The sequence below is a fragment of the Mustela putorius genome, unplaced genomic scaffold (assembly GCF_011764305.1).
Source record: "Mustela putorius furo isolate JIRA1106 unplaced genomic scaffold, ASM1176430v1.1 tig00003976_pilon_pilon_pilon, whole genome shotgun sequence".
Lineage (NCBI taxonomy): Eukaryota > Metazoa > Chordata > Mammalia > Carnivora > Mustelidae > Mustela > Mustela putorius.
Window position 1 is genome coordinate 1,724,939 of NW_025422118.1, and position 53,021 is coordinate 1,777,959.

The following is a 53,021-nucleotide window of genomic DNA, read 5'->3' on the forward strand; positions in this document are numbered from 1 at the left end:
AAAAGGAACGGCGGGATCTCCAGACCCAGAACAGTTCTGCAGGACAGCAGGGCTCCCAGCTGCTGTTGGCGGGCTGCTGCCCCCAAGGGCTGGGCACGCAGGGCTCCGTGGGGCACTCGGTGCCCCCTCACAGCTAGCCTCTTCTCACCTGGGCAGGGCAGCAGCAGGGAGCCAGGGCTGATGCAGTCCAGAACCAGGCTCAAGAGCTAGTTCTACTGTTGGAAGGCCATCATCTCTAACTGCTCCATCAAGCCAAGCCTGCTGAGCTCTGGCCTGGCCCACAGCCGTCTACCGAGCTTCCTCTGACAGGGGAATCTCACTAGCCTTTCAAGAAAATTCCTTCTCTAACTAGCTGGACCAAAGATACCTCATGGTTGAGTGGAAACAGCTTTCTGAGATCCACATTCAAATCCACCCGGCCCCCCTTCACCTGAAACCTGGAAGCCCCCCCTTCATACAGGGACACCGTCTGGCGGAGTGTTCACTAGCTCTATGTTCTGGAGGAACAAAATGCATCCAAATCAGATCTGAACCAGATGACCTGGGAAATGAGAGCTAAAGTTAAAACCATGGTTTTAAAACTTACAGACATGGAAAGAGGTTTGGAGGCCATCTAGCCCAAGTCCTTAATTGTGGGTCAGGGAATGGAGAGAGAAAGTCAAAACAGCAAGTGAGTAGCCGGTTTAGAAGTGGGATTAGAGGTTGGCCAGGGCTCATCCCACCAACTGATGCCATTGGTTTTATTCCAGAACCATCCTCACTGCTGCTAGATCCTGAGTCTTCTGTACTTGGCTTTGCTTTACATGATTGTGTGGTTGGTCCTGCGTGTTGTAAGGCTTTACCACCCAAAACCTGTCCAGCTATCCCAAACCAAGCATCTGACTTAGGGGTAATGGGGGGCCCACAGGTCCCCAATTTAAAAAGGTGGTGTAGTTTGATGAGTCTCCATACTTTAAACATGAACCAAATAAAAATTTTAGAAATTACTTTTCTGGTGGGGGGGCATAATTCACATCTCTTCTCTTTGTAAAACAGTACAATAACCCTTGCTTAGTTTCCACAAGTATTTCTTTACACAGTAGTTGATTCTAACCCAGGCTCTTGCAATACTCTGCTAGGTAACCGACAGGCATATTTTTAATATTTTTAGTTTTTTCACATTCTTTTCAGCATATTTATGAAAATCATGATGTAAACGTACTAAACAACAGAGAGCTTTTTAAAAAAGAACTTTTTAAAAAAGGGAACTTGAGCCTCGAAAACTGATTTTTAAAGATCATTCCGGATGGTTTTTAAACACTATATTGTCTCCTCTAAAAGCTGAAAACCACTGTTCACTCTTTGTAAAACCAGTTCTTAAGAGGCTGTTCCTTAACAGTCAAAACAGGGTTTTTATTGGAAAGAAAAATCGTTTCTCACTGGTTAGCAACAGGCCAGGTGAGAGCAAACGGGAGGCCAGTAAGGGAGGTCAAGGAACAGGAAGCAGTCAGGGCGGGGAAGACAAAGTGCTATCAAGTCAGGTCTCAGGAGCAGGGCTGCCCTCCTGCCTCAGCCCCCTGCACAGGCCCAGGGCAGCCTGGGAGAGGCGACGCTTACGGCAGCTGGTGCACATCCTGACAGGTGTCACAGATGTGCCTTGCTGGATCCAGCGGCAGGAGTGGGAAGGGTTGGACGGATGGGCAGAGGGGGAGCGAGGTGGGGGCGTGAGACTGGTACACCCTGAGAGCCAGAACTGGTGCGGGTTGCTTGGCTTGGGATCCGCCTTCACAGTGACTGCAGCTGGGCACAGGAGACCCAGGAAGCTCCCAGCTTTCCTCCGGCTGTGTGGAAGCCCACGGTGCACCACCTGCCCATCCTGTCCCCTCACTAACCCTTCCAGAGCCTCTGTTCCTACCTTGCTGCTTCCCACAGTCCTTACATCTAGACTGCCCTATCCTTGTCCTCAACAAATGGCACCTCTTCACACGCCTCTTATCCCAGGCACCCATCAGTGGAGAACTCCACACCTGTCTGTGCTGGAAATTCTAAGCGCGTCAGAGAGACAGGCAAACATCTGATAGGGGGAGTAGCTTCTTCTGAACGGTACTATTCCTCATTCCAGAAGCCAAATGGATTCCCGACAGTCTCGGGGTTATGGTCAAGTCAGAGGACTGTAACTCTATGAAGCATGTTGCTTAGGGCTACTTATACGGGAAAAGAGTGAAGGGAAAACCCCTCAATTAATTGACCATCAGAGACAATTTTATTTACTCACAAAAACAAACTCAAAGCCCTTTGCAGCAGCTCTGAGTTCAGACCTTTCCTGCCACGTTTCATGGACCTATACTTTTAACACTGAGCAACTTGTCCTTCCAAGTAGCACTTCGATCCCCACAACAACCCTGTGAGGTAGGTATGACCACCTTCCCCTCCTGATCCAGGTAACAGATGGGGAAACTGAGGCACAAGTTAACAGAGAGCAAGTCACATGGGAGTTCAGGATTAGCACTGGAGTCTGAACACAAAATGACTCTTGGTTCCCACCACGCCCTAGTCACTGGTCCACCTTGCTTCCTGCCATCCCCTTTGGTGATCCTGTGCTTCTGCTTGTGGGGAGGAGCACAGGATTTAAAACCCCATTTTGCCAAAAGCCCCCGCAGACAACAGTTTTCCTTTCACCCAGTCTGCAGAGCTCCGAGGCTCGGGGCGGCGGTTTGGGCTGAAGCAAGTCACACTGCCTTCTCTCCTCAGAAGCGGAGGGGGGGGGGGGCTTTCCTCAGCAAAGTCCCTGGCATATGGCATCTGTAACAGACTGACACCCTAACGTCCTGAACACGGGCCCGTGGCCAAGGCTTCCCAACCACTCAGCCCCACACGTGCACAGGTGGAGAGCTGACTTTAATGGCATTCCTCCAATGGACTTAGTGTAAAAGAAACAAGAAGGCATCTCGTCCTGGGCAGCAACCCCCGGCAGTGCCCACTGCAGACGGTGCACCCAGGGACAGTTCTAAAGCAGCTGGAGTCCTGGGATCCAGAGCGGCCTGAAGAGCCCCGGAGTTGGAAAGGATGCAGCAGTGGGGGCAGCAGGGGCAGCGGCGGCAGCAACTCCAGCCGGCTCGCGGGTCAGGGTCTGCCAGCAGTGGCTCCCGCCAGCGCAAGGCGCGGGCTCAGGACCGGCTCCTGTCCTCGTGGTTCCCAACGATCATCTTGCTGTACAGTTTCTGCTGCTCCTCTTTGAACGTGTCTTTTACCTTCTCCCTCTTCAGACCACCATCCCTGATGAGAGAGAAGTCTGGTGTCACAGCAAAGAAGGCCTCCTCTCCACCCTTAGATCACAGCCCCTCGCTGCTCAAAACCCCAGAAGAACCCTTCAGAAACAAAAGCGCTCCATGGCTCTCTCCCTCCTGGGGTGACCTCATATACTGACCTGGCCCTCCCCAATTTTACCACTTCTGACTTAAATCTTTCACTCCTGCCCTGGGGTCAGAAGTCGGTACTCACGTTCAGGGTACTTTGTCATTGCTTAAACCTACCTACCTAGGGGTTTACAATGCTTTCTACTCAAACGTTCACTCTCACCTTACTGAAGATAAAGGAGGCATTCTGGCATCATGGAAGGTGAGCCAGCTTTAAGAACGACTAAAACTGTAATGAATCTGTAAATCTGATCTGTGAAATGAAGTCTGTAAAATTCAGACCCAGAGATTCATGCCAACAATGAACATAAGGAGAACTGTGAGTCCTTACTTCTTCTGTGCTTGAGGGATGGTGCTGGAGAGGAATCCAAGTCACGCCCATACTCCTGTACTCACGGCCCCGGCGAGACTTCCCTCTGCTATCCCCACACTGGGATTTGTTTCCTCAAAGTCCCATTCCTACCTGACACCCCGACTGCTCGCCTTCATGTTAGAATTAGCATCACCTACCTTCAGTGACTAACAGAAACTCCAGTCCCTTTTCAGGATTTCTGCTACACCTGGACTTCCCCTTTGAGGTACGATGAAGCCCGCCCCCATCGCTGGACAGACCTGACACCCAATGCTCTTACATGTGCGATACCCTTTATGATCCACAGCAAAAGGCTCTCTTTTAAAGGGAGCCCCACTTGTCTTCCTGGGGCCCTGCGGCCAGGAAGTGTGGACTGACACTCCAGTTCGAGCAGCCTGTCAGACCTGAGTTCAGAATCTGGCTCCACTGATTACTCGGCGACTCTGGAAAACAGTCACCTGACCTCTTTGAGCTCTGGTGTCTCACATGTGAAATGGGAGGGACAATCCCCATCCCGCATGGGTCTACGGCGAGGGCGGAGGAGGCCGTCCTCTCCGGCGCCAGCGGCACGGAGCCTGGCTCACAACGAGAGCTGGAGGAACGTGAGCTTTTTTAAAAGGCCATACCTGAGAATCCCCATGTCAGTTTAAAATTTGAATCTCTACATTCTTTTCCCTAAATGCCCACTTTAGTCAAGTGCCTAACAGAGCTGACCTTTGCGCTTCAAACAAAGGGTCCCGGAGGGTGGATGATCCCCCGAGCCAGCACTGCTCCCAACTCAGCCCATTATTCGGAGTGTCACTATCTCATACTCCAGTGTGCAGGGCCCCACCTATGACCCACGGGCCAAACCTAGCCTCACACCTGCCCTGAGAACATTTTACTGGGACCCAGCCACGCTCATGTGTTTCTGTATGCTGTCCGGCTGCTGTCACTCTGCAGGGGCAGATTAAAGCAGCTGCAACAGCGGCCACACGATACACAAAGCCTAAAATATTTACCGACTCTTCACAGGGAGAGTCTGCCAACACCTGCTCTAGTAGGTTAACAAACTAAATGTAATAAATGAAACTTCCGCTTTTCTAAGGATGGCCCAGTTTTACCAAATATTCAAGATCAGAGGGACCAGTTAATGCAGCTTCCAGATCAGCATCCAGTCACCCCCACCTAAAGAGATAAGGACTGTCTGGGTGCCCTGGCAGATGGATACAAACCCCAGAAGGCACGAAGAATCAACTGCTTCAGGCCCAGCATTCTGGGCTCTGTGTCTCTAAGTGCATGGGGCACTTCTGAGCTGGAACTAGGAGAAAGCAGTCACACTGCTCATTCTCCAAGGCTGATGAGCTTAATTTTCCACACCAGGGAGAGGAGGATTCTTTGTAAAAGGAGTCAACAATTCAGCATCTACTTCAGAAATTCACATCCTGCTCGACTCTGCCAATAAAACCTGGCTCTGACTCACCACAGCAGGTCCACAAGCCCCCCCTGCCTGGCAATGGCGGATTTCACCCTATTGGCAAACTGGACGGCATCTTCATCTGTCTGTAAGAAAGCATAAATGAGACTACTCAACACAGGCTGGCGTCACACAGAAGGAAGCGAAGACCTGTGCATGGTGTCAGGGTGAGGACCTACCTCTCTGGTCATGGGAGGCAGGTACCAAACGCTGCAGACAATGGCCCAGCTGGTCATCATTCTCAGCAGGTATGTTACCATCCCGTATTTGCTGCTGTTCCAGAAGGCGTCACCAAATTGAGGGTCATACTGAAAAGCAGTGGAAAACTGGATGGTAAGAAGTCCGCAATTCTAACAAAACATGGGTGTCGACAGCAACTTGCGTGACTGCTCACCTGGGGCAGCATCAGTTCCAAAAAGCAGCTCCCAGACCCCCTCCATGAACACCTCTGAAGCCATTCTATGCTCGCGCAGTTCTGAACTCTAGCAACATGAGCCCCCCAAATGAACTCAAGATTTTGCTCCAGGTCACGAGGGAGGACTCCCCTACCTGCTTTTCTCAAAGAAGTGAGCCCCCTCTTTGACCCATTTCATGTCTTCCTCACTCACAGATTTAATTCTTTTTTTTTTTTAAAGATTTTATTTATTTGACAGAGATCAAAAGTAGGCAGAGAGGCAGACAGAGAGAGACGGGGAAGCAGGCTCCCCGCTGAGCAGAGAGCCTGATACGGGGCTCAATCCAAGGACCCTGAGATCATGACCTGAGCAGAAGGCAGAGGCTTTAACCCACTGAGCGACCCAGGTGCCCACAGATGTAATTCTTAAAACATGTTCAAGCATATCCCAAACCAAAGAGAACAGGGTAAGATACTCTCATACCTCCATTCCCCAGATTTAACCTTTAGAACATTCCACCACAAGGCTTTGCCTATCGCCAACACTGCGTCGCTCACTCATCCCTGCTGCTACATGTACCTCACTCAAAGGCACCAACTTGTTAGTATTTCTGGTGCCCCTGACCAAGGAGAAAACGACAAAACTTCTGAGAGGCTTCTGTGACGACACCACTAACAAAGCTGACCGTGCGAGCAGGAGGCTCTGCTCTGACCGTGTCGCTGGCATTCCTCCTTGGCAAACGCGTGCACAACAGCTCCCGAGGTCTCCGCCACGCAGGTGCCGCGCTTCCCGCCAAGCAGCAGACCCACCACACTGTCCTTTGCCAGTGACTCTAATGGAAGCAGAGGCTGTACGTCAGTGGCATTCTGTGGGAAATGTGGCTGAAGCTGTGACCTGCAGTGTCACCCAACAGAAGAGAAGCTGAAGCAGCCGGTAAGCAAGGCGGGGGGAAAGGTGCTGGAGGAAGTTATGCAAGAAGCAACAAAAAGAACAGAGTCCTGGAGGAGAACACCTGGACGGAGTGTCCTGCAACCGCCAGCAAACGTCCGAAGTGCCACCACAGACATGACCTCAGGCTGTGACTGTAACGCAAAGAGAAGGACCAGAGTGTGGAAATGGGAAGAGACGATGAGTGAGTGACGCAGTGTTGGCGATAGGCAGAGTGATGGCGCAGGAGCAGGCTGCCGCTGGCGTCAGAAACGCTCACAGGCTTGGTGAGCCTCTCAGGCTGCTCCTCTCCCCGTGGAGCAGCCTGAGAGGAACCCCGGCGGGGATGCTGCAGGAGCCCCACGTGAGGGGTCGGGGCTGGGCGCGAACCGCAGGCCTTGCAGGCTCCTCAAGCCTAGATTTTATGATTCTCGAATAGAGACGTGGACCTGACTACGCAGGAACGAAGACATTTAGACTGAATTTCGGACTAAATGAAGAAATTTAGATTCAACTATTACATTATAATAGCAAAGGGAAACTGGGGAGAAGAATGAGTTTTAAATAGAAACTAATGCCCATGTTTTGAAGAGGTGTTATCTCTGATAAAGCACTGTATGAATAAACTAGCTGACATCGTACATGAGAGCCCTTCATTTAGAGCGGAATCTCTGTTCCACGCTGAGAGAAAAATGAGGCAACTCAAAATCATGATAAGTTTCTCAAAATCAAATAATGGCTTAATTTCGGTGGAAATATAACAGCCTTGAAACTGCTAAGGTTATCTAATTTTGGTTACCAATGAAGGCTTCATAAAAACTAGCAAAGTTGTTGTAGAGAAGTTCTTAATCCTGAATGGGTTTTAATAAATCTGGACAGAATGAAATTACATGTAAAACTGACGGGACTTTTTGTCTGGAGAGGAGCCATAACTGTCCTAAGAGTCCATGTCTCAAAACTGTTTAAGACCCACTGCTCCACAGCAGGGCTCCCCAAGTGTTGTTCCCACCAGCCCATCCGTAGCACCCAGGAACGGGTCAGACACGCAAGTTGGGAAAGAGCCAGTAGTCTGTGTTTTCCTAGTTCCGCCAGGTGACACTGATACAGCTACAAAGAACTGATGTTCTGGAGTGAACACTGAGAAAGGGCTCTTCTCGTAATGTTTTTAATGCACATGGACAGGGAGCACTGGACACTGAATGCAAGATGGGATGCAGGTGACACGGACAGCAGTCCCCAGGCTCCCCTCCTCCGGCAGACACTGCTACCAGACTGCTTGCTTTCTTGCTGTTCTGGTAGACAGCACCCTCGACAGGTGGCTTGGGGAGTGCGATCCCATGGATCAGTCAGTTCTCCAGCCACTATGCATCTGGCACTCCTGTCCCAGCACTCTGCCTCCCTGGTAGAGGGGAGCGCGGGTGGGAAGCACTGGCTTTCCCAAGAGAAACACCCTGCCTCCCTTGCACTGTGCTAAGTGACGCTGATTCTTTCAACAGAAAGCTCTGCACATGGCACGCAGACCCCGTGAGAGGATGGACACTAAATGCTAAGTATAACGAGCACACACGTCCTTGCTGTTCTACCTAGCTGCGATCTCAGCTTAAGCACTAAACACACCCACAACAGCCTGTGCTGTGTAGACATAACAACGTGAGTAATAACATTCTTTTAGAAACAGCATGATGGGGGCGCCTGGGTGGCTCAGTGAGTTAAGCCTCTGCCTTCGGCTCAGGTCATGATCCCGGGGTCCGGATCGGGCTCTCTGCTCAGCAGGGAGCCTGCTTCCTCCTCTCTCTCTGCCTGCCTCTCTGCCTGCTTGTGATCTCTGTCAAATAAATAAATAAAATCTTAAAAAAGAAAAAAAAAGAAACAGCATGATGTCTGCCTTTGTAAAACCAGATGGATGTAAAGGCGGAGAGAGGAAGAAAAGAGGAAAATGACCGAATCCCATCTTCCTAGTAAGTTTGAAGTACAAGCTCCGAAAAGTGGGGGACAGCCTAGACAAGCTCTTAATGTATTTCATCTTTATCAGTGGCTCCTGGTATTTACAGTGATACCAAAGCCCAAAGCTGTGCGGCTGCTTCTTCTTTCAGTATTAGGACATATCCACAGCCACACGTGCTCACCTCTCCACCAAACGTACACATCCAGCAGGGCCACACCCCTGCTCCCCGCAGCACGCCCCTCTGTAGCGGAGTACCTTACAGAGAGGTCGTAAGTGGGGGACAACATGCGAGCTTGTGATCTGGTTGACGGTCCTCATTTGGACACTCCTATCCCTTCTACCCCAGCGGATTCTGAACCATGAACATGTCCCTTCTCTTCCTCTGGAACACTCTGCCCACACTATCCTGGCCCAAGCCGCCCCACGGGAGGATCAACCTGCTGACTGCTGACGCCACCTTCTTCCTCCCCTTTCTCTTGCCGCGCCCCATCCACAGCAGATGCGACAATGACCCCATGCGCCCTCAGAGGTCTCGTACCTTGATAGCAACAGGGTAAACTGTGGCTCCAATTTCAAAACTTCCCTTTTTGAACATCATCACTGATGTATTATTGATGCAGGTTCCTAAAACACAGAAGAGAGTAAAATGCGATTTCTTTTGGTCCTTCACCTCAGAGTTTAGGAGTAAGAACTAAATATAGTAAGAAAAAGTCTTCAAATAGGATAATCTCCCTAGCTTAGGAATGAACACTTAACAGGGATAAGCAAAACACTATACTGTTTCTCATTCTGCTATTACAAGATCACTTTCCCCAATTAACACACCCAGCCTCAATAAAAGGCCAGAGCCACTGAGCAGACTTGGGAGGTCTCAGGAAGAATCTAGAAGAAGTTGAGACCCCACTGACATATTACAGAAGGGATTCCTGTACTGGGAAGGTCGCACTTTGGCACTCCCAGTCCAAATGCTGCACTTCCCAGAGTTTTTAAGCCCCACCTGAACATCCGTCAGTGAAAACAGATAACCCCAGCCAGGGTTGAGGGACTTCGTTCTGAGGCAACAGCAGAGTCACCATCCTGCATGGCCTCCCCACCCTCCCACAAAGAAACCCTCTGCAGGGCCCCACCCCTTCTTACCCTCTGGGAAGATGAGGATGGGTAGCTTGCTTTTATCCTGCACATGCTCAGTCAGTCTTTGGAAGTGAAAAAGAACACAGAGGCTCAGACAGCTTTACATCCATCATCACCAAAATGTACTTATAAATATGCTACATGGATGTCACACAAACCACAAGTGTGATGATCTTTGACAAACCCCAGTCTGAATCTCATAAAGACAAAACATATAAAGACAGGGAAAACCAGATGACTGCAGTTTAACTCATACAGCTGTTCAGTGAAGTATTAAGGTCTATGTAGAGGACACTGCTCAGACCTGGGACAACCTAAAGGACGTGCCTGCGACAGGGCCTTGATAACAGCACCCTCAAGAAGCACTTGTCACTGGACTTCTGGACAGCCACGTTGGATTGAATGTGCAGTCCACCTGGCTTAATACTGTTCCTGAGCGAAGCGGTAAAGGGAATCTGGGGCAGGCTCGTCTGTCCCTGAAGAAGATGGTCCCAACTGAGCCTTCATTCCTCTCAGTTTCCGCAAAGCTCTTACCATTATGTACATCAACTCTATCTTTTCCCGCTGCCTTAAATTTGTTTTTATTTGTGATAATGAATTCATCCCGAGATTTCAAATAGCATTAAAAGTTCACATGTGGTTCATTACAATGAGTAATAAATAAAAAAGGTTAAGAGAGATTACAAACTTGACAAATAATACCAAGACTTCGATACTTCTTCTATTCCATATTTTAGGGAAAAAACGTTTTATTATGAAAGCAGTGAGGACTCAGTGTAGAAGACACTACGATTCTACCGTGGAGGGATAACAACCCCTAAAGCGCATACATCCTAACTGATCACAGAGAGCAACAGGCATTTTGTGGATTTACCTCTTAGCCACCAGGTGGCGATCTTTCACTTCAGAGCGTTCAAACCAGACGTGCGGGCAGGCCTTCACCATGGCTCTCTGGATCACACCCATGAGTCCCCCGTGCACTTGACCCACCTAATCTCACACAGAGGAATAACCGGGAGTGAAGCCACTCTCACACGCAATCCCCACTATGTGGAGACAGCCCCAGATCCCAAAAGGAAAGTATCCCAACCTCTCACCCTCTAACATTTTACTGAAAACATTAATTTTCTCACTATTAAGAAAGCATTATTAGACTCTGAATCTTTAATTTTGCCTTTTATTTAGTGATATCAAAGATACATCATTAAAAACATAGCTGAAAACCCGAAAAAAAAAATAATGAAGCTGAGTAATACCTCGTGTAAAAAAGTGCTTTTCCTGGGCAGATTCTCTAATGCCCTTGAACCCAGTCCTTTCAAATCCCCCTTCCCTGTCCGTCACCCCCTTCCATGGTCTGCCTCAACACCCAAAGGCTAACCTCCAACCGCGCTCTTCGTTATCAACCTACTCAGAAGACCTCCTATCAAAGTCCCATGGAGTTCTCAAAGCAACAGAAAGAGGCAACAGTCTTACATGTTCCCATGTTTATTTTCTTCAGGAAGAGCTCTCTGAAGGGTCCAGAAACATCCCAGCCCTGAGCATGCTTAAGGTCTTACTTGCCCAGGAAAGCAACAGAGAAAGGTCTTACCATGGCGTAATAGCCATCGCTGGCCAAAATGATGACATCAATTGGAGAGGTGTGATTGGCCACGCAGATGCCACCATTTCTGGGCCTGTTTTCTCTGTGTTTAGAAAGAATGCAAAAGCAATAAAACCCATGTGAAACAACTGATCTGGAACTCAGCCCTTACTTCACCCACCTCATGGGCTCCGGGAACTCAGAAGAGCCCTCACTGGTGAGGTGCAGGTGAGCCGTGGTTGGCCAGTGCCAGTTCCCCATGTCACACAAAGTGCCCTCACCTGTCGTGGTAGGTAATGATGGCTGTCAGGGCTCGCACGCAGATCCGGTAACACATTAAGTGAACGTGTTTACTCAGGAACTCCTTAAACCTGGTACGACAGGACACAGATTTTTTTACTTTACACACAGGAAGTCGGGAGAAGTTACAGACTGGAACAATGCAACCATCCCTGCCTACAGCCCTTTAGGACTGCAGGCTATTTTTAAAAACATTAGTGCATATGGTAAAACTCTACAGTGCACGAGTGTCTTTATGCCTACATATGAGGAAACAGAGAAATGACAAGAATTGCTTCAATTTACCGAAGTGACTCGGTTTAGAATTTATACAGCCCTCAAATTTCCAGCAAAGATAAGCCTCCTTGATTATTTTACTTCCAGTCAATGCCTAAAGGCAGAGCAAAGGACAGAGTCTCTAACCTCACCAGCCTGGGGAAGAGAGCTGGCCCTAGAACTTCTAGAAGGAACAAATTTCTCTTAAAACAACAATAACAACAACACAAGGGGCATCTAGGTGGCTCAGTGGGTTAAGCCTCTGCCTTTGGCCCAGGTCATGATCTCGGGTCCTGGAATCAAGCCCTGCATGGGGTTCTCTGCTCGGCAGGGAGCCTGCTTCCCCCACTTCTCTGCCTGCCTCTCTGCCTAGTTGTGATCTCTGTCAAATAAATAAATAAAATCTTAAAAAACACACACACACAAAAAAAGCCCTACCTATATTTCTTTTCCTTTTACCAATTTATCAACACAGTAGAATGCTCAGAACTAAATGACATGCCGTTAAATCTGTTGACCCTCGACTCCACAGTTGGGAGGTTCCTCCCTTGTCTTAGAGGAATAAGAGTATGAGTGTTAGAGGGTAAAGAGCAAAGTCACAGATCAAGACTGGTGAAAAATAACAATGCTGACGCCACTGTTATCACTGGGTTATCTTATCTACCTAAGATGCTGCAGGTCTGCCTGTGCCCAGAGGAGTAGTGTGGGGGGAGCCACAACTGCGGAGCTAAGTGCCCTCCAGAAATGGACTCTCGCAAACAACTCACCTCCCATTTGGCAGGTATCCCACCACGGTGGTGCCTACCACCAGAAGGCTAATCCCAGTAAAAGCAAGAGCTATCCTGTAAGAAGAAGACATGTGAAAACACAGCAAACAAACCCTTGCACTACAGATAGACTGGAACGTGTGACAATGAAAGTCGACATCACGAAAACCACCCCCAAAACCATCAGATCACCTAGGATCCAGGTAAGAGTTTCATCTAGAAATGAGAGGCCCAGCATACCCAGATATCGTTTTAACTCCAAACTGACAGTAGGCTATGGATTTGGCTCTCAGCGGACGCTATCTCCCCCAACATCAGGCAGCCAGAAGGATGGAAAAGCCTGCTGTTGGCTGCTCTGCCCCCAGGCACCTGCTGTCCTGCTGTCTTACCCTTCCCTTTGGCTCCACACCCTGGCGAAAGCAGAGCTTCTCTGTGGAGCAACAGGAAGTAGAGCCTGAAGGTACCGGCAGCCAGCAAGGTGTACTCAGAATAGCACATGGTACAGAAATCCTGAGAGTTCAATATTGCCTCTGTATTAGAGAGGCAAGCTTGCAGGAAAGACCTGGTCATGTCCAGGGAGGAATGGCCAGAAAGTACTCCACATTCCCTGTCCCTGTGTTTAGGCCAACTAGACGAGCATTTTAGGAAACCCCACGATTTCTGTCTGATTTGCAGAGAATCCAAGGGCCTTTAAAAGATCACCCCCAGTGGACCCTTCCAAGAGTCGGATGGTCTACCTCCCAAGAGACTGCCAGCGACAGAATCAAACTCTGCTCCTTTCGGAAGGGGGAAAGCAAAGCAGAGTGACACAGGGAGGTCAGCCACACCTCGGGCTTAGGCAGCCGCCGCTCAAGCCTTTTGTCCCCGTCAGGCCTGCGCTCACCTGAGTGGCAGAAGGAAGCAATAGCGAATCAGCACTCCTAAGCCCCACAAGACAGTGAGCCGAAGGCTGATGTACTGGAAGTTATAGTTGGTCCTGCTCAGCAGGTTCCAGGACTCCAACTCCTCTGCTGAGAACCTCTTTGTCACCTCATCATCCATGATGGTCTCCATTCCCTTCCGGCAAAAGTAGAAAATGTCGGAGAGCTCAAACTCTGGAGTGTTATCCAGAGCCTTACTACTACCACTTCGACGGATTTCTTTGATCTCTTCTTCTAGCGAAGTGGGATCTTTTGCAATGATTCCTGTAACAGAGAACACCCGTGTCAAGCAACATGCTGGGAGGAAGCATGTTAAAAATATTCAGAGTCCAGTGGCACCTGGTGGCTCTGTGAGTCAAGCAGCCAACTCTTTAGTTTCAGCTCAGGTTACGATTTCAGGATCCCTCGTCAGTCTCTGTGCTCATCATGGAGTCTGCTTCTCCCTCTCCCTCTGGCCCTCCCCCTGCTCACACTCTGTCTCTCAAGTAAATAAATAAATAAATGAATAAAAGTCTCTAAAATATACAGAGTCCATATACTCCCTTTGATAGAGTGAAGAGTATGTGTGGAATTAAAAGCACTTAGGAACATAGGTCAAAGGGATTGTGAGATAAGGAGAAAGAGCCAGCCCTACCATTGGTATAGGGCTTGTAAAGCTGGTGGTTCTTCTCCTTGGCGCCTCTCTCCATCCTCAAGGTGGCCCACTGTAGGGAGAAAGGACAACACAGAGAATGAGATCCTTCTTCATACAGCAACGCACTCCATATCCATTCTGGGAAAGCCTCAATCCCAGTCACTTGAGATCAGACTCTAGCTGAGAAAGCACCCACTCTACAAGGAAAGTCAAAGCTTCAGCTTCTAGAGCCATCTCCCTCCTTGATGATAAGCAACAGAAGATGAGACACCTAGAGTAGAGGCCTGGAGACTCCAGAAGCTTGGGTAAATTTCTCAGGCCTAGGTTCTCTCCGCCTACATCTGTCTTCAGGGCACCTAAGGAGTCCACAAGCTGGCAGCACACAGACCTCGTGTTTCTCTCACTGCTACACAGCAGCTATTCTCAAACAGCAGAACCAAGCATCCTTTAAGCAACCGCCCACCACCTGACGCTGCCTACCTCCCCAATTATTCCAGAAGCAACAATTTAAATAATATATATGTCTAGACTGTCCATCCAGCTCTGAGCAGCCTTGTAATAGAACGACCCCCCCCCCAACCTGATACAGAAGGGCTTAGTGTTAAACAAAAATACACAAAAACACCATTTGGAGATTTAAAAAAAAAAAAATCTAATTGGACACTAATGCTAAGTCCCTTAAGCAACTCATCCCAACTCATCTTTTCTATCTATAAAATAGGACTGATAGTATGTCAACCTCCTGCTTCATGGGGTCGCTTAAGATCAAATGAGACCATATATGTGACAGAACTTGGGAAACTGCAAAACGCCCTAACTGTCCTCACTGTGACTGAAATAATGATGGCCTCTACAAGACATCTAGAAAAGAAGCCTCCCTTCCTTACCATATGTCTACCTGTAGGAAGCGAGCCAGGGTCTCACCCACTACCCCTAAGTTCAGGTGAAAACGCGCTCGTTTATCCCTAACTGAAGTATGTTATCACAGTATAGAGAGTGAAGTCCATGGCAAGTCGAAGAAACAGAACAGATATTTTAAAAGGCATCTTTTCAAACTTGTTTCCACAGTTATGCAAGGTGAGAGAGAACCCTGTCATCCCGTGACGCAGCAAAACCCACAGAGCCCGAAGCATTTGGTATATACTCTGCTGGCAGAGCCTCAAGTACCAGCAGACGGCTCTGGGTGGTCTGGCAGAGCCAAAAGCAGGATGTGAGTTTTTCATCAGTGATCTGACCTCATCTGGAAATTTCTTCAGACACCACTGTCTAGAAAAAACACAGCTTAGAGTCACTCAGAAGGGGTCTAAGGCAAGAAAACCCACAGCCCATTTTCTATACTTCGGATATTTAGCGCTGATGTTTTCTGGCTCTACGCATGGATGATCTCTTCTAGAAGAAAATGTAAACAAAACTCCTACAATGGAGGAAGGGAGACTCCACCTGGGAATTCCATCTAGGGAAGAGGTGAACTGGTGACCAGGGAGACAAGAGGATCTAGCAAGGCTGCATACAGACACAGGCCTCTCAGCTGGAGTTTGCGGGTTTCCATTCTGGCCAAGTCTGCAACCACAGTCAGAACCAGAAAAACCTGGTTCCATACTGACAATTTTGAAACTCAGAGGAGGGTGCCATATATGACGTCCAGCCTCTGAGCACTAGAATTGAAGTCTGTGAGGACTGCTTCACTCTGCAAAACTCAAGATGGCTGTGGTGTTTGAACTGGAAAGGTACAGGTTAAATGAGCCCCTCCATCTCCTAGCTCTATCACAGAGCTGTCATCAACATCGCCTTACCCTCTCTTTTCCACACTTCAGGGATGTTACAAAATGCTTCTGTGTTTAGGAGAGAAGTGCCCAGTCACAAGGCTGGAGGGACCTGGCTGTTAGCTGGGAAGAGCCTGTTCAGGAGGAGAGGCTGATGGGTGAACCGGCAAGCCACGGCCCGATGCAGAAGACCGAAGAAAAGGGGGCCGCCCATGAGCAGCGTCTGGTTAACTCCACAGCCGGCTTCCCTGAGTGGTCACTTGCAGAGCTAGAGCGTTCAGACATGCAGAACAATACGGAGAAGCCTAGGTTCAGAGCTCATTCCCATAAACCTCCTCTCCTCCCCCTGACGTGAGATGCCATTTACCGAGCTACTGAGCATCAGATTACTACATTACTCCAGTCGCAGCCTCTCCCAGACAAGAAGAGACCATTTAAGGACATTAACACTGCTGCACTCTTAGGTAACATCAAAGCCAAGGCAGACCTTGGCAGGTGAAAGGTAGGCCCAGCTCCCAGAAAGGCAGAGGGTGCAATGGTGTACTTTTGCTAGTTATCCATTCTATTGAACACTACAATTTAGGAATTAACCAGAAGTCACAGACTTCGCAACCTAATCTCAGCAGAATCCACCTCCTTTTCAGTCAGCCCCGCCACACTGTCCCATGAACTAACCATATACATCCCAAAGAACAAGACCCTTAGAAAATTCAGGCTCCCATCATCCAGCACGTCTAGTCCCCTGCAAACACCACCTCTTTTAGCAACTCTCTCTTCTCTCCCTGCTTCAGCTGTAACCTCTAAGTAGCAACTAGCAAATGTGCAAATCTTAACTTCACGGAAGTGCCAACCCCACATTCCCGATCGCCTGCTGGGCATCTCCCCATGCAACTCCAACCAGCCCTCACGAGCATGCTGCAAATGAAAAACAGCATACCTCCTCCCAACCCCGATAGTGCTCCCCTCCCTCTGGCCCACCTCTTGTGGCAGTGGGATCACTATCCCTCTAGTCATCCAAGCTTTCGAGTTTCCCATCTGTCACCAAGTCCTATTGATCCTGCCCTGAAAGGGCACTCTTTCCCAGCTGCCTCCTGGGTGACGGCGTCACATTCGCCCCTAGCTTATTCTCTTGCTTGTATTAATGCCATGGCGATTCAATGGCTCTTTCCTCCCTTCAAGCCACCCAACACGTGCTGCCAGTCTGATCATGTCACTTCCTTGCTCAAAGTTTCAATGGCTTTTCAATGCCTAGAGAAACATTTGCGTTATAATTGACCTCTCCCTTCTGTGTACCCAATGCTTTTGCTCCACTAAGCTATGTACAGTCTCTAAGCCTCTAATTAAGTAAGTCCCTAATTAAAGTAAGTCTCTGAAGTACATAAGTAAGACTGTACTTTCTTATCTGCACTTCTGGAATGGCTTTTCCTTTTTAAGATTCCAGTTCAAATGCCAACTCTGCTATGAAATGTTACCTACCCAATTCCTGTGGCGTTCGTCCTTCCCAGTGTATATGAATTAGCAACCAATTGTGAATTAGTTATATATGCGTATACTTGTCTTTCTTACAAGACTGTAAAACCTGAGGAACAGGAGCCAGAAGCAACCTGTGTTCTCACTCCAGCAATCTGATAGAGGGTCTTGCACTTAGCAGGCAGTCGCTACTTTCTACTTTAACTCCCAGGGTTTCTCTCCATCAAGGTCTCCATGTGAAAAGCGAAGAGCGGAAAGGATACAACCTACAACTACTTCCCACCACCTTCCCTGCCAGAGTCATACTCTCACCTTCTTCAGTTCATCCGCTCAGCTCATCAGGGTTATGTCAAAGTCACCCCTTTTCACTGGGGTCGGGAGGACATGCCTGATTGACAGGACTGCTTTCACTAGAAGCATATGAAGCATATGGCTTCTACTCTGCAGATGAAGCAGCACACGGGAAAGTCTAACGACTTAGGTCAAGTTTCAGAGCTCATCAAAGAGCCCTGGATTTCAAGCGAAGGGCCACTAACTCAAAAACTCATGCCCATCCCACTACACACTCCCACTGTACAGCCCTCTTCAGTTTCCTCACAACCACCACTGGCTTTCTAGGACTCTCCATCGGCCACTTCCGCTCTAGAGTCTCATGTTTACAATTGCTGTAATGTTTACAATGGTCTCTGACCTGACCCAATCAAGCCCTTGCACATGAGGCAAAATCACCCAGGTCATTTCTTTCCACCTCTCTGTTTCCAGGCTTCCTACTTTCTCTTTCTTCAAACCATTCTCAACTCAATGGAAAGCCACTTCCAGGACTTGTACCCCAGTAATACCATCATTACTATATTGAGGGTAAATGTGAAGCACCAACATTAAGAAAACAACACTTGTAAAGAACACTGCTGCTCTTTGCGCACAAAAACCTTCTGCAACTCAGCACCAGACAGGACCTACACTCAGTCGATGAAGTCTTCCAGGAAAGCGAACCAAGAAGACACCCACCTACCTTCTCCCCTTGGCAGGGATACCGGGATTCATTTTTATACAAGGATGCGCTGATTATGGGAAACTAGCTATTAAGCCAGGGCTTGCTTAGTTCTGCCAAAGCACAAGTCCAGGTACTGCATGGACCAACAGGATATGCATTATGAAGATTACTTATTAAAAATGGCCAATAAAATCCCCAAAGAAAATACAAATACAAAATTAGATATATACACTATTAACATAACCATTAAATATGTATGCCGTTGTCAAATACTGAAAGGTAATACATGTACAAAAATGTTAAGGTATTAGAAGCTATGTAAACATGAATGAATGTTTAAAATTCTTTAAATATTACTTGTCTGATTATCTATTGCTACATAACAAACTACCCCCTAGCTCAGAGGCCTAAAACACCACCACCACTTATTTTGTTCATGAAGATGCAAACTGCATGAGGTTTGCCATCAGCTAGGTGGCTAGAAGACTAAGGACTGGGGTCCTTTGTGGACTGCTCGCTCCTGCATGTAGCACTTGATGTTGGCTGTCAGGGCATTCCTGGGGCTGTGAGTTGGAATACGGAACATGTGGCCCGGGCTTCCTCACAACACAGCCGCTGGGTGCCAGGGGCAAGCACCCCAACAAGCAGAAGTTATACTGCCATTTCTAACCTAATCTCACCTATTACACAGTAAAATTCATGTCCATTACGTTCTGCTTGTTAGAATTAAGTCATAAAGTAGGACCCCCTATCCAAGAGGAAGTCAATCAGACTCCACCTTTTGATGGCAGACCTCAGAATCACTTGGGGAGTTTTGAAAATATACCCATCTAGACCAATTAAGTTAGGATATCTGGGGAGATTCTACTGCTCCCAAATAAGTACTTTTAAAATGCTTCCCCAGGTAGTTCATATGTAGTGGGGGACAGTCCCACAGAATTACGGTGCTCTCTGAGCTTTCCTCCAGCTCCAAAATTATACACAGCAGTCTGATTTAGGAAGGATAGAGAGGCTAAAAAAGGTAAAATAAGTCTATTAAAAAACACCCACATATGTAGAAGTAAAATGCTTGACAATAATAATTTAAAGGATATTAGAAGAAATGGAATTAATATTGCTAGAATTTAAAACAAAACAAAACAGGACAAAAACACCCACAAGTGGGGCTCCTGGGTGGCTCAGTTAGTTGAGCATCTGCTTTCAGCTCAGGTCATGATACCAGGCTCCCGGGACTGAGTTGACTGGGCTCCTTGCTCAGCAGGGAGGTACCTGCTTCTCCCCCTGCCTGATGCTCTTCCTGCTTGTGCTCTTTCTGACAGATAAATACAATCTTCTAAAAAAAAATTAAAATAAGGGGCACCTGGGTGGCTCAGTTCTTAAGCATCTGCCTTCGGCTCATGTCATAATCCCAGGGTTCTGGGAATGAGCCCCACATGAGGCTCCCTGCTCTGCAGGAAGCCTGCTTCTCCCTCTCCCACTCCCCCTGCTTGCATTCCCTCTCTTGCTGTCTCTAATAAATAAATAAAATCTTTTTAAAAAAACTTAAAAAAATAAAATAAAACCAGTTGGGCCAAATCCAACTTGAGTCTAATACTAATCCTGATAGCATTCAGTTCTTAACTGTCCATTAAGGTCAGCTCAGAACAGTAACAGAGTCCGCAAAGACCAGACATTGCTGCAGAGCCGCCTACAGCCTTGCTGGAACGGGATCCGTCCTTTCTAGCCCGCCCCGACTCTAGCTTATGCGCCAAGTTGTAGTTATCCACGCAGCTCAACAGGACAGTGCCCAGAGTACCCAGAATCCTTTCGGTGCCTGACAGACGCATCTCTAGGAAATAGAAGTACAAATCCAGTTCTTGAAATCCTAAATCTTGAGGTCAAAAATGGGTACATACATAAATATACACACATATACCCAAATCACTTCTAAATCACTGTGCCTTAAACTAGCAATTTTCGAGGCGTGATCAGCAAAGAAAATTCTCTGATGGCCCAAGATTACCTATCCCAAGGATCAACCCAACCATATATATTTAATGAATTTCAGCTATGTAATTATAATCCATATTAAATGTTACAAAAATATACATTTAGAAATACAGTCATAATTAGAAGGATTTTAGTTGACTAAACTTTAAAATATTAACTTGAGGAGATATATTCAAAATGGAAGAGAGAATATACATGGATGCTAGGCCTTCTGTGGCCCAAAGTGATGCAAGTTAGAAAATGTTAGCTACTGCGGAATAACTCAAAGGCTAATGCTATGATTTCTATGTTTTAAAAATAAAGATTTCCATAGATCTGTGAGTTAGCCACTTGCTTCTAAACTTGAATGAAAGCTAGCCATCACTCAGTGTTGTCTCCTGAAAAGTTTACCAGCTGTTCTACTGCCCCTCTACTGGTTTTTCACAGTGGCAAAAGGGCCACAGTATTAACGAGTATTAAGTTATATGGCCCACAGGAATCCTGGGCTCTAATGAAGATTTTCTTGGACTGAAATATAAGAAAATCACATTTCCTGATTAATTAAAATAAATACTACACATAAGCAAAGTAGCGGGTCCAAAGACCGACTAGGTCGCCACTTCTCAAACTTCAGCGTGCACATCCATCACCTGGATCTTGCGGAAATGCAGATTCTAATTTAGCAGGTGTGGAGTGGGCCCAAACTTCCATTTCTAACCCGCTCTTAGGTGAAACTCAAGCTGTATCCATACTACTCTCCAAGAAGCAAGTAACTAGATAACCTCAGAGACCATCTGCAGGGCTCAAAAATCAAACAATCGACAACAGTACTCAGACACAAACACGTACACTCTAGCAGCACTACTGACAATAGCCAGAAGGTACAAACATGCCAAGCCACCTCCCCTGGTGCAGGAATGGATAAACAAACCATGGTACAGAAACACAGTGGAATATTATTCAGCCATTAAAAAAACAGAAGTACTGGAATACATTATAATGTGGATGAATCTCAAAAAGACGTTAACTAGAAGAAGGCAACCACAAGAGAGGGCAACCACAAGAGAGCACATCTGCTAGAACTCCACGAATACGGACTGTCCAGCACAGGCAAATCCAGAGCTGGAACATAAACTCATGGTGGCTGGAGCATGGGACAATGGAGGACAGTTGCTTCATGGGTGTGGGGTTTCCCCTGCAGAGATGAAGGTGTCAGGGAACTCAGCAGAGGTGATGGCTGTACAACACTGTGAATGTAATAAATGCCACTCTTACATGTGACAGAACATTCTTACAGGAGTATTAAATACCAAAACCCAATATTCAATAATACCCAATAAAAAACAGTTACCACTATAAAGTAACATTTCTAGAACTCAATCATTCAGTCTCTGTTTTCTCACTGACAAAATGTAGATACCCTATCCACTGAAGAATTATAAGGAACCAAAGGAATATGAATGAATTTATTCTGAACCATAAGATACTATATGAACAAATAACTTCTTAAATTTTTTGTTTTCTCAAATTATATATGGTCTCAGCTATGAAAAAGAATACCTGAGGATTTGGTGACAACTGAAAACAGATACTGCTAATAAAGTACCAACTTTCTGGATAGATATTAAAAGTCCTGTGGCAAAGATCAACTTCCAGAAATAGTTCCTTTACACTGTGGACTGTTTTGTTGAGGGTATCATTAGCTACTTCTGACATATGTTAAGAAGTTAATTGTCCTCCTGTATCTTTAAGAAAATCAAACAATTCATCAAATGCCCTGCCCCGTTATCTTTCATCTGAAATGCAGGAACCTATTTAAAATATTTAAGTCTAAAAAGAGAAAAAAGTCTCTCCCAAACCTATTAGTGAGGGAATATGTGAGCAGCAGCTCTGTGTTTCATTATTTGCTACATAAGATAAGGCAGAGTCTGGCAATGATTTTTTCTTAAATGCTAAGCCCCTCTCTTTGAAGGTATGGAGTTATGGAATAGGTTCCTTTGCTTGGAAGAATCAAGCATACATACAAGTACCTTACCTTGGAAAGAAAAGGTCTGTTAAATGCTTTCACAGGTACACATTTCTCTGTATGCAATAAAGAGATAATCTTTCAAATAAGAAAAAAACTTTGCTGGGGCACCTGGGTGGCTCAGTCCATTAAACATCTACTCTGGCTCAGGTCATGATCCCAGAGTCCTGGGATTGAGCCCCACATTGCGGAGGGTGGGGGGTATCCCTGCTCAGCGGTGAGTCTGCTTCTCCCTCTCCCTCTGCCTGCTGCTCTGCCTACTTGTGCCTCTTTCTCTCCATCAAAAAGATAAATAAATAACCTTAAAGAAAGGGACGCCTGGGTGGCTCAGTTGGTTGGACGACTGCCTTCGGCTCAGGTCATGATCCTAGAGTCCCGGGATCGAGTCCCACATCGGACTCCCAGCTCCATGGGGAGTCTGCTTCTCTCTCTGACCTTCTCCTCGTTCATGCTCTCTCTCAATTAAATAAATAAAATCTTTTTTTTTTTAAGATTTTATTTATTTATTTGACAGACAGAGATCACAAGTAGGCAGAGAGGCAGGCAGAGAGAGAGAGAGGGAAGCAGGCTTCCTGCGGAGCTCGATCCCAGGACCCTGAGATCATGACCCGAGCCGAAGGCAGCAGCCCAAACCACTGAGCCACCCAGGCGCCCCTAAATAAATAAAATCTTAAAAATAAATAAATAAATAAATAACCTTAAAGAAAAAAAAAAAAAAAAGAAAGAAAAACTCTTTACTAATAACAGTATTTCTCCCCTCCTCTGTGAAGCAACCATTTGTAAATAGTAAAACTTACCGCAAAGATTTTTAACAAAGTTTTCATGTAGAGCTTTCGGATGCCAAAGGAGACTCCAAAAATGGCAGGGACTATGATGAAAACAAGGAGGAGGGTGAAGAGGACAGTCAGGGAGATGCCCAGAAGGTTGACAATCAGGCTATCAAAAGGCAGCAACAGGAACATGGTGGAGGATCCAGGCAAGGCCAGTGCCCTCCCCCGAGAACAAACCACCGTCTTCCGATGGTCCCGTCAGACAGCACCAGCCTGGGAGAGAAAGCAAGTCCCCATAGGATAGCAAACCCCGTTCCAAGTCACATTATTTGACTGCCTACAGGCAGAAGGACAGTAAAAAAGGCCACAGGAGGCAGCCCGAAAATGCCAGCTCTCCCAGAATTGATGGACTTTGGAAGTGAATGAGGCAGGACCAATCTTCAGTACAAGCATCCGAGTCCAGGCAGAGATTGTGTGAAAGTGCGTAGTGAGGGAGGGACCTCTGCTCTGCTACTTCCCGCTCCTTCCAGAAGTTTTACTTTTTCTTTCCTGCTCAAGAGCATTTAACAGATAAATCTGTCCTGAAGATCTGTCATTGCCAGAAGTACCAAGAAGAGTTCAACTTGGTGCCAGAATAATCCTGATAACTTTTGTGGGGGCGGGGGGTGGGGTGACTGCTGGCTCTTCACACAGAAGGCTACCGAACTTGAATATGTGGAAATTAAATAATTATTTTACTTAAAACTCCTTCATAAGCTGAAAACTGTGTTCATTGTAGAGAGTTCACATCTGGCCCCATTCTTCCTCTCGAGAGGCTCCTGGTGCGTGCTGCTTCCAGGACCCTCCAACTTGGAGAGCTACAGTCTTTGCCAGCAGGACACAGATGCTGGCACAGAATGTCTCATGCTGCCTGCGTTGAGTGTAACTCCAGACGTGTCTGGCATTGGTTTCCTCTGGATATTCTTCTCCCTAAGGCCCCCTTCTCAGCAGTGACCTGGGTTCTTGGCAAGAAGTTGCTTACATGCTGCCAAAGCTGGGGGTGGAAACAGAAACACCATCAGTGACACAAATCAAGAGGAGAAACATCAATATGCTTTGGAGGTGGGGGGGCCTGTTGTAGAGTAAGCCTAGAGTCAGTGCCAGCTTCTCGAGTCATCAAGGTCAAAGGGAGCAGGCACAGCAACAGGTGGCAGACGCAAATGCAGAAAGCAAATGGAGATGTTTCATATGGCTTTAATTCCAACAAATAATCTGTGGCCAACTTTCTGAAGAGAAAATATATGGATATATGCCACATTTTAGAAGTCTGGACAAAAGATACACCATGTATGGATATATACCACGTTTCATTTATACTACAGAAGGAGACCGCCCTCCTACTTGTCCTCAGCTCCCCAGAGTCCTTGTCTGCAGACGCAACCATGTTACCAGCTTCATATTTTTCCCAAGGTATTCTGTGCTGAGGAGGAAATCATAGCTTGCTTTTCTGCTTACCCCTCACCCTGACAACAATAATGACGCCACATTCTGCACACTGTTCTTCAACTCGTGTTTCAGTTTGTGTCTTCAGCTTACCGTGTCTTGGACGAATACTCCATAAGCACATGCAGAGCTCCCTCACTCTCTCCAGGTGCACAGTTCTCAACTTTAAGACTATATGTACCAGAGGGGCACGTGGGTGGCTCAGTTGGTTAAGTGACCAACCCTGGTTTCGGCTCCGGTTGTGATCTTAGGGTCATGGGACTGAACATTGCAACAGAGTCTATGCTTAGCAGGGATTCTGCTTAAGAGTCTCTCTCCCTCTGACCCTCCCCATTTGCATGGATGCCTGCACTCTACTCTCTAACAAATAAATTAATTTAAAAAAAAAAAAAAGAGAAGAAGTAAGGCAGAAAGACTGTACCATAAGTCAGTTAACTGGTTTCCTGAGGTTGAACACCAATGTTTCCACTTTTTTGTTATTTAAGTAATGTAATGAACAACCCTGTGCATACGTGATTTAGCATACAAAATGCACATGGAAATATAAATATATTTTCAGGATAAAGTCTAGAAATGGAATTGCAGGGGAAAAGGAAACACAGTTATAATTTTATAAGATGTTATCACACTTTCTACATGTTGATTAAACTCCAGCTGTCTATCTCCCACACTGGTCACTCTTTTTTGTTTTAAAGACTATTTTCCTTAGAACAGTTTGGGTTTTACAGCAAAACTAAATGGAAGATAGATTTCCCACATACCCCCATCCCTAACATGACTAACATATGTATAGTCACCCCATTATCAAGAGCTGCACCAGAAGGGTACATTTGTTACAAGTGTTGACAAACCGTGCTCGCTTCGGCAGCACATATACTAAAAAAAAAGTGTTGACAAACCTATACTGACACATCAGAGTCACCCAAAGTCCACAGCTTACATCAGGGCTCACCCTTGGTGCTGCACATTTTAGAAGTCTGGACAAAAGTAAAATGACATGTATCCACCAGGATAGTATCGTTTAGTATTTTCATTGCCCTAAAAATCCCCTGGGCTCTGATTATTCATTCCCCCCTTTCCTGAGGCCCTACCCTGGCCACCACTGCTCTTTTACTGTCTGGGTAGTTTTGCCTTTTCCCGAATGTCTTACAATTGGGAGTCGAATTTTCAGATTGGCTTTTTCCACTTAATACAGCCACTCATGAACTCCACTATTTTAAATATCTTACAAAAGCATTTCAATTTTATATTACTTATCCCTAACCACAAGTTACCAATGCAAGTCCTGCACTTGGGAAAGTCCTTTCAAATCTCTGGCAAACACTGCAGCTTCACACCAATCATCTTCTGGCTCAGTTCCTACACATTCAGAAGGTCAAGAAATTGAACAAATAAGTAGGTTACTACCTTTACCTTAAATTTTGTCCAGTGACTTTTTAGAACTCTTAGAGGCCTTTCATAGGTTCTTTTATAACCTGCCAACGGTATTACTTCCATTTTATCAATTAGGAAATGAAGACAGAGAGAGACAGATCTAGTTCTTCAGACTCCTAACCCAGTACTGCTCCCATTACATACCCACATATTTCATGATTAAATCAAAAGGACAAGGTATTTCGTGGCACTGAGTCACAAACAGTAGTTCCTGTTTTGGATCCTCCAGTTCTTCCACATTCACATGGTCACCACCACTGCTAACTTTTACCGCATGCTAACAACACCACAGAGCCTGAGCTCACATGGCAAACATTTTCCATATCTGACCTCACCTAAGTCTCACAACCCTATGGTGGAGTTTTACTACCACTGCTATCTGACACAGGGCAAAACGGAGGCTTAGAGGATTAAGTATGTTACCCAGAATGACACGGCTACTAAGTAGCAGAGCAAGAATCTGGAGCAGGGGCTCTGTCTCAGTCCCTGCTCTTTAATCAGTATGCCCTCCTAGCTCTCAAACTACCCTGGAATAAATTAACACTTCCTTTGTGCCAGGCCTGGTCTACAGAACTTTCTGTGGTCAGGGAAAAACCACAAGGCCAAACTGGATTCATGTATCAGAATTTGGTGTTCTCAGAATCCCAGGTACAAACCTGCTCTTTTATATAAACTGGCCAAACTGACTCCACATGCCAGATTTCTAACAACAACCCAGCAGAGGTTGAGGAAATTAGAAATATTCCTGATTAATTTGCTGAGTCACTGTATTCTTTAAACCTAATTCCTGCCTAAGTGTAGGGCCACATCTCTTCCCCTCTTCGGTCCCTGTCTCCCTTGTCCAGCATTCCCCTGGGAAAGCAGCAGCAAAATCCCTCCGTCCCACTGGCCATGGTTACCCTGAGTTTCATGGACACAAGGTGACAGACACTAGGGTCACTGTGACTTCCCATCCAAGAGTTTAGATCTCTTTTCTTTGAATCACAATCAACTGACAATTCCCAAGGTTATTCTGGGTTCATGTCCCCAAACATTAAACACATTTAGCAATAAACTAATTTCTTCACTTAGTTCAAGGGTTGGAGAACCAGGGCCTGTGGGGCAAATCTGGCTTTGGCCTGTTTTTCTAAGACTCGCAAGCTAGGAATGGTTTTTGTATCTTTAAAGAATTGTAAAAAAACAAAGAATAATTTGTGACAGAGACCACGGCCAGCAAAGCCTAAAATACTTCCTATCTGACCCTAGAGTTTGCCAACCCATGACCCAGCCACTCTTTTCCCCCTGACCCAGAGGCACTCCCCTCTATGGTCCTGCCCACCCCTTGAGCTCATGTTTGTGAGTGCCAGACTCCAGAACAAAGAGAATAGTCACTTAGCCAAACAAGTTATCTGGCCAACGCTGAACAATCCTCACATAAATTCTTAGAAGTAAAGAGAAAAAGCAAGCAAACTGCAGTTATCAAACAGAGTTCCCAACATCTTGCTGGATTAGCAGAGCAGCCACTGAAACCAGAAGACTGCTGTCTTAGGCCCCTTTAACACAAACTTTGATATCTGGAAATAATATCAGAAAATTAGTCATGGCAGAGCTCGACCACACCACAATTTCCAGATAATTGTGGATAAATTATCTGGATAATTTCACTTAGAATAATCTCACTTAGGAAAGGCTATCCCTTTGCTTCAAATAAATATGACTCCATAACCATGAGGTAGTATTTGCTCATTTCTCTTAATTTCCACAGCTTTCAGCCAAACTCACACAGAGTTATTTGCACCAAAGTACCCCTAACAGCCCAAAGGGTCCAGAGAAAAACCCAAGAACCAAGTAGTTATGAGCCTCTCAGAAGACACAACCCACCACTAGCTAAACTCTTCAGCCCACTGAATGGCAAATGGGGCCTTTAGGCTTTAGGCCCCCACATGACCCAATTTCTAGTGTTCCTCAGTTCTCAGAATGACAAGTTCATTCATTCAACATATATTCACTGGGCACATAATATATGCCACACATTAGGTCAGGTGGTATTTAGAGGTGAGCAAATATGCCTAGAAACAGGTGTTAAGCAAATAAGCATACACAAAATTTCACACTTTGATGATTGTTAGCAAGAAAAACAGGATCCTGGAAGAGAAAATAACAGAGGGAACTTCATTTATATCAGCTCATTTAAACCAATTCTGACCCAATCACAAGACAAGGACATTTATGATTCTAAGTACAGAACCAAATACAGCTGACCCTTGAACAGCAATACAGGTATGAATTGTGCAGGTCCACTTACATATGGATTTTTTGGAAAAATATAGTGCCATAAATGTATTTTCTCTTATGATTTTATTTAAAGATTTTATTTATTTATTTGACAGAGAGATCACAAGTAGGCAGAGAGGCAGGCAGAGAGGGGGAAGCAGGCTCCCTGCTGAGCAGAGACCCGGATGTGGGGCTCAATCCCAAGACCCTGAGATCATGACCTGAGCCAAAGGCAGAGGCTTAACCCACAGAGCCACCGAGGCCCTCCCACTTCCTTATGATTTTTTAAAAATGTTTTTATTTGAGACAGAATCTGTGCATGCACACGCGAGAGAGGGAGCAGAGGGGGAGGGAGAGGAAAAGGGAGAGAATCTCAAGCAGACTCCATGCTCAGGGCAGAGCCCAGAGCAGGGCTAGATCTTACAACTCTGAGATCATTACCCGAGCATAAACCAAGAGCTGGGGGTAGAGGTGGGGCGGCTGGGTGGCTCAGTCGTTGGGTGTCTGACTTTGGCTTGTGTCATGATCCCAGGGTCCTGGGATCAAGCCCCACATCAGGCTCCTTCTCCCACTCCCCCTGCTTGTATTCCCTCTCTCTGTCAAATAAATAAATACAATCTTTAAAAAAAAGAAAAGAAAAGAAGAGAAAAGAAAAGAAACTAAAAGACGGACACTTAACAAACCAAATGAGCCACCCAGGCTCCCCTCATTATGATTTACTGTGGGACAACCATGACCTAAGCCAAAGGCAGCTGCTTCACGACTGAGCCACCCAGGCCCCCGGGCCATCAGAATTTTAATACACACAACCTCAGCTCCAGAAATTCTACCTCTAAAAATGTATCTTAAATTAGATTAAAAAAAGATAAATCAGAGGGGTGCCTGGATGGCTTAGTCAGCTGACCATTCAACTCCTGATTTTGGCTCAGGTCATGATCTCAGGGTCATGATCTCCACCGTGGGCGTGGAGCCTGCTTAAGATTCTCTCTCTTCTTCTCTCTGGCCCCCTCCTGCTTGCATACTCTCTCTCTAAACAAAAAACAAAGAAACAAAAAACCTCATAGATTAGAGCGGTAGTTTTCAACCAGGGGCCATTTGCCCCCTAACCTCTCCCTCAACACTCTCCCTACCATTTGGTAATGTCTGCAGACCTTTTAGTTGTCAGGACTTGGGACGGGGAGCTACCGGCAATGAGTACAAAGACGACAGGATATTGCTAAACATCCTGTAATACGTAGGTCACCTCTGGCAGCGAAGAATTACTCGGCCCCAAATGACAAGGGTGCTGAGGCTGAGAAACCCTGTACTGATGCATATATAAGATGATGTGTGTGCACATTTTCTGACTGCAGCACTGTCTATAATAGCCAAGGAAACATCACCGGCCACAATCAACAGAAGATACAATGGAATGCTATTCATCTGTTAAATGAAAAAAGAATTTACTTGTGCACTGATAAACAATCTACCAGTTAGATGCCAAACAATGCCCCCAGTAAATACCAACTGAGAGGGAGGAAAAGGAAAAATATATACAGTTTATATGTATTTGCAAAGATACAGATCTCTGGAAAGATACAAAAATGGCTATAGTTGCTGCCTCTAGGAGTGTAAGGGAGAGGTCACTTTATCTTTTTGCTACCTTTAAAATCTTATTTACCATTTTGAATAGGTAACAGTGCTGAGTGAACTGAATGTCAAGTGTATCAGAGTAGTGGAGTAGAAGAAATTTGCTTGAATGGAAAGCCCTTGCTTCGGAGGAAGTATACAGTGTTTCCAAGGGAACAGGGCAGCACTCAGAGCTACTAGGCTGAAGTGAATCTGAAGCGCTAAAAAAACCAAGACTAAAGACAGAGCTGACATCGATCCTAGATAAAATAAATGGTTCAAGACCAAGTCAAGATACAGTAAGCTAAAGGATAACTCAACTCACCAGAAAGAAGACAGTAATACAGTCAGTTCTGGGGTCTTCGTCTTAACTAAGTCACTGACCTTACATAACTTTCCCCTTGCCTACAAAGGACTAACCCAACTTGGAACCGGGTAATAAGAAACCTGGTACCAAGATCCCCCAAAGCAACATGAAGTCTCCAGAGCTGGAAAAGAAAAAAACAGACAAAGGTCACAGGATATTTGGTTCTGGGGTCAATCAGCCTAAGAAAGGACAATTTGACTTACTGGAGTTTTAAGACCCACGACATTTCATTACCTGACCTGAGCGCTGCTCTGAGAGCTCCACATATGTAATTGGAAGCAACTTTCTGGACTTTTATTTACTTTTTAACTTTTTTCTGTCTGGCTTATTTCACTCAGCATAATTACTCTGAGAGTCCTTCATGTTGCTGCACAGGTCACGAGTTCATTCCTTTTTACTGCTGAGCGGGAGTCCAATGTATAGGTACACCACATTCGCGTACGCATTCACCTACTGACCAACAACTGGACTGTTCCGGTTTGGAACTGTTACGAATAAAGCTGCTATCTATAAGTCTTTACACAGACAAACAGTTTAATTTCTCTTGGGTAAATAAATACCTAGGAGTGTACTGATGGGAGCCTAAAGCAGGTGTATGTTTACCTGCCAAACTGCTTTCTTTCTTTTCTTTCAACGATTTTATTTATCTGTCAGAGAAAGCGCAGAAGCCCAGGGAGTGGCAGGCAGAGGGTGAAGCGGGCTTCCTGTTGAGCAAGGAGCCCAGGCAGGACTCTGCCGGACTGGATCCCAGCAGCCCAGGGTGGTGAACTGAGCCTAAGGCAGACTTAACTGAGCCTCCAAGGCATCCCGCCAAACTGCTTTCTAAAGGGTTGTACCAACATTTTGCATCCTCACCAGCAATGTACAAAAGTTCTATTCGCTCTACAACCTCACCACCACTTGACAGGATCAGTCTTTTTAATTTTAGACACACGAATTGATGTGAAGTGGCAGCTCATAGTTTTAATTTGCATTTCCCCAATGACCAATGATACTGAATATCTTTTGTGCTTATTCACTATCTGTCTATCTTCTTTGGTGAAGTGTTCAAATCTTTACCCATTTTTTATTAGGTTATTTTATTAGTTTTGCTACTGGTTGTTTTTTAAAAATCAAGCTCCCCACCCCACCCCCAACTAAATAGTGTTATTTTAAAATGAGAGAGCATTATTCCTGGCCTATACACTTTAAAATGGTCAAGATGGTTAGAAAGAGAGAGAGAGAAGATTGATCCCACAGACCCCCCCCAAAAAAAGGACAAGAAAGCATTTCATCACAAAGGTACAAAATTTGTGGACCATCAGACTTCTCTATTCAACTTGCTACAAACTTGAAGCAATCCTAATTATGCAGAGAAAAATCACTAAGACATGAAACAAAAAAAAACAATGATCACAACCACAAACTATTGTAACCTCAGAATTGAGTATTACTAAGAACCTAAAATCCTCCTTTATCTTTATGCTCAGCTGACAGTGACTCCGTGTTGTCCAACACAGCAGCCACTAATCACATATAACTCGTGAGCACCTGAAATGTGGGTAGTCCAAATTGAAATATGTTGTAAATGTAAATAAGATACACACTGGATTTAAATGTTCTGTGAAAAACTAAATGTAAAAGACCTCATTAATAATCTGTATCTTGATTACACATTTAAGTGACATTCTGGATAATTTGGGTTAAATAAAATACATGATTAAAATTATTTTCATGTTTCTTTGTACTTTTTTAAAAGTGGCTCTTACATGGGACGCCTGGGTGGCTCAGCTGGTTCAGCGTCTGCCTTCAGCTCAGGTCATGGTCCCACCATTCTGGGATCCAGTCCCACCATCAGGCTCCTTGCTCAGCAAGGAACCGGCTTCTTTCTCTGCCTGCCACTCCCTCTGCTTGTGCGTGTGCGAGCGCTTGACTGTGCTCTCTCTCTGACAAATAAATAAAATCTTTGAGGAAAAAAAATTTTTTAAAAAAAGTAGCTATTACAAAATGTAAAATTATACATACGATGTGTTCTCTATTTCTATTAGTTAACACTGATCAAATATGTTTATTATTTATTTATTTATTTGACAGAGAGACACAGCAAGAGAGGGAACACAAGCAGGGGAGCAGGACAGGGAGAAGCAAGCTTCCTGCTGAGCGGAGAGGCCAATGCAGGGCTCCGATTCCAGGACCCTGGACTGGAATCATGACCTGAGTTGAAGGCAGATGCTTAAAGACTGAGCCACCCAGGCGTCCCTATTTATTTTTATTTAAAGGGGCTCCACACCCAGAGCAGAGCCCAATGCAGGGTTCAAACTCAGGATCCCAAGATCAAGAGTCGGATGCTTAACCAACTAAGCCACCCAGGTGCCCCAGATCTGAAGCGTTTAAAGAAGACCCTGAAAATAAAATATGTGCATTAATAACAAACATAAATATTTTTTCCCTCCGCATTCCTCTGCTGTGTCAAGAAAATGGTCCCATAGAGGAGCTTAGAATTGGAACTCAGGAGTCTCCTTAGTTAAGAGCTCAGGCACAACTTTGTTACTACCTGGTCTGTACATCATTCAGCTTCCCTGGATTTCAATTTCCTCACCAGTTTTTTTGGAATTTTAATTCAAAAGGTCAACAAAAACTTACTATGTTCCTCCTTTTTACAAAGCATCATTCTAATATTGCAGATCTTGGGCTTCTAGTTTATTTGACAGAGAGAGAAATCACAAGCAGGCAGGGATGCAGGCAGAGAGAGGAGGAAGCAGGCTCTCTGCAGAGAAGAGAGCCGGATGCGGGGCTTGATCCCAGGATGCTGGGATCATGACCCGAGCCGAAGGCAGAGGCTCTAACCCACTGAGCCACCCAGGCACCCCGGGCTTCTAGTTTAAAAGAAGGTGCAATGCACACTCAAAGAGTGCCCAAAGAAACAAGACGATGCCGTGACTGGGTGGCAGGTGCATGGGTATGCATATTTTAAAGGAGAGAGAGTACCTTTAAAGGAGTTAGAAGCTTTAGAACATTCCTACAAATTCTAAAATTCAGTGCTCTTCAAGCTATCCTAAGTATTCTGTAGTTTAGTGATACATGGAATTGATGATACTTGATCAAGTCCTCCTTGAGCACAATGATGCAGAAAGAAGTAAATGCCTAGCCATAATGAGGTTCTATTTTATTTGAAGAAACAATTTTGTAGTACAGTTCAATCAGGATCAGATAATCTCTGGCTTCTATCTCCAGAAAGATTTTTAATAAAAGGTAACATTTTGTGATGTTCATACAGATATGAGAAGTGGTTTATTCTTCAGCAGAAACTAGCTACAAGGTTAGAATCCTAGCTAACCACTGCACTCTTTCTGATACCACAAACACACACACAAACCCACACGAGGGGTACCCGGGTGACTCAGTCGGTTAAGTGCTGACTCTTGATTTTTGTTTCAGGTCATGATCTCAGGGTCCTGACGGTAAGGCTCTGTACTTTGTGTGGAGCCTGCTTAAGATTCTTTCCCTCCCCTTCCTCCTCCCTCTCTCCACCCTCCCTCTCTAAAAACAACAAAAACCCCACAAAACCCACACAAAATCATAAAAGTTCTCCCTGCATCCATGTCTGTAGGGTAATGATTTACCAAGACACCCCAATGCTGTTCTCTCAGCACTTAGTTTCATAAGCTGAATGCATGGGACGACCCCTGTATTTAAATCACAAGCTAACAAAAGTAAATCTTGAAAATAATTTACAAACACTTTGTCACATCATATAAACACAACTTAAAAGCAAACTCAATGAACTCTATATACAGAAATTCCTTTGCTCACAGTATTCCTTGGAGGTAAAATATCCTCTCCAATTTTAAGGGTGAAGACTCTTAAACTTCACAGCACAAAGTGTGCTAAGAAATACATACTATGGTTTTGTTAAAAACGAAAACAAAAAAAAGAGAAAAAAAAGAAATGAAAGCAAACACCTAATCCATGTTACATCTAGCTGAGGATTTTTATCTTTTAATGTCAAGAAAGGATGTTTCATAGAAAGGTTCTATTGTTCTGCTATCAAGAGCAAAACCAGGAGTGTATGCCAAATCATTCATTTCCCTTAGCTGCTCTTTCTGAAATAGCTGTGAATGTTATCTCCATCTTTTCAAGTTCGTAATTATTCTCAGCTGGTATTCCCCTTCTAAGGTCACACTTTTCCCATGTTTACTAAAACTGGGATTAGAATTTCTCATTTGTCCCATATATGACATAAGAAATATTTTAAGACATATCCCCTAATTTCATTATTCCAGAAATTGATGGAAAAGTTCCTATTAACCCATCCAAACCTTTCATTGTTAGAGCCCTTCCACACACTTCCCTTTCCTAAAAGAAACAACATAAAGGCAGTATTAGGAGAAAGAAGAGTGAATGTGGAGTTGGGCAAGGTTTCCAGCCTCAGTTGGACTCTTATTCCTAGTGATCCGGACAAGTCACCGAACCCTTAGGACCCTGAGGGTGCATCAAAAGTGAAAAAGGAAGATGACCTGGAAGTTCTCACTGACATCTGACAGACTTTTTCTTTCAACCTGTCCTCTATTACCTTGATCATTTTAGGTGCTCTCTTCCCGCCCTTCTTCAATGTTATTACATATTTCTTAAAGAAATTCGAATAGTAGACTTTGTCCCAGAAAAGTACGTTATGACTTTACACAGTACGATCTTTATTTTGAATCTCAAGCTACTGTTGACATCTAGGACTTATCCCAGAGCTTAGAGGAGGGGGAAATGGATGGGACAGGCTTAACCTGAAAATCAGTCGTTGAGGCTGGATGCTGCTACATGCTGGCTTACTATTTTATCTCTTTTTGTATATCTGAATCTCCATAATACAAGGTTGGCAGAAAGGGGAAAAACAAACACAAACCACTATCAAGTGAGGAAAGAATACCAGACTGGCATTTATGATGCCTGTTATGATCATGACTAGGTCTTTGGCACAGGGATAACCGCTTTCCCACCATCTCCCTTGGGTTGGGACAGTATCTACAGGAGATGAAACTGAGCAGAGGCACGCAGGGTTCAGTCAAAATTAAGGAAAATGAGCCAAAAAGGAAATGCTCTCAAGGAGGTTATCGCTGGGCAGACCCGTGGCCCCGCCGGCAGGAGCGGTGCAGTATGGAGCTTATTTCTAGAGCGATGCATGTGTTCCGCGGAGTCGATTTTCCCTAACTTCGAAACTGCCGAAGTTAAAACCCTCCATGAACCAGAAGGGAGAACATCAACAAGACCCTCTGGAAGGACGCCTTGCAGGGCGCCGTATCGAGACGGGAAGGCGAAGGGTTTCGGGGTTAAATTCAAGAAAGAAAAATGGGTTCCTCTGGAGAAGCAGCGAGGCCCCTCTACATCCCAGGGAAGCCGAAGGACAGAAAGAAATTACAGGTGAAGCGCCTCCTCGTGATCCCCGGTGCCCCCTCGGCCGTCCCAAGCTCCCCGCCTCCACGCTCGGGGACGACGCGCGGCGGAGCACCCGGGATGCGGGAGAAGCGCGGGGCGCCCGTGCGGCGCGGGGCCACACTGAGCAGGGAGTGGCAGGAGCGCCCGGCACCGGCCTCCGGGAGTGCGGGGCGCGGGGCTCCGGCCGCTGCGGCGGGACCGGAGCGCGGCGGGGCCGGAGCGCGGCGGGACCGAGCGCGGCGCGGCTAACGCTCGCCGGGGAGGGGCGCGGACGGTTCCACTGCGGCCGAGGGGCGGACCGCTCCGACAGGCCGGGAAACCCCGGGAAGCGGCGATGGTGTCTCCTGACGCCGGAGCGGCGCAGGGAGGGGGTTCTCAGCCCGCAGGCCGCTCGCGGGGTGCCTGGCCCCGAACCCCCCGGCCCGCAGTCGGCTCCCCTGGGGCCTGTGACCTTCAGGCCGGCGGGAACCCGGTCATACTCACCGGCCGTGAGGCTCCGAATCTCCCAATCCCTCCGCGGACGATCCCTCCCGCCCTTGGCCGCCGCCGCCGGCCGAGGCGTGCGTAAAGACGTGCGCGCGCCCGCCCTTTGTCTACGCCGCTTTGACGTGACCCCTCGCGTCCCATCCCCACCCCTCCCGCCGTTTAATCTCTCGCCCGGCGCCGGGCGCGCGCCGGGCGGGGACCCCCCCCCCGCGGGGCGGGGCGCCGCGTCACCTGCCCTCGGTCGGGCGCGCCTAGGACGGATCGAGGCGCCCCCTGGCGGGCGAGGAGCCGGTACCTCGGGCAGGCCGGGCGCCGCAGAGGCTGATACTGTGCTTCCAGGGCGCTGGGCTCCTGCCCCTCACCGTGGCGCGCGTCCCGGGGATTCCTGCTCTGATAAGGTGGGGCGCTCCCTAAAGAGGGGTCTCCACGTTTCTGAGCTGTGCCCGGGCCCGAATACGGGGTACTTCCCCCAGCGTACACTCGTGTAGGTTCTAGAGAGGGTGGGATCAGTCCGGATCAGCGAGAAAGGCTTGAGTCCCTAAATTATCTTGTCATCTTGGGGCAGCTGTGAGTGCGCAGTGAGATACAGTTCTGCACGTAAAGAACCTAGCTCAAGGCCTGGCACGTTCAAGAAACATTAGCTGCCATCACGTCGCCGTCGCTGACACCACCGTCACCACCATCTTCGAAACCACCCTCATCATCCCCGAGTCTCATTGGTCTTGCTAATGAAGCCAGGGAGTGCGGGGGGGTTGTGGAACTTTCCAATGGATCTCTTGCTGAAGTCCAGCTGGTGACTGCCGGAGTTTGCCTGTGTATTTCTCACCAGCACTTCAGGCTTCAAACGCCTAACTCAAGAACCCAAGTTTATCATCTTCCCTCAAATGGATTCTCCTTAGGAAAAAAATCAGCCCTTCCCCTTGTTCGTTCTTTCTTTCTTTCTTTCTTTCTTTCTTTCTTTCTTTCTTTCTTTCTTTCTTTGACAGAGATGACAAGCAGGCAGAGAGAGGCAGGCAGAGAGAGAGGAGGAAGCAGGCTCCCTGCTGAGCAGAGAGCCCGATGCGGGGCGGGGCTCGATCCCAAGACCCTGAGATCAAGACCTGAGCGGAAGGCAGCGGCTTCAGCCCACTGAGCTACCCAGGCGCCCCTTCCCTTGTTCTTGAAAGACATTTTCACCTCCAATACCAAGCCTTCCCACCCAACCCCCAGTTTATTCTACATGCTAGTGTCAGATTGCCATTCCATGCTAAATAACTTGATAATAAATTTTCAGGGCAAGGTCCACATACTTTGGCCTCAAAATCTATAAGAATAACGGCTCTGGGGGCGCCTGGGTGGCTCGATGGGTTAAGCTTCTGCCTTCTACTCAGGTCCTGATCTCAAGGTCCTGGGATCCAGCCTCACATGGAGCTCTCTGCTCGGCAGGAAACCTGCTTCCCTGTCTCTCTGCCTGCCTCTCTGCCTACTTATGATCTCTGTGTGTGTGTCAAATAAAATCTTAAAAAAAAAAAAAAAAAGAATGATGGCTCTATTCCAGAACACTGGGCCACTCATCCCTACTCATCACCACACCTGCTTGGGACTTACTCCATATTTTAAACTCAATCATTTATTCATTTATTTTAAACTCAATCATTTATTCATTTAACAGATCTTCACGGAGCCCTTCCCATGTGGCCAGTTTTTCCCATTGTTCCAATGACAATACAAAATTGAATGATGCATGGTCATGGGAAATCTTCAACTAGATTAAATTCCATAAAGGAAAGTGGACATGGGCTAGAGTTTTGAAGTGGTCACCACCACCTTAAATGCTTTTTGGATTTGGATATCTGGTCTTCTTTCCTGCTGCTAGAAATAGTTTGTGCTCTACTTTTGTGTATTCGTGTTTACATTTTCTTTTTTTTTAAATATTTATTTGTTTGTTTGACATACAGAGATCTCAGGTTGGCAGAGAGGAGGCAGGAGGCAGGCTTCCCACTGAGCAGAGAGCTGGATGTGGGGCATGATTCCAGGACCCAGAGATCATGACCTGAGCTGAAGGCAGAGACTTAACCCCCTGAGCCACCCAGGCGCCCCGTGTTTACATTTTCTTACCATTCTCACAATATATTACCATTCTTTCTGAACGATAATTTTGAAATTAAAAAATGTTTCACATTTTAGAGACTCAACACAAATGACACTGATTGATTCTTTGCCCAGCCAAATAGTAGACTCAGTTGTTGGGTATAAACACACACACACACACACACACACTCCTTGATGCATCCTCTAAACTGCTTTAGTGCAGGAAGGCAATCGAACTTCCTTTTGAAGAGGGAGCCAGAATGGTTCCCTCTGGCTCCAGAATTTTGTTTGCAAAGGTCAATGATCTGGGCAGATCGTTGTCATATCCACTTCTAGGCAGAGAAATACAAACAGGAGAGATAAGATGAGTAAGTAATGCTTGAAAAGTTAGACACACAGTACGTTTATATAGCCCACTGCCTATACATAGCACAACTAGGCTTACCTTTGATGTGAAATTCCTTCTCACTCTGAATTTGGACTGTCTTTAGGTTGCTGTTGAGGTTTCGCCACATTCTAGAATGAAAATGCTCTTTTAATACAAAAACTGTGGGAGTAATCTTAAAAACCTGATGAAGGATAGTCCATTAAGAAAGGGGGATCTTGGGGCACCTGGATGGCTTATTCAGTCAAGTGTCTGGCTCTTGATCTGAGCTCAGGTTACAATCTCAGGGTCTTGAGATAGAGCCCCCCCCCCCCCCCCCCCGCACTGCAATCAGCAGGAGTCTGCTTGAGATTCTCTCTGCCTCTGCCACTCCCCCACCAAACCCTGTGCATGCACACACTCTCTCTCAAATAAATAAATAAATCTTTTAAAATAAATAAATAAATGTAAAAAGGGGATCACAGTGTTGACAACCCCCCACTTTGAGCTAATTTCCCAAAATGTGCCTCTGTAATCATTGTTTTTGCTGCATGTATGGCAAATGGTGCTATGAACCTGGGAAGATCCTCCTTTTAAAAGATACTCCTTCCCCCAGTAGAATGATCCCATAAGTGTGCTGCATAACTTCCCTGTCTTCCACAGATAATCTCTTCATGTGTAAAGTCTTTGACATTAAGAGGTGAAACACAACTATTTATTGAACAACTATCAAGACCAATGTTCATTTCTAAGTACCAAGAGAAAAAGACAAATTAAGCAAAGGTGTATTCTTTTAATCTTATTTTTATTTTTTAAGGATTTTATTTATTTATTTGGCAGAGAGTACAAGCAGGGGTAGGGACAGAGGGAGAGGAAGAAGCAGACACCCGTACTGAACAGGGAGCTCTAGATGGGGCTCTATACCAGGACCCTGGGATCATGACCCAAGCTGAAGACAGATACTTAACTGATAGCCACCCAGGCATCCCAAGCCATGTTCTTTATTAAAAAAATTTTTTTTAAATTGTGGTAAAATATACATAAAATTTACCATCTTAACCATTTCTAAGTGTACCATTCAGTAGTGTTAAGTATATTCACATTATTATGTGATCAATCTTTACAAGTTTTCATCTTGAAAAACAAAAAATTGTACCCATTAAACAAAAACTACCCATTCCCTCTCCCCTAGCCTTAGGCAACCACCATTCTACTTCTGTTTTGGAGTTTAATTACTCATACCTCTTTCATCTAGTGAAATCATAGAATATTTGTCTTTTCAGGGCTGGTATATTTCACTTAGTCTAATGCCTTCCAGGTTCATCCATGTTGTAAGGCGTTAGCATTTCCTTCTTCCTGAAGGCTGAATAATGCCGTGCTATAAGTGTACGCCACGTTTACTTTACCACTCATCCCCTGATGTGCATCGGAGTTGTTTCCACCTGTCGGTTGTTATGAATAATGCTGCTGCAAACATGAATATGCAAATATCTGAGATGCTGCCTTCAATTCTTTTGGATCTAGTCCCCAAAGTGGGATTGCCAGATCATGTTGTAATTCTGTATTTAATTTTGGGGGAACCACCATTTGTGATGCTCTTTGATGTAGGAGTCTGAAGTTGGGAGGAGAGCTCCAGTGATTTAAATCTGAGAGTCATCAGAATATGGCCGATACACGTGTTGGATCAGATCAATACAAGCACACTCTGACTTAAGAAGCAGAGATGTTGTGGTTAAGAGCAAACTGAAGAAGACAGGTTTTCTGACTGCATCCACACTGTGGTTCTCAACTTGAAAATTCACAGACCCAAATTTGTCAATTCACAGCAAGATGATTCTCTGTTTCTGGGGACTGATTTGTAGTAATCAAATCTGCAGGAGACACTGATAAAGGGGGCTTTTGAAAAATTAAATTAGGTGGATAATTGAAAATGCAAAATTAACTGGAATACTAGAATCCGTTAGTTCATACCCTTATGGCAATGTCTCCTTGGGAAGCCAAATCAACATCAATACGTTGATGATAAAGTTAGAAAAAAAGAAAGAAAGAAAGAAAGAAAGAGGAAAGGAAAGGGATATTTAACTCTAAAGAATCTGGCAATTTGATATACCCCAGGAGTTGTGCTTGTGTGGGGTTCTACCTGCCAAACAACCAAAAACACTTGGCTGAACAGAATGTCCTCTTGGATGAATACAGCTATCCCCTCCTCTTTGCCCAGCTCTCTATTTTCCAAAATTCATTCCTGCCTGCCATTATCACCCCCTGGCTTTCTGGGATCCTGGGGGGTGGGGAGAAAAGGGAAGTTTCCAATTAGTGTAACAACAATTCAAGTCTTGTGGAAATCACATATATAAGTAAGGCTACTTAAGCTAATTGAAATGTAATTTTGGCAAACACCTACTCATCTTTTAGGCACTCACTTTGGGGGTCAACTCCAATAAGACATTTTCTCTGATTTCTTCTTAAGTGCTCATTCATTCTGTGTGGTTCCCCTCCCCCCGTTTTTTTCTCCTCTCCATGTGTGTCTAACACTGCCTAATGCCTCTCGCATTATTTTTATCAATCCTCTATATGTATGGCTCCTTTCACCAGACTGTGAATTTTGTTTTATCCATCTTTCTAGCCCCAATAGTTAACATGATGTCTGGCACATTGTGGTTGCTCAGAAAATATTTGTTGAATGACTTAAAACTACATGATGACTACCAGAAACTTGACAAAGTATGCATGTATTTAATAAAGTCATGAATGAACTAGTACCTAATGCATGAGATTTGGTAGACAATACAGGGTGTGTGGGGGAAAGACAGTCAAAGGGGTCACTGAATGGAAAAATTACTTTCATAGGAAAGGTCGTCATAAATTAAGCCAGCTTGTCTTAGTCTGACTTTTGAGAGGTCAAGAGTCCTCGGCCACTTTTGTTTTTCTGAGATTATCACTATAAAAGAGAAAAAAGAATTAGAGGATTACAACTGCGGCATACAATTCATGTGTGTCTTTCCAAAATTTACAAACACTGTTATGCTATTTATAAACCAAGTCTTTATAAAAATATCAAATATTAATTCAATGATATACTTTGTGATCTGGCATTAAAACATGTGGAATTCAAGGCTGACTAAGGAGCAGCATCTCTTTTCAATCCGGTTAGCTCTCCCTGTGGTTGCAGGAGCATGTCACTGGAGATAATATCTTTTAAGTCTAGATTCCTCAGCACCCCCTTAAACTGTGAGACCTGACCTACATGGTCTTCCAAGACTTCCCATCTCCAGTGGTGGGCCCTGACCCCAACTTTATTTTCTGAAAAGCTCATCAGGGAGATTGCAGAAGACCCTAGTCTCATGAGAATGGTATCACAACGCATTCTAGGGGTAAGTCACTTTACAGCTGACTGCTCATTTTTTCTGTTGATTCTTACAAGCTTTAATTTTGGACGCTGACTCACAATCCTAACAGCATACCCTGTGGGGACTGCCCACCCTATTCGCCATCATCTCTTAAGAAGTCAAGACTAGAGGGGCGCCTGCATGGCTCAGTGGGTTAAGCCTCTGCCTTCTGCTCAGGTCCGGATCTCAGGATCCTGGGATAGAGCCCCACGTGGGACTTTCTGCTCAGCGGGGAGCCTGCATCCCTCTTTCTCTCTCTGCCTGCCTCTGCCTACTTGTGATCTCTCTCTCGCTGTCAAATAAATAAATAAAATCTTTAAAAAAAAAAAAAAAAGAAAAGAAAAAAGGAGTCAAGACTAGAAGCTCCAGGTGGGGGATGGGGAGGAAACAGTGGAGGTGCTGTAGGATCCCTTATCAGATGAGGAAGCTGCAGCTGGAAACTTGCCAGGTGGACCCCTATCTTTACCCTGTTAACCACCTGGGTGTCTTACCACAGAGCAAGTGACCCAAGGGCAAGCCCTCTAAGGGACAAATAAATAAATAAATAAATAAAGCAAATGTTGCTTGCTCAATAAATGTAGCCCAAGGAGTCAAGGATCAGAGGAGATGAAGATTTCAAAAAACAAAACAAAACCCTTATGTTGAAAATTTGTCATCTAATGAACGATAATCTGAGAGAATGAACAACCTCTGAACAGAGGTTAAACTCTTTCAAAGACCAAGGATCTCAGAATATTATAAATTGAATACTCCTACATGATTTGAACCCAAATGTCTTACGTGTCCCAGGTGTGGCCAGCCTGTGGGCCAGCAATGTATATAGTTGCGACTGTCCCAGGCTTCCAAGGGCCTGAGGGGAGCAAACAGTTCAATAAGCAGTTTCAGTCAGTTTAACACAAGATAATTGTATTTATGGGAGGATAAATACAAGAGGGAAAGTGTGTGGGGGAGGGACAGGGAGCTAGGAACCAAGGTCTGGCTTCTGGGTCTAGGTAAATTACACTTCAAAGAATGTTCTAAGAGGTTAAAAATGTTTGCTTTTAAAGTACATTTATTTTAAGGTAGAGTTTCCCCAGACTCTTACTGGCTGGAAGAGGGGGAAAGGGTCTGGTGTTGGCAGACGATACAAGATGAACTCCTGAAGATGTTTTAACAAATTTATTTATTTGTGATTTATTTATTGGCACACATTGAAGAGGCAAGACGATTTTGAGTTACCAGAAAATTAGCCCTTTCAGGATAGGGAGGAAGGTAAAAGAGCACATATCTGTGCTGCATCTTTATCTTCGACCTAAGGAACTCCTCCTGACCCTCTCTGCCAGGCCTTTTACAGAATTACATGTAGAAACTTTATTTACGGTCCTTCTGTTCCACATTCCCAAGGCTTCCTTCCCTGCGAAGGGTAAAGGGTGCCCTTCCGAGCATCTTCCGGAAGGAAATCTCATTCATTCGCTCAGGAAGTGAGCCTGTCCCCCTAGAAAGAAGAACGAGAGGCATTCAAGGGTAGGGTCCCGAGAAGAGGGGCGCGGCTGCAGTTGCCTCCATGCCGACCCCCCCCCACCCCCGCCACCGTGTGAATTGGCGGGTAGTAACAGTCTGGGTGAGGCTCCTGGAGAGAGAGGAAACACGCACCACCTGGGCAAGAAAATCAAGCTCTGCCTGGGCAGAAAAAGTCATTGCCCAGGCGCAGCGGGTGGGCCCTCAAGAGAGTTCAGTTTCAGTCTGACGAGCGGGACTGTGAGCTGCGCACCACGCAAAGCTGCTGAGCACACCCTAAAGAGGAGCAGAGCCGGATGGCGTCCCCAGGGCGCGGGACTCTAGGTGGCCTTGCCACCTGTAAGCCGAAGCTCTCAGTCTCGTCTCTGCAAGGACGCGTGGTGTGAACGCTGCGCTTCTTGGAACGAGGCGCGGGCATCAAAGGCGGTGCGCACCTGCAGGGCCTTCTGGAAAGCCAGAGCGCGCGCCCGCAGGGTGCCTCGCAGGGAGCCCTCTTGCCGCGCGCTCAGCTCCGGGCACCCTCTCCGGATCTGCCGGCGTCCCCGGAAACCGCGAGTCCCGCCCAGGTGCGGGGAGGCCAGAGACGCAGGGGGATGGCGGTGGTGCGAGGCGCGGCAAGTTGGACGGGTGACACGAGCCCTCCTCGGAGTCTCCGCCCACAGCGTCCTCAAACATGTGCACGGATGTCAGCGAGAGCCCCTTGGTGTCTGCAAACACCACCTGCTTCTTGGGGCCCTGGGGGTTAGGAGGTCGTGCCAGGCAGGAGCGCAAGGGCCGCAGGGGCCGCAGCTGGGCTTGGCCGGATCGCGGGAGCTGCTGCGGCAACCTGCTGTGGCCGAGGCAGAGGTGCATGGGGCGAGGCACAGGGGACAGGCTGGCAGCACTGGGACCTTCGACAAGAGGGCAGGGACATTCTGAGGACGGGGCAGAAGGACCTGGCATTCCCCACGGGAGCCCAGCCTGCCCTTCCTCCCTGCCCCATCGCTGCAATTCTCCTCCCCTGGGGTCCCCTGCCCGCAAATAATCTGATGAAACTGGGTAAAAGGAAGCACAGGCAGGTGGGGGCTGTAGGTCGGGCGCCACTGGGGAGCCCGTCGGTTCCCGAAGGCTGGAGCACTTACCCCTCGCGGCTCCCGGCAGCCGCAGCTCCCGACGTCTGGGACCGCCCTCCCCAGCAGGACGTACTTATGCGCTCCGGACCCCCAGCCGGCCAGCCGCTTTGGGACACTGGCCCCTGGAGGCGGCCAATCAGAAAGGCCTTTCGCGTCCGAACCGCTTGGGGAAGCGAAAGGATGTGACGAGAGAGTGTGACTCAGACACTTTGCCGGGGGCCGCCAGAACTCCACCCCTGACCAGACAGCCCAAGGGGTCACTCTGGGGTTATCCGTGGTTGTGGTCGAGGGCGAGGAGAGGCAGGGCGATGACACGGGCCCAGGCTTCCAGGGAAGAGAGGGTTTCCAGCGCACTGCACTGCGGCTGGTTCCCCCCCCCCCCCCCCCCCCCAGGGAGACAGACTTTTCTCTGCCTCTTCCCTTGACAGAGTCTGCTTTGCGGAGCTTCCCTGTGCAGTGACCTGTTGCCCACTTTTTGGCTGCCCTTCTCTCCACCTCAGGGATTCTTCCTAATCACGCTTGCCACTGCCTTCTTTCTGTGTTTCTGTTTCTGCAACGATTTATTACTCTGTACCCCTTGGTGTGTATGTGACCCCTGGGTGTGATCCAAAGAAGAGAGGAAGGTCACTGGGTGAGGCACTCATTGACCAGTTATCACTCATATAGGGCCTGGGGCTTGGATATCTGGTTCAGTCAGTTGTGGCCCGAGTGACAGGGTCATAGGCTACAAAGTCTCTCTATAAGGAATCCCACCGGGCAGGCAGGCACGGCACATCTGTGCCAGACATGATCAGATCAGATTGCCTCAGGGGCTGGACAACTTCCCCTGTGTTCTCACCTCTGGCATCCTTCTCCAGCCTGCTCTCCATCCCTTCAATCTTTTTTTTTTTTTTTCCTTCTCAAAGATTTTATTTATTTACTTGACAGAGATCACAAGTAGGCAGAGAGGCAGTCAGAGGTGGGGCGGGGGGTGGGGGGGGAGCAGGCTCTCTGCTGAGCAGAGAGATAGATCTCAGGAACCCAGGATCATGATCTGACCTGAGCTGAAGGCAGAGACTTTAACCCACTGAACCACCCAGGCGCCTTGCAATCCCTTCAATCTTAATGCACCTCAAGTCCTCAGCACTCTGCCTTTTTCACTTTAGACCTTTTCCTTGGAGATCCTGATCCAATTTTGACAATTATTCAATTACTTTCATATGCAGACTTGCACATCTGGGTTTAGATTAGAACTTTCTCTCATTGCACTCCAGACTCCTAGATAATGGTTCTACTTCTTGATCTGGGGGGTGGTACCACAGGTGAGTTCACTTTGTAATTTTGTCTTCAATCAATCAAAGGTTTATTTCGAGGAAAAAAAACCTGGGCGCCTGGGTGGTTCAGTCCGTTAAGCATCTGCCTTTGGCTCAGGTTGTGATCCTAGGGTCTTGGTTGGAGCTCCAGCTCAGTGGGGAACCTGCTTCTCCCTTCCCCTCTCACTCTCTTTTTCTCTCTCTCAAATAAATAAAATTTTTTAAAAAACAAAGAAGGGGCGCCGGTGTGGCTCAGAGGGTTAAGTCTCTGCCTTGGGCTCAGGTCATGGTCTCAGGGTCCTGGGATTGAGCTCCTACCTGCCTCTCTGCCTAGTTGTGATCTCTCTCTCTCTCTCTCTGTCAAATAAATAAATAAATAAAATCTTTTAAAAATAAAACAAACCAGCAAGGAGGTAAAATTGTTAATTATATTGGGGTTTGGAGATTTTATTCTTACAAAAATGGCCTCAGAATGAATATGTATAAAGTCAATATGTATTTTACATTTAATACATACAGTAGTGAACATCATTTTGTATTATAAACATGGTTCATTTTTCACCCATGGGGCATGGTATTCTAGCATTAGGTCCACCATACTCTATCACACACAGTTCGGTGATTCTAAATATTTTTAAAAGATTAATTTGTTTAATTTAGAGAGAACACGAGTAGGATCAGGGGAAGGGGCAGAGGGAGAGGGAAGAAGCGGACTGCCTACTGAGCACAGAGCCTGAGGTGGGGTTCAATCCCACAGCCCGGAGATCATAACCTGAGCTGGAACCAAGAGTTGGATGCTTAACCAACTGAGCTGTCCAGGTGCCCCGTAAGTGATTCTCAATTTTTTTTTTTTTTTTGCCAGTAAAGTAGTGCAACTAAAACTTGCACACTGGGGCACATACATACTGGGGCTCCTGAGTGGCTCAGTCAGTTAAGCGTCTGCCTTCAGCTGGGGTCATGATCCCAGGGTTCTGAGATTGAGACCTACTTTGGAGTCCCTGCTCAGTGGGGAGCCTGCTTCTTCTCCCTCTGCAGTTCTCCCTGCTTGTGCTCTCTCTTTCTCTGTCAAATAAATGAATAAAATCTTAAAAAAAAAAACATGCCCCCATAAAAACTCTTGCATACATACACTTGTGTACTTGTGTGAGAATTTCTACATGACAGATATTGAGAATGAGGACTTGTTAGTTCAAAGGGCACGCCATATTGCCTCCAGAAAGACTGTGTCAGTTTACAGTTTCACCAATAACCTTCAAGAGCTGCCCTCTTTCTATAGCTTCTCCATCACTACAGTGATTGCACTTCAAAATGTTTTGCAATATGAAAGATGAAAAACGGTATCTCGTGATTTTTTTCTTAAATATTTATTTATTTATTTTAGAGAGAGAGAGTGAGAGCAGCAGGGGGAGAGAGAAAATCTTAAGCAAGTTCCTCATCCAGAGCAGAGCCCCATGTGGGGCTCAGTCTCGTGACCCAGAGATCATGACCTGAGCCATAATCAAAAGTCAGACACTCAACTTATTGAGCCACCCAGGTGCCCTGATCACATTTTTATTTATTTATTTACTTTTAAAGATTTTATTTATTTATTTGCCAGAGACAGACACAGCGAGAGAGGGAACACAAGCAGGGGGAGTGGGAGAGAGAGAAGCTGGCTTCCCTGCCAAGCAAGGAGCCCGATGTGGGACTCAATCCCAGGACCGTGGGATCATGACCTGAGCTGAAGGCCAGATATTTAACGACTGAGCCACCCAGGCGCCCCATGATTATATTTTTAAATGAAAGTGGCATGTAGCACTTTTCTCATATATTTCCTGCCGTTTTCATTTCCTTCTCAGTGAAACACTTAGTCAAATCTGCCAAGTTTACAGTAAGACATTTGTAGATTTCTTAAACAAAGTAGTAGTTCTTGGGTTAATAAATAACGTTGGCACAGTGGGTTGTCTTTTTTTTTTTTTAAAGATTTTATTTATTTATTTGAGAGAGACAGAGATAGTGAGAGAGAGCGTGGCGGGGGGTGTGGAGTGGGAGAAGCAGGCTCTTCACTGAGCAGAGAGCCCGCCAAAGTGGGGCTGGATCCCAGCATCCTGGGATCATGACCTGAACAGAAGGCAGGTACTTAATGGACTAAGCCACCCAGGTGCCCCCCATGAGAATTATTCTTAAACATGTTGAAATTTCTAAGGGATGATCCTTGGGGAGGATATTTTTCTTCTTGATTTTAAGTTCTATTGTGGGTCACCTTTCCTTTCTTGCTTATGCACCAATACTCTGGATTACCATGTTGTAGGTAAAGAGTGTGTTACGTGCTGAGGTGCACAGGTGAACAGTGAACAGAACTGGCAAGGTTGCTGACCACACAGGGTTTAATTTCTAGCATTCAGAAAATGTGGTCTTTATTACCTTTATCTTGGGGAATTTATTGAGATTTTCTTTGTTGGCCAAAATGTGAACAAATTTTCTGGAAAAAAAAAGTGTTTTCTTCTTTTGTTAAAATAAAATTCCCTCACTTGAATGCAAATTCTGAGGAATGAGTGTTCAAATCTTCTATGACGACAGTGTTTTTATCAAATTCATATACTCTCTGATAACTAAACTTTATATCACTGCAATACTGCCTTGTTTGGTGCATGGAAGCTCAATGCTATTATACCTTCTTGGTGAGTCTATCTTATATAGAGTGATACGATTTTATGTATTTATTTGACAGAGAGAAAAATCACAAGTAGGCAGAGAGGCAGGCATGGGGGTGGAGGAAGCAGGCTCCCCACTGAACAGAGAGCCCGAAACAGGTCTCGACCCCAGGACCCTGAGATCATGACCTTAGTGAAAGGCAGAGGCTTAACCCACTGAGCCACGGAGGCACCCATCCCTTTTTGTCCTATTTAATCTTTCTTCCTTGCAGTCTACATTGATAATTCTAACAGTACCCCTATTTTGCTTCATTAATATCAGTCTGTTATAGCTGCATCTAGTACTTATTATCTACGTTTCTATTATTTTTCTATTATTTTAAGTGTGAGGTTATCTGAAAGGAACATAAATATCTGGACTGTGTTTTTCTAGATTTCTCTTCTTTTCCTCTTGTTTTTGGTCCTTTCAATGAGCTGACCTACATTACCTAGGAGTTGGTTTATCTCCATCCTCATTACCTAATGCCAAGCATCTAGATCAACGAGATCCTAGCACTGGTATCAAAGCTAATGTGGACCGAAAGGGGAGTTTCTGGCTATCAACCAGAACTCCTTCTGTCAGGATTACGTGCATTTATCCCATACACCTAAATTTCCCTTATCAGGTAAACACAGAAATACACTGTGCATACAGGCATGCAAAAGTCTCAAAGATTTTAAAATACCTTTCACCCACAAACAGACGTTGAGTTGGAAGAACATATTGAACCAAAGTTAGAAGCGGAAAAGATCTACCACAGGATAAACAACCTTACTACTTATTACACAGAACACAGAGACTGGGGGGCTGGGTAGGTGTTGTCTGTGTGACTGCCGTCTGAAGAGCAGAAGGCTAAAACCGATTTCTGCTGGACAAGTGACGTGGCTCAGGAAAGATAACTGATTTTCTGCGTCAAAGGTGCTAGGTTCCAGTCTTGGTCAAACCACTTACGGGTAATTACAAACATACATGATAGTCTACAAATGGGAAAGGGTCCTCTGTCTACATCAATACATTGTAGAAGAAGACAGCAATAATGGAACAATTTACATATGCATTAATATTTTAGAATTTTCAGAAACCTTTTCACACCTCATCCTAATTTTTCCTTATGACAACCCCGTTACGTTGGTGTTACTATTCTTCCTCTTTCACATATGAGGAAGTGATTTCTCCATGGTTCCTGAGTTGACAAAAATGCAAAGCCTGGGTGGCTCAGTCAGTTAAGCGTCTGCCTTCAGCTCAGGTCATGATCCTAGGGTCCTGGGATTGAGCCTTGCATCGGAGGAGCCTGGTTCTCCCTCACCCTCTCCTTCTGCCCCTCCCCCTGCTTGTGCTCTCTCATTCTCCCTGTCCAAAAATAAATAAAATCTTTTAAAAAATGCAGATTCAGGACTTGAGCCTAAGTTTGACTCCAAATCCCAGCATTATTTCATGGTAACCTGTTCCTTGTGAAAACATCTTGATAAACAAAAAGCACCTTGCAGATATAAGGATTTTGTGTTAATTTTCTGTAAGAGGCGCGTGTGGGTCTGGGCATAAAATTGCAGAAGATTGCTGGGATGCAGACAGGTTGAAAACTATAAGGGAATTTGGGAGATTTTGGTCCAAGCCTTTGCAAGCATGAGGCAAGCAAGTGTTGAAAGCTTTCAGGAACAGAAAAGTAGCTGTGACTTCTTCTTCTTCTTTTTTTTTTTTTTTTTTTTTTGCATCTCCAAGATCTTAGCTTCTACAACCTTCTTTGGTAGACTGACCCAGTATTGTGACAAAAAGCCTTTTCTTCATGTACCATATAGGTTTCTTTCCTCTTTGTAAAAAGTTCTGGGTTTGGCTTTCTTTTTCACTTGTCATTTTTCTGATTCTTTTGTTCTTTATATATTCCTGACTGTGCTGACTTATACTTTAGGAAAACAGTTTGAGCTTACATTTCTTTTCCTTTGTTTGAGTGAAATTCCACATATGAGTGAAAGCATATGGTATTTGTTTTTCTCTGACTCAGGCATTTCACTTAGCATTATACTCTGTAGATCTATCCATTTTATCGCAAATGGCAAAATTTCATTCTTTTTTATGGTTGAGTCATATTCTGTTGTGTACATACAACTTCTCCTCCTCCTCCTTCTTCTTTATTTGACAGAAAGGGAGAGAGTGAAAACAAGTAGGGGGAGTGGTGGGCAAAGCGAAAGGGAGAAGCAGGCTCCTCACAGAGCAAGGAGTCCAATGGCAGGCTCTATCCCAGGACCCTGGATCATGACCTGAGCCAAAAGCAGATGCTTAACCGACTGAGCCACCCAGGGGCCCCTATACCACATCTTCTTGATCTATTCCTCTATAGGTGGATGATTGGGTTGCTTCCATAACTTGGCTGTTGTAAATAATGCAGCAATTAAAGGTGTATATATTTTTTTCAAATTAGCATTTGGGTATTTGGGAAAATACTCAGTAGTGGAATTATTGGCTCATATGGTAGTTCAGCCTCCCCACTGTTTCCCACAGTGGTTACAGCAGTTTGCATTCCCACTAACAGTGCATGAGGGTTCCTTTTTTTCTCCACATCCTTGCCAACAATTGTTGTTTTTTGTGGTTTTGATTTTAGCTATTCTAACAGGTGTGAGGTCCTATCTCGTGTTTTTGATTTGCATTTCCCTGAAGATGAGTGATGTGGATCATCTGTTCATATACCCTTGGCCCATCTTTATGTCTTTGTTAGAAAAATATCTGTTCAGGTCTTCTGAACATTATTAGAATGTTCAGATTATTGGATCTGAATTGGGTGGATTTTTTGGATTATTTGGGTGTTTTTTGGTGTTGAGTTGTACAAGTTCTTTATACATTTTGGATACTAACCCCTTACTGGAGATAGCACTTGCAACTATCTTCTCCCATTCAGTGGGTTGTCTTTTGGTTTTGATTGTTTCCTTTACTCTGCAGAAATTTGTTATTTTGATGTAGTCCCGATAGTTTATTTTTAAGCAGTTTCATTTTAAATGTCACTGGAGTCTAAAGCATCTTGGTTGGCTGTGAATCACAAGAAGCAAGGAATTGCCAATTTCCCAATGACGGAAGGCACATCTACATCTTTCCCAGAGACTCCCAGGATGGAAATTCCATGGAACTTGTGCATGCTGTCTTTGGCAGTTCAGGCTGCCAAAGCAAGTACCATAATCTGGGTGGCTTAAAAAATAGACAGCTATTTCTCATAGGTGTGGAGGCTGGAAGTCTGAGATCAAGATGCCAGCATTAGATGGATTCTAGTGAAAGCCCACTTCCTGGTTTGTAGTTCGTTACCTCCTTGCCTTCTTGCTGTGTCTTCCCATGGTGGAAAGGGAGGTATCTCTGATCTCCCTCTCTTCTTATAAAGGCACTAATCCCATCATTGAAGCTTCGCCCTCATGACCTCCTCTAACCTTACCTCTCAAAGAGCCCACCTCCAAATAGCATCACCTTAGAGGGGTGGGACTTTAACACGTGAATTTGCTAAACTGGAGTGGAGTAACCATGAAGCTGCGTGCAGCTCTATTTCCTGTTCAAGAGAAACCCCATCTGCAGGAGAGAATAAGGTCAAAGACATGGAGATGCAGGAGAAAAGATAGAAACTGTACACACACATACACGCGTGCACGTGTGCACACATATCCCTCTCAAAGTAGTGCTGGGATTTGTGGACCTAGTTGGTCATTGGAGGCCAGCTGCCATTTTTGGTTACAAGAGCTGGTAAATTCCTTTTCCTGAAGTTAACTCAGGTTGAATTTCATCACTTGTACCCAGAATCCTTGATCTTTGGGACTCTCTCCATACCCTCGAGTCTACACTTGTCCTTTGGTTATCTCATCTGCTCGTAGGACTTCAACTTCACCTGAATACTGATGACTTCCATGTTATATTCCATGCCACACCTCCTTTCTGAGCTCCAGCCAGTCATATTTCTGCAGGAATTTCCACTTTAATGTCCCACGAATACATTAAGGTCCATATGTGCATGACATCATCATTTCCTTCACTCTACCTCCAACTAACAAAATTTTTCTATATTTTCCTATACCAATTAATGCAGTCTTTATTTTCACAGTTTCCCAGATTGGATGTCATTCTAGACTTCTCTTTCCTCTACTGTAATTTCCATGTACCTCCAACCTAAAAGGTCATCTACTTCTTTAGACTTAATCATTGCTAAACCTGCTCCCCTTTTTTTCCCCCAAACTGCAATGTTTTTTATTGCTTCTAGTTCCTCAATGAAATTTTTGAGGTCATCTTTTTTCCCCATGAATATAGAGGATTTTTCTTTTATAGTCTGTGCCAATTAATTCCACCGTTTGGAATACCTGACTTTCTGTTATCTGTTGCTTCTATTGGTTCTCACACATATTATCTTTTTTCGTTATGTGCCTCATTAACTTTATGCCGGACGTTACATTTGAAAAATTATTTATAGAAATCATTTGAGGCCTAGAATGTTCTCTTTCCTCAGAGATGACTTTAGTTCTGTTCACCAGCAGTCTGGATTCCTTTAATCAAATTTATGAGGTTAAAAATTGCAGGACCAT

At 45.7% G+C, this 53,021-nt stretch overlaps 1 protein-coding gene and 1 long non-coding RNA gene across 3 annotated transcripts; both read right to left on the reverse strand.

Moving 5' to 3' along the window:
• Positions 1-2,219: 2,219 nt before the first annotated feature.
• Positions 2,220-36,239, reverse strand: GPAT4 (glycerol-3-phosphate acyltransferase 4). 2 transcript variants are annotated; one of them, XM_045070908.1, is made up of 13 exons: positions 36,081-36,174; positions 23,075-24,080; positions 14,057-14,126; positions 13,386-13,686; positions 12,503-12,577; positions 11,462-11,551; positions 11,190-11,283; positions 10,476-10,591; positions 9,608-9,663; positions 9,009-9,094; positions 5,383-5,511; positions 5,210-5,289; positions 2,220-3,255 (listed from the first exon to the last, which is right to left on the reverse strand). In XM_045070908.1, exons 2-13 carry the CDS (start codon positions 23,237-23,239, stop codon positions 3,147-3,149), a joined length of 1,371 nt encoding a protein of 456 aa, XP_044926843.1. In that variant the 5' UTR covers positions 23,240-24,080; positions 36,081-36,174; the 3' UTR covers positions 2,220-3,146. The 2 variants fall into 2 exon arrangements, with proteins under 2 accessions (XP_044926843.1, XP_044926844.1); XM_045070909.1 differs by lacking the exon at positions 23,075-24,080 and having other exon boundaries at positions 36,081-36,239.
• A 6,807-nt stretch (positions 36,240-43,046) lies between these two features.
• Positions 43,047-44,679, reverse strand: LOC123389491. The gene is made up of 2 exons (XR_006604086.1): positions 44,522-44,679; positions 43,047-43,377 (listed from the first exon to the last, which is right to left on the reverse strand). It is a non-coding gene; the product is annotated as an uncharacterized LOC123389491 (long non-coding RNA).
• Positions 44,680-53,021: the final 8,342 nt, after the last annotated feature.

Excerpts from the sequence above, each read along its gene's own strand:
- GPAT4 (XM_045070908.1), bottom strand. The coding sequence starts at position 23,239 with ATGTTCCTGTTGCTGCCTTTTGATAGCCTGATTGTCAACCTTCTGGGC. Across the intron at positions 14,127-23,074 it reads CTTTGTTAAAAATCTTTGCG|TGGGCCACCTTGAGGATGGA; the intron begins GTAAGTTTTACT and ends TTCTCCCTACAG. Across the intron at positions 13,687-14,056 it reads TTACAAGCCCTATACCAATG|GAATCATTGCAAAAGATCCC; the intron begins GTAGGGCTGGCT and ends TCTCTGTTACAG.